The 55,706-nt window shown below is 36.1% G+C and overlaps 1 protein-coding gene across 5 annotated transcripts; it reads right to left on the reverse strand.

Moving 5' to 3' along the window:
• Positions 1 to 13,730: 13,730 nt before the first annotated feature.
• On the reverse strand, positions 13,731 to 37,232 carry LOC129239448 (uncharacterized). 5 transcript variants are annotated; one of them, XM_054874938.1, is made up of 5 exons: positions 37,074 to 37,232; positions 15,461 to 16,120; positions 15,135 to 15,395; positions 14,962 to 15,054; positions 13,731 to 14,903 (listed from the first exon to the last, which is right to left on the reverse strand). In XM_054874938.1, exons 2-5 carry the CDS (start codon positions 16,092 to 16,094, stop codon positions 14,494 to 14,496), a joined length of 1,398 nt encoding a protein of 465 aa, XP_054730913.1. In that variant the 5' UTR covers positions 16,095 to 16,120; positions 37,074 to 37,232; the 3' UTR covers positions 13,731 to 14,493. The 5 variants fall into 5 exon arrangements, with proteins under 5 accessions (XP_054730913.1, XP_054730918.1, XP_054730914.1 ...); XM_054874943.1 differs by lacking the exon at positions 37,074 to 37,232 and adding an exon at positions 34,058 to 34,183; XM_054874939.1 differs by lacking the exon at positions 37,074 to 37,232 and adding an exon at positions 34,003 to 34,183.
• Positions 37,233 to 55,706: the final 18,474 nt, after the last annotated feature.

The following is a 55,706-nucleotide window of genomic DNA, read 5'->3' on the forward strand; positions in this document are numbered from 1 at the left end:
TAACTGCGTGTTTTTCATATACATATAAAAGTGATTTGTGACCAAAATATCTGCACGTGTTTGCAAAGTTGTCAGCTTGGCGCCTGGGGCCCCAAATCTCGGGGATAACAGATGTTCAATCACTGCTAACTATCATGATAACCTCAACTGCGTTAAGGGCACTGTATTTGCCCCTTTCCTCAACAATGTCCCGGAAATTAAATCATTGATGGCTTAAAAGAATATGGCGTAACAAATGTTTATAAATTTCAACGCTTTATCGAAGGAGTCTCTAAACCCACAGGAGTTATTTTAATTTCTTTCGACAACTACTTTCTACCGGACAAGATTGATATCGCTTGGATCACCACCAAAGTATGACCCTTCTATCCGAATCCCATGAGATGCAAAAATTGTCAAAAATTGGGGCACACGAATAAGTTCTGCAAAACTATGCCAGCTTGCGGAAAATGTAATCTCCCAACTTGTGCCAGAAATATCAGCAAGCAAAAGAAATCATGAAAATAAAAACGCAAGAAAAATGCACTCTACGTGAAGCGAACAAACACATTTGCCAACATCACGAAAACAAATAGTTCAACCGACAAAAGAATAAACTAATTATCAAAAGTAACCGATGTCATGTCGGTCTCCTCGGCGCTGGGATGAGGCTTAAGTGGTGATTTAACACCATGTTATGGAGATTAACTTACCACGAACTAAGAGGGAGCTCCATATAGGAATTGGGTATCCACCCATTCGCGGATCGGCGGAATTGGTTAACACCCAAGTACTATGTGGAGAGTACCGCACCGACAACCTGGCAGTAGGTATAAAATGCTTTCTTTTTCTACAATGTGGAGGTTAACGATGGATAATTCTGCACAAGGTAACCCACTTTCGGGAAATGCATCGGATGTGCAGGCCCGAACCCCAACCCTCCTATGAACGGAACTGACACCCAGGGTTCCAGAGAAAACACACTTCTAGTGGTGAAACATGGCACATTGGCTATGCCAATGGAGAGCCGAGTGAGTCTGAGCGAAACACAGTCGTCGAAACGATCCGAAGCAACTGAACAAGTTGCGGAAGATGTGGAGATGGCGGACAATCTCTCAGTAGACTCAGATGGACCTCCGGTACCGAGTAAGTCTTTGACAACGGTTAAAACTGGTGCGAATCAGGTAAGTACCGGTAAAAAGACTGAAGTTATTGGATATATGAAAGCAGGTGTTGGTCTATCCGCAAAGCAGATCAAACGAAGAAGACTGAAGGCGAAGAAATCCGAAGCATCAGCTAAGGTAAGTACTCAAGCTCCGTCAACTTCAACACCTGTAATGGGAACGGGAAAACGTGGCAGAACAGAGGATTCCTCTGTAACGTTGCACTTTTCCGGAAACGAAACGGGGTATGTGCCAACGACCGGGAAGAGGAGGAAAGTCGAGAGACGGAAGTCGGAAATGCCTGCATCCTCGACCCAATCCAAGGTAGATAAACCTTTACCTGACAAGGCAAAGGCTAACGGACCTCAAATGTCGAATCACACTCTTCCGTAAACGTCTGGCGAATCATTCGCGAGAATGGCAGCAAAGGTAATGACGGTGGAGATACATACCGACAAACAAGACGCTCTACTGTCCAAAGGGCAACAAGACTATCTTGACAGCTATATTTGGAAAGCTATCGGTAAGTCGAAAGACGCGCCGACTTTCGAGGGTAAAAGCGTGGTGGACGGCATCGTAAAGGTGCACTGTTCCAATGCTTTTTCCCGAGAATGGCTGGAAAAAGAGATAGCAAAAATTCCAGCCCGCGAAAACAGAAAGTTCATTCTGGTTGAGAGTAGCAAAGAAAGGCTGGTACGAGCGAGTGTCTGGATTCCAGGTCCTTCCTGTAGTTCAGCAGAATTCCTCACACGCATCCGTGTTCAGAACAAAGATCTTGGCACGACTCTCTGGAACGTATACTTGTGCACCAGGCAGAAATCCGCTACCACTTCGGAGGCGGGTTCCCACCTGGTACTGGGTATCGATCTTGGGTCCCTCAAGGTACTGAAGTCGAAGTACGGGTGCCGTCCTCTCCTACATCTGGAGCGAATCTATTTTCGTGTCCAGGATAAGGTGGAGGACATAGCGTAAATATACTCAGTCTCATGACTGAAGTAATATTTACACAGATAAATCTGCAGCATAGCAAAGCGTCTATGGCTCTCCTGTGCCGTAGGCATGCAAAACTGCAAACAAACCCACACATAATACTAATACAAGAACCATGGGTATGTCACAAGCGTATCTGTGGTCTAGGTGCTATGTCGTGGGGACAAATACTTCATTGTGAAGGGAATGTGAGACCGCGAGCATATATTATCATGCCGAGGTTGATCGAACACACGATGTTAAAAGAGCTATGCTCCCGAGATATCGTTGTTGCAAAACTAAAGTACTTGAAGAGTGGGAACAGTGCCGAAGCTATCATAGTTTCGGCCTACTTACCCTACGACTCTTTACAGCCACCTCCTTCGAGGGAGCTAAGAGAAGTGGTCAAGTATGGGGGAAGTAGCAAATGCAACCCCAGAGGTCTCAAGTTACTGGATTTTATCCTGTCATCCGATTTGGTCATTCAAAACACTGGTGACAAACCAACTTTTGTGACCAGAAGGAAACATAAGGTGATTGATTTAACACTTACCAATAAGTCAGTTGGAAATCAAATCAACCGATGGCGAGTTTTAGAAGAGGACTCTACCAGGAGACTGGTTAATTGATTGATTTTCAGGGCAAAAAGATCTTCACAGCCTGTCTTGCACTTGGTTATATACCATCCCAATGGCGACGCGTAAGAGTAGTAATTATTCCGAAACCAGGAAAAGACGACTATTCCGTAGCAAAAAGTTTTAGACCAATCAGTTTAACATCGGTCGTGTTGAAAAGTCTAGAACAAGTGTTGGAGAAACATATTCGAAGGAGGGTATTGCCGAGAAGATCACGTAGTAGAAATCTACACGCTTACCAGAGTGGTAAATCATGCGAATCAGACTTACACGATCCTGTTTGCAAGATTGAAGCCGGGCTGGAAGCTGACGAATACACAATGGGCGTGTTCGTGGACATTGAGGGGGCCTTTGATAATGCCACTTTCGGCTCAATATGTTCTTCTGCCGAACGACACGGAGTTAATCAAACCATTGGAAAGTGGATATACTCCATGCTCTCTGAGAGGCTGTTAACCGCAAGCGAGGATGTCCCCAAGGGGGTGTTTTTTCTCCGCTGCTGTGGTGCTTCGTCGTAGACTCTACTAGCGGTGATGCAGGAACGCAGTTTTCATGTCCACGCATATGCGGACGATGTCTGTCCGCTACCATCGGATAAATCCCTAAGGAGGCTTTCCACGGAAGTGCAGAGGATTCTGGACAAAATCGATGACTGGTGCATGGGACAAGGTCTTTCCGTTAATCCGAACAAAACAACCATAGTCTTGTTTACGAGAAAACGGAAATTGGATGGACTCAGTGTTCCCTGGATCTTAACAACAGGAAGCAATAGAATCAATGTGTAGACTCCATAAATATGGTTTCTGGCACGAAGACAAAACTTCGGGACACAGATAAATCTTTAAGTTGCTATCTGAGCAGTATCCACTGTTTTTCGCACCTGGAGCCGGATGGTACTTAAATGATAGTAATACGTATCATTATGCTATGGGGGAAATGGCAACTGTTTTCCAAACAGAAGTTTTTGCCATCCTGAAAGTAGCCGAATAGATAATCGAGAGGAGATGGAGCGGGAAACAGATTGGAGTTTTCACTGACAGTCAGGCGGATGACATATGGCAAAAATAAATTTTTTGTTTTTTGGTAGGACTGTTATAAGCTTACATGGCAAATTTCAGCGTGATACGCTACATAGTTTGTTTTCTGTGCTACTGTAAACAAGTCAAGCTCGAGTGTGTTCTTCGAATTCTCTTTTATGACTTCAATTGTCTCAAAATGTTTTCCACGGAGCGGCAACTTGAGCTTGGGAAACAGAAAAAAATCACATGGAGCCATATCAGGCGAATACGGTACTTGCGGAATTAACATTATTTTAACATTATTTTTGTTCAAATAATCGCGAACAAGACGTGATGTGTGAGCTGGTGCATTATCGTGAAGCAAGAACCATGACTTGTTGTCCCACAATTCCTTCCTTTTAAGACGAATGTTCTCGCGCAAACGCTTTAAAACGTCTAAATAATATTCAGCGTTAACCGATTTTGCGATTTGTGCGATTTTCAAGCACAATTTCCTTTACTTTTCCGATGTTTTCGTCGTTTACTGATGTTGTTTTTCGTACCTAAAGACGACCTGATACCCACAGTTTCATTTAGAAGGAAATTTGAGGTCAGATTCCAGAGTGCATGCAGGGAAGGTTGACGGTTATTTTCTTTACAGATGGGTCCAAGAATGAAATAGGGTCTGGAGCCGGATGGTACTTAAATGACAGTAATATGTATCGTTATGCTATGGGGGAAATGGCAACTGTTTTCCAAACAGAAGTTTTTGCCATCCTGAAAGTAGCCGAATAGATAATCGAGAGGAGATGGAGCGGGAAACAGTTTGGAGTTTTCACTGACAGTCAGGCTGCATTGAAGGCCCTGGAGAACGCGAAGCAAACCTCAAAGAATGGTCAAGATTGTAAGAAGAAGCTTAATTCTGTCGCAAGACAAAACAGGTTTGTATTTATATGGGTTCCAGGACACTCCGGTGTTCAAGGAAATGAAATTGCCGATGAATTGGCCAACCGTGGATCAGCGGTTGCCCCACAAGGGCCAGAGCCAATAATTGGAATCAGTTCCGCAGGAACCATGACTTGGATCAGTGTTTATGTTGGCAATCTACATAAAGAGCGATGGTCCGCTATAGAACGCTGCAGAACTGCAAAGTGTTTTGTGACGAGTCCGAAAAGGAAACTTTCTACTAAAACTTGGAAGGAAAGATGTTCGGTTGATGGTCGGTATCATTACAGGTCACAACCCATGGGGTCACCATATGACCATCATTGGAATCATTGAGGACCCAGTGAGCCTGTCGTGCTTGGAGGAGGCGGATATCACTGAGCACTTTCTCTGCGAGTGTCCTGCCTTTGCTAGAGCACGGCTACGAGTTTTGGGTTCCGATGTTGTGAGAATAAATAATATTCGTTCTCTAAAACTGGAGAATATTTACAGATTTGTCAAAGAAGCTGGAAAAGACTCACAGGGCTAACTATATCTATCTCTATCTATATTCTTTCCTATCTCTTTCTCTGCTACTTTTCTCTTTCCCTCCTTGACTATTAAATACAATGGGCTTTTTAGCCTGAATTTTTTAGGAGCCACCAAATCTCCTGGTGCTCCTTGGCTCGACCTTTTCAAACTTCAATTTCAAGCGATAAAACAATAACAAATTTACCTACAACACCATCGTCAATCGCCAAATCAGCAGTCACAAAAAACAGTTTTTCATCCACCTACTACAATCAACCACATCAAACTGACACAGTAGAACCAACAACGTCAACAACACCTGATGATCTCTCTCATGTTAAAGCACTTCCTTCGCTCCACTTTGTAAATGATTCAGCCGCTTTTAGTATTGCATATATACCACCTTCTGAACACTCAAATAAGATGAATTTGGAAGCTGCACAACAATCAACTCCAAATTTTCTTTCGACAAACAATACACATCAAAAAATTCAACCAAAAATTTAAAGGATTTTACTAACTCATCTGCATCAGCAGCTTTAAAAGATTACATAACATCCAATGTTATGCAAAACAACAAATAAACTTATTCTATTTTACTAGTAATTACTAATCACATAGAAACATACTATTTAGCCAAGTCAAATATTTTACTCCTATCAACAACATAAATATATAAACATATATCATATACTTATCTGTTAATATATTAATATTTATTATTAATTATTATGCTTAAAATTGTTTAAGATTCCTGTAAATTTAAAAAATCCTCAGTCTTTCATCGTTTACTTTACTAACTCTCCACATAACAATACTTTCAAAGAAGGGGCAGCCGTTCTTGTTAAACGTAACATTCCCCACAAGTTTATAACACAATCTGACACGATCCAATCAATTGCAATTCAAATTAGCATACCATCCCCTATTACACTCATCAGCACCTACATTCCGCCAACACAAAACTTTATTGAAGCTGATATTTTTTCCATACTTCCTCGTTCACATAAAGCCTCGATACTTACATAAAGCCCCTATACAATAATTGAAACCATTCTCATGTCCAAAAACTTAACCATCCTACCCATTTCTCCACCCAAAATTCATGTACCCTTGTTGACCTCACTATAGTTTCTTCCCAACTAACTCCCAAATGTAAATTGGAAAAGGATTGATGACTTGTATGGTAGTGATCACTTTCCGTTACTTACTGAAGCTCGTTCTAACCTACTTCCTACCAACTTAATAAAATCACCAAAATTCAAAACTGATGCCGCTAATTGGAATAGATATCAATCTTTATGCGAGGAAAATTTCAAGTGCTGGAGCACTACTAATATTAATAAACTTACAGCTAATAGTTATTACCAAAGCCATCAGATCAGCTGCAAATATTGCTATTCCTCAAAGCAACACTACCTCGATAAGAAACTATTCCGCATGGTGGAACAGTGATTTGCATGCCCAAAGGATTAACAAACAAATACTCTGGCATTCCTATAAATTATCTCCATCTTTAGTCTAAGCAAAATAGCAAGCAAATTCAAATCAGTTAACTTCCGTATTTATGCTGATGATGCTATTTTTTATACTAAGTCTAAAGATCCTTCAACAGTGGAAAGGAATTTCATCAACTTGATATATGATATCAATGCTTGGGGGCAATACTCTAGGACTACACTGACCTATAGCAAATGCAAGGTAAACAAAATGCGTAAACAATTCGCCAATAGAGAACGTGGCCAATCTTAAAATACTTGGTGTAATTTTTGATGATAAGTACACTTTTAAACCCCACTGTTCAACACTAAGAACTAACCTTTTCACCAGGCTGAGCATTATTAAATATTTGGCATCAAAGCACCTTCGAATACATCAAAACACACTTATCACCATTGCTCGTTCCCTCGTATTATGTAAAATCGATTTCTGTCTACTCATTTACGGCTGGTGTGCCAAGCAGCATCTAAACCTACTCCATGCCCCTTATCATTCAGCGGTCAGGCGTAGCCTTAACGCCTTCGCAACGTCTCCTATCAAGTGTGTTTTAGCTGAAGCGGGTCGTCCGTCTATCACTGAAAGATGTCAAATAACTACTCTTAAACTTATAACCAAATTTTCAAGCACTACATAAATAAACTTCTTTTCAGCAAATTTAAAACCGCTTCTCGGCATAATCGCTATTTCAAAATTTGGTCGGTCATCCGTCGTTGCATTTACAACTGCAACAAACTAGGTATATCTTAACCGGCATCTTGCTCGAAAATTAGTAGTCAGTGTCCCTGGAAACTCCTTCCTGCATCAATAAATGTCGACCTTCATGATCTCAGTAAATTAACACAAATGCGGTAGTTTTTATACAACGTTTTATGGAAATAATTCATTCGCAGTCCTTAAAGGGTTGGGTAACGATTTTCACAGATGGTTCACGTACTGACCATAGTACTACTTTTGCTGTGGTAGATAATGACTAAAGCCTAATATCCAATGGTTGGCTGACTCCGAATAGCTCAATTTTTTCTGCCGAGGCATTGGCTATTCTTCAAGCGTCAGAGTATGCAACAAATAATAAGGAAAAATTCTTAATATGTACAGTGAGCTTGTCAGTCTGTCTAGCGATAAAAAATATCTTTAATGATAATCAGATCGTTTGTCATATCAGGGATAAATTAAGAAATATCCTAGCAAAATAAAGATTCTATGGATACCTGGAAATGTAAAAGCTGATTCAGCAGCCAAAAATACATATTCCAAACCCTCCATCACTTTTGACACATTCTCTTTCAATGTCATCCTTGAAACTATCACACTCCCTTCTTCCCACTTGAGAAAGGTTGAATGGTCTCAATTTAATCATCCATACACCCTTATAAATCCTGATTATAAAAAATCCGTATTCCCAACTTCCCTTTCCAAACACCAGATCCCAACTTTCATACGTCTGAGACTCGGTCATACTAAACTAACACACGAACAACTTCTCCTCGACTGTCCTTCCCGGACTTGTCAGTTTTGTGGAGGGCATCTCTTAATCGAAGACATCCTAGACCTCTGTCCAACACTAACCACCAAAGGGACTACTGCATTCGAAGCTATGGTACCATCCACTCTATTCAATAATGTTACTTTTAACAATGTGGAAAGTGGCCCGTCATCAGTCCAACCAGCTGTTTGCACTCCCTTCTACTTAATGACAGGAGGGTTCACGACAGTCGATCGGACATGACAGGTAACATCAGTTTAGTCCATCTGCAGCCTCTCTCAGACTGCCAAGCTCGCTTGTGGGTTGTAGTAACCCGTGACTTTGATGGATGCAGAAGGGAGTTGCAAAGCGGGCTCTGGGCCAAAGAAGTTGGCCTCAGAGCCCATCCTAGCTAAGGAGTCAGATGTCTCGTTACACACGATACCCACGTGCCACGGGACTTATGTTAGCATCAGGCTATTATGTCTACCGACATACATAGTTCAGCCTGCATTTACAGGACTCGACTACCCCTGGTGGGGGGCTGTCTAAGCGTCCATGAGCGCAGCTTGGCTCACAAATCTCAGCCATCTGCTTCTACCCTTGTAACACACCTCAGCAGCTACCAGGTCCTGAAAACAGCATTGCTCAAGACTCGTCGCAGTGAGATGGGATGATACTATAAGACCGGTCCTAGGTCTACTCGAACTCCTGTCCTATAATACCATACCCCCTTTCAACGCGCTAAAGCCACAGAGGCGGCCCCTAAAGACCCAGGATTCCTGCACTGTTGTTATAAAGGGTTTTTCAATTGGCGCGGGTCGATTTTGGCGCCCTGTGGCAGCCATTTTGTTTTGGTGACATCTGTCAAATCTTTTGTTTATTATTCAGTTGTTTATGCCAAATCATCATGGCAAGTTACACGATTGAACAGCACGTTCAAATGATAAAACTTTATTATCAAAATGAGTGTTCATTAACGCAAACGTTGCGCGCATTGCGCCCATTTTTCGGTAGACGTGGTGGCACTTCCAATTTCTTATGGCCCATATTGAACCATATGGACCTAGACGACATGCGGTTCCAGCAGGACGGCGCTACGGCCACACAGCAAACGCCATTTTATTCCATTTCAACATCTACCCGCCCTTATTGAAAAACCCTTTATGAGGTAATGTGGGCAGCTGGGTAAGCCGTCTACTTAAGAGTGCAGTAGCGGCTTTGGAATGCTGCAAGTTAATGTGTGTCACCATCACATATATGAGAATGTTGAATAAACGGTTGTATCATGTATAGCACGTTTGTTCTATATATTTCGATTTTCGATGTTAGTCCAACGGTTGCATAAAAATTAAAATGATTTAATTTTTGATGGCCGGAGTTTGCGGTTGTACAAAGAGTTGGGACGTGTACATGCATGTTGTACAATCAACTTTGTTTACATTTTTCTTTTTAGTTATTTAGACAGACAATAAATTTAAAAATATTAAAATAAAAAATAAAATAAAAGCAACTAGCAACTAATGAATAAAGTAAAATTTCATTATTTATTATTATTGAACACGTTTCGCTTGATTCCTGCATTTTCCGAAAAGTTCAACACCACGAAAATGAGAATAATCAATTTGGGCAAAGCGTTTTATATCAGCCGTCCAACTCATTGTACAACGTGGTATAATACAGCCTGATAAATTTAAAAAAATATTTTATTTTGAAATATTTTTAATTTATTACAGCACTTATAAAATATTTGCAAGCTAAAACTCAAATATCAACGAATAATAACAAAATAAACATTCAAAAAGGTTATGCTAAACATATTTTTTATGAAATAAAGGGTGATTTTTTAAGAGCTATAGGAAAGTTTTTCAAAAAAACACACGTAAAATTCAGAAAAATGCATGAAATTTTTATTTAAATCGATAGTAGAGTCCATATAATTTAATGTTTGATTACTTTACTAGATTATTTCATGCAAATGTTGACCGCGACTGCCCTTCAAATGGTCCATCCGCTTAGTCCAGTTTTAGCATACTCTTTCCAATGTTCCGGCCGGTATCTCACATATAAATGCTTTAATATTGTCTTCCAATGCGTTAATTGAAGCAGGCTTGTCTGAATAGACATGAGCTTTAACATAGCCACACAAAAAATAATCTAAAGGCGTTATATCGCACGACCTGGGTGGCCAATTGACAGGACCCGAACGTGAAATAAAATGTTCACCGAAATTGCCTCTCAACAAGTCCATTGTTAAGCGTGCTGTTTCACATGTGGCACCGTCTTGCTAAAACCACATGTCATGCAAGTCAAGCTCTTGCCTTTTGGGCAAAAAAAGTTGGATATCATTTCACGGCAGCGCTCACCATTCACAGATACGTTACGATTCGCAGCATCTTTGAAGAAGTACGGTCCACTGATACCTCCAGCCCATAAACCGCACAAAACTGTGAGCTTTTCTGGATACATTGGTAGTTCTTGCAATCGACAATTCTGCTTATTTACGTACCCATTGATCCAAAAATGAGCATCGTCGCTGAACACAATTTTTCGATAAAAAAGTGGATCTTCGGCCAACTTTCCAAGAGCCCATTCACCAAAAATTCTGCGTTGCGGTAGGTAGGTCGGCTTCAATTCTTGCACCAGCTGTATTTTGAAAGGCTTCACACCTAAATCCTTTCGCAAAATTTTCCACGTTGTTGAGTTACAGAGGCCCAATTGCTGCGAACGGCGACGAATCGATAATTGATAATCATCATTAACACTAGCCGATACAGCTGCGATATTTTCTTCAGTTCGCACTCTACGTAAGCGTGTTGGTGGTTTGATGTCCAATAATGTCAATTTGGATCTAAATTTAGTCACAATAGCTCGAATACCCACTTCAGTGGGTCGATTAAACTGACCATAAAATGGAAGAAGCGCGCGATAGTCCGTTAGTTAATTTTTCACTACTTTTTAACATTTTTTTACAAGATCCAAAGAAGCATTATTTTATTTTAAAATAGCAGATTTGCCAAGATAGAGTAAGAAAGGTGTTTATTTACAGAACCTTTAGTAATTGAATAATGGAATAAAACTCTTTTGTGAAAAGGAGCAGTGAATTCGAAGCAAAACAGCATTAAATTAATATGCGTTGTTTTGTTAAAATACGCATTTTAAAAAACTTAAATGGGTTAATTTCTCGAGTATTATTGCACTAGTAATTTAGAAGGGTCAAACCACGTCAACTGGGCTCCGAAATTTCCATCAAATTACCGATTTTATAATCAAATGCATTTTTAGATAGAGAATTTGTCACATAATAATTGCTGTGAATAGTTTTTTTATTTCGCTTTTTGTTTTTGTTATCAACAATTGAATTTTTTTGCATGATATTCTTGTAAAATCAATATCTCAGAAACTACAATTGATAATTTGATGAAACTTTTTTCGGTTACCGAAAAATGTTTATTCTATCGATTTAACGTTCATACTCTGCGTATTTGTGGAAACAGTAATTTTTAACAATAACTTTTTATAAACAATCGCGATTATTTTTGCTCATCTTTAATAATCTGTAAAAAAAAACTTTGTTCATCCAATCCGTTCTGAAGATATCGAATTTTTTTTCAAACTGTGTAAAGTTTTGATGTGCATTATAGTCTGGTGCAACGCGAAGCGCTTCGCACTTAAAAAAGACAAAAAGAGGGTAAGGATTCAAAAATGAGGTGTTTCATTACTAGAATTTTTATTACATACATCCATATCTACATGAAAACATACAAAATCTAATTAGTAATAATACTCTCGAAACAAGATGTGTCCTCGGTGAAGATTTTACTTCGAATATTTTTGTTACTTGCAGGTTCGAAGTGATGAATCTATCGATTTAAACGCATCTTTCGCCCACTCGAAAATAACTTTAGCATCGCGAATATGATTTTCAGCAACACGCTGCATACTTGCTTTTCGGGCTAGCCCTTTAACTGCTCCGCCGACCCCATCGCACGCTCTCTTGCCATGGGAAGTCGCGAAAAAATGCCATTCGACTTCGATTCCGAAATCTTTTTTGTGGTAATATAGGTTCAAAAAGTTAGATTTATTCTTGTACTGCGCTACAGCTCCATCAGAATAATAAGAAAACTTTTTTATATTTCTGGATCCAAATTTGCTTTTTAGATACTTAACAAGTCCATATATTTTTAGAGCCACATTTTAATGCATTTTGCAAACACATACATTGTGCGTGCCGTTTTGGTCTGTAAGAATACATCGACGGAGTCTGAGGTATTGAAATTTTGATAAACCAATCTGATTGTCAAGATACTCTATTTTAAAGTGTTCATGTAAATCCACCAAATTGTAAAGTAACAATCTCTTCTGCGGTTTCAATTTCTTTCCATTTTCATAAACTGTTACACAATCTTTCATTCCAGGTAACAATCTGCAGGAATAGTCTGATAAATAGAAAGCTTGAACTTTTTCCATAGTTGAGTTCGGAATACGTTTTCCGTGCTTCTTATCAGGCACAGATCCAAATCCCCTTTTCTTTTTCAATTGTTTGGCTATTGATGCCATCCTTTTCGAAATACTAAATGTTTCACGCATTTGATTCGATGTTACCTCATCTGGTACCGTTGTTAAAATTTGAGTTTTATCATTTGTATTTTTTTCTCACGTAAGGCACACTTTATATTCGCCACAAATGCTGATTTCAAAATTTTTTTTCCTTGTTTTTTTTTTCGTTGATGATTTCTGCTATTATCTCTTTGACATTCATATCACTTTTGAAAAACGTCGTTTTTTTATTGGCGGTTCACCAAGTTCCTGTAAAAAATTGTTCAATTTTTCTAATTTCAGGTCATTCTGAATTTCCTGGTTTTCAAAATTAGCTTGACTATCCGAACATTCTTTTGCATTAGAAGAGACTTCAGAGTCATCGTTTTCTGCTCATTGGTCAGCACTAGAAAAAATTAATCAAAATTTTCTGTCAGAAGTTTTGAGAACTTATTGACTTTATTTGCTTAAATAATAACTATTCGATGCACAATATACATATATAAATATCAAGATTATACCCACTGCGGACTTGGACGTTTATACGCTGCACTTTCAGTAACACTTTCATCTCTATAAATCTCCATACAACATGATTTGCAAACGTATTTACCGATATATTGTTTGAATTTTAGATCCCAGTGAGCGGTTATTTTGAATAAATTATGACGTACGCAATTATGACCTTTTTTCTCCAACGGATTGCAACACTCATTAGGTCGAACCATTTTCATAACAATGCATAATAATTTTTTTCTAACCTCAAAGCATAGACAACATACTAGGAATTACAGCACACTGACACTAGAAGTTGCAACGACTGTACGACTCTGCAAAGCCATGTTCATGCAAGTTCGAACGCGTTCGTTTTCCCAGTCCGCGCGCGAGTCCGTCCGCTCCTGTGCGTAGTGCATCGACTGACAAAAAATCGATATCGATATCCAGTTGACGTGGTTTGACTCAGAATTAAAAACCTTGAGAATAAGGTAAGAATACCAGAGCATGAATATTGAAATGTAAAGTCTAACTGTTCAAATATTAAGAAAATTTATATGCGAATTTTATTTTGAGCTGATAAATTCAGTTATGGGTAAGTTTAGGACTAGCGAGCCACAAATTAAGTTAATTTTTACTTTTTTTAGTTTCCCCTCACTACTAAAGAATGGAAAAAAATGTAGTGCATTATTTTAAATTACTAATATAAAAAGATATGGTACAAATAATGTTATTTATATATCATATAAACTTCAAAGCGTAGAGTAGTTATTAATTAAGTAATTATATGTTTTTGGCTTAGAACAGCTTACGACAAAATCAAAAATAATTAATATATATACCAGAATATGGGTGACTACGACGGACTATAAAATGTTCACTAGATTGATTAGTTATTTTTATATTTTAAAATGCTATAAATATATACATAGAAACATTTTTTCGCCCAAATAAACAGATTTCACCGTATCTAAAGTAGTTGATAGTGAAACTTGCGCGTTTTTTCACATCATTTAAACATGATTCAACCAAAAACCACTCTTTCTGTTTAGAAAAGTCGGTCAAGAACTGTCTCATCAAAATTGGATATCGTTTTTTTGGAATGATTTTCCATTTTTCACTTATGAATCAAATTACCTACTATATATATTTTTATTACGCTAAATAATTTAGAATTAATAAATAATAAATAATTTGTTTCAGTATTCGTCCTTACTTAAGCTAATTTCTATTTTTAGTCATAGCGTGCGCGATCAATCCGCTGTAACAAATCGTATTTACAAGCTCGGTGTGCAGGCTCAATTAAAAAAATCCAGTATGCCGTTCAATATTTCAATGGCAAAATCATTTTCGCCTGTCGACACAGCCTTCTTCTTCTTTTGTTTGCGCGTCTTTTTCGATTTTTTTGTAGGCTTCACTTTCGTCGTGTCAGCTCCTGCGGGTATGGGTATTACAGCACTATTTTCTCCAGCTGGTACGATGGGTATTTGACCACTTTCTTCCGCCAAATCGGTAACTTCATTATCCTTACTCTGTGCGGTGTCCTTGTGTTCAGCACTTCGTAAAGCGGGGGCAACGGCTGTAGCTGGGCCTGGTTTCTCATCATCATCATCGGCCAATTCATCAAGAAGGCCGGCTAAGCTGAAACCACCATAATCGGCATCGGCGGGCGCTTCAGCTTCAACCTCATCATCATCTTCAGCTTCATCTAAGATAAAATTTTTTAGCTACATACATGCATATACAATGCCAATATCATCAGTTACCGTCTTCGTCACCTTCATCATCCTCATCATCGACTTCGTCAGCCTCCTCGGTCTCATCGTCGTAGTCATCATCATCATCATCATCACCACCAGCTTTATATAATTAATTATAAATAATTATTTTCTGTCTATAGGAACTTTTTCGAGGACCAAACAAATCCGAAATAACCCACCTCCAAAGCCGAAAATGTCGTCGTCATCGTCATCCTTGTTCCCCTCAGTAGGTAACGGTTCAGCATCAGCAACTCTCAAGCCCTCAGGTCCAAATTTGAAACACGAAACCCGTAAAGCTGCCTCTACTTCATCCTCTGCCCGCAACTCAAAGCCCAAGCACGCTTTAAAGTCATTCTTAGTTCTAGACAAACCATAAACGCGTCCGCAGAATTTAGAATAGCCACCAGGCAAGCCGACACAAATTGGTTTAGCGCGCTTACCTGTACAATGAAGATGTAATTAATATTTTTCTTTCTACTGAATTTTTTTAATTTTTCTCACTCACCGGAAATCGTGCGTGTTGCCAATGTAATGTCACCATACTTCAGCGATACCGACATACGCTCATCGCCTAAATATGTAATTTTTGCACATCCTGGACCACGCACTGGTATTAGCGGCAAATTAAATTGTCGACAGCAATCACAATGATCGTCGGAACATTTACAGTATTTACTGATTGGATTGTTATCATCTTGACTCTGCAAGGTAGTTGCGTCAGTCACTGTAGCGGTAGAAGCCGAACTACTCGATGTGACAGCTGGTGAAGCTAATGGTGATGTCACTGCCGGTGCAGCATCTATAGGCGCTGCAGTAACAGCATCTTCTATCTCATTCACTGCTTCATCACCAACTTCATTTGCCACAGCTACCGATTCTTCTGCCTGATCTACAATATCATCTGGAAATTGTGTTGTTTCATCATTTCCAAAGCCTGAAACGTCTTCAGAATTGAGGGCTTCAATTTTCTGAGGCTCGGGCGGTGCAACATTTGGATCGATTTCTTCCGGAGGCAAGTTAAGACGCTGAAAAGGGTGAGATATCTTATCTGCACGTCGGAAGATATTCTTCGCATCAGCACAAATGAAACCCATTAGGCAGGCCACGGCAATACCGAGCAGAATATCTTGATAACGCATATTGGACAGGTGATTCAGATTGATAACTATAAATAAAAACGAAGAAAAGAATAGCGTTTGAGTCGATTATAATAATTAAAAATACTCTCAAAATATAACCCGCTAATTGTTAAACTCCCTACTTGTGTAATGCGAATTCGCGACAATGGCAACGATGAATTCTGATTTGAATGCTCATTCGTAAATTTAAATTTAAAAATATTTATTAAAATTCTGCCGCTTCGTGAAAACTTAACTCTTATTCAAATAGACGCCCTCAAAATCTACGTAGTATCTCATAATTCAACTTTTATAACTGGTCTTCCTATAAATAATCACAATAGAGCCGGAGGACCAACAAATCCACTTCCGTTAAATCTGTGCGGAATATTCGAAACTTGTATATGAACTTTAATGAAAATTTATTTAGCTTTAAATGATATTTTCTTAGCCTTCTCTTCAATATTACTCCTGCAATAATACTTATGGAGTTACTTTCAGACGCTCACATAATATCAGTAGCGCATTGGCATTCATTTCCTTTAATTTCACTACTTCAGATTCAGAACACATTCCATTTCATCAAACACTTATACATCAGTGCTTTACACCTAGTACATTACATATAACTCATGGGCTGAAAAGTCCGGGGCCTAACAAAGAAAACACGTTTTTTTTTGTTCAAAATTAGCTTTATTTATCAACGTAATTTCCATCAAGAACAAGAAAATCATTCCAGTGCCGCTCTTACATTTCAATACCACTTTTGTAGAACGATTTATCTTAATAGTCGCTGGGAGTCAAATCTTGCGAATACGGTGGATGTGGGAGCAATTCGAAGTTCAAATCATGTAGTTTTGCCATTGTTTTGATTGACTCAAATTCTCATGCAATATGCCGCCTCATTTGGACGTCCACTGTGTTGTGCATCATCGGTGTCTCTACGACCACGTTTGAAGTCAGCGAACCTTCGTTTTATTGTTGTTTCTGATGGAGCGGAGTCCCCATAAGACTTTTGAAGCAATTGCTTTGCTTGAACGATATTTTTATCCCCTCAAGAAGCAGTATAAAATTAGAACACGAAATTCTTTTTGATCTTTTATTCTGAAAATAACAAAAGTAGCGTCACTCTTAGCACAATAACTCACGACCTAATGAATATAATATCATGCAATTTTAATAGCTGTATTTTTAAAGTTCAAATATTAAACTTCAAAAGTCGAGCCAAGAAGCACCCAGAGAGACAAAAGGAAAAAGATAGGATGGAATAGAGCAATAGAGGTAGCTGTGAGAATTTTTCAGATTCTTTGGTAAGCAAAAAATTGGAACACAAAATTCGCAGCCTTGCTCTAGCAAATGTAGGACACTCACAGAGAAAATGCTCAGTGCTAACTACAAGCAAATCGGGTCCTCAATGATTCCAATGATAGTCATATGTTGACCCCGTCGATTGTGTCCTGTAATAATACCGACCATCAACCGAACGTCTTTTCTTCTAAGTTTTAGAAGAAAGCACGACAGTTTCTGTTCGGACTTGTCACACAACACTTTGCGTTTGCAGCGTTTTAGACCGGGCCATCTCTCTTTATGTAAATTGCATACATAATCGCTGATCCACTTCGTGATAGCTAGAGAACTGATTCCCATCACTGGCTCTGGTCCCTATGGGGTAACTGCTGATGCACAGCTGGCTAATTCATCGACAATTTCATTCCCTTGAACACCGCAGTGTCCTGGAGCCCATATAAGTACAAGCCTACGTTTGTCAAGCCTGTCTTGCAACAGAATTTTGCTTCTATTACATTCTTGCCTTTAAGGTTTGCCTTGCGTTCTCCAGAGCCTTTAGTGCCATCAGTAAAGGAAATAGCCGACAAACCTCTTTGAATGCACTCTTGATTACTTCATTGATCTCGCAATGAAAAGTTGACATCAAATTTCTTTCCAAAAGAAAAACTAAGGATATAATGTCGTCCTTAAGTACCAAAACAGTGGATAGTGCGCAGATAGCATCTTAAAAATTTCTCTGTGTCCCAAAGTTCCATCCTTGTGCCACAGATCATATTTATGGAGCCTACACTTTGCTTTTATTGCTTCCTGTTGTATCTTAAAATCCAAGGGGAGCACATCAAGCATAGCATTAAGGGCATTGTCGGAGGTTGTACTCACCCGTAAAGAATAATCATACACTTCTTTGCAACCTGTACAGTTCCCGAAGTATGGACTTAACTAATTAAGTGATGATGGGTGTGATAAGTTATAATGGGGAAGATATGCGAAAAACACAGCCACTACTTTTCAACTGTTAACCACATTTTCACGTGGTGTAACCTGCTGAAACAAACGAGGCTCTGTCGACCGAGAAAAGGCAGTATAACCTACAAAAATTCAGAGGAAATGCTGAACCAAAGCCTGTCTGAGGGCGCAGCTAGCAGCCCCAGCACTCAGAGTCGGGTGCGGTATTCTAATAACCTGCCCACTTTAAACTCAACATTATTGCAACCTCAACAAATAAGAATAAAAACCGGAACCTGATACATTTGACGAACTTTGGCATTAGATCAAGGACACGATTCGGAACCTGGAACGTAAGAATGATGTTAGAAACGACCAACCTAAAAAATATTTGCAACAAATGCAAAACTAACTATCCTTGGAATGAACGAAGTAATATGGCCCGGTTACGGCGAAAAAACGACAGCAGAAGGCTTTTCGGGAAAGGCGGAAGAAGAGAAAGTGGTGTGGCGTTTCTTTTATCGATTTACAAATTTACATAAGTATCAAATGACCATGTAACTGAAAATCAAATTGACCACATCACTATCGATAAAAAACGGCGTACATCGCTTTTACACGTAACAAACAAGCGAGGTGCCGACGCAAATTCCTAACACCTACTATCTGGCAGGCAAATGCAAAAACTAAAGCGGCTTAAAGCAGCAAATGACTCCCATCCCGAAAATGAAAAAGTGCAACGAAATAAATTGCAAAACATATTTCTAAAGACAGCTAAGGAACAGCTAGGATACAAGAAAAATAACCACAAAGAATGGATATCAGAAAGAACGCTCGCACTTCTTCAAGAAAGAAAAGATTTGAAAGCATGCATTAAAGTCGCAAAGACAAGAAATGACCAAACACAACTAAGAATTAAATAAGATGCACTAAATAAAAAAGTAGAAAGAAGCGCCCGTAAAGACAAAAGAAAATTGGCTCAAGAACTAGCGGAAGAAGCTCAAAAAGCGGCCGAAACTCACCGATCAAAAGACCTATACAACCTAACGAAGTGGCTAATTACCAAAAAATTTTCTTTAAGTTAACCTCTGAAAAATGACAATGGTCGCATTACGACCAACAATGAAGAACAAATTAATATATGGGCGAAACATTATAGAGACATGCTATCTGGTGCTACAGAAGAGAACATTAGAATAAGCGAATGTGTTGCTCACATCGAGGCAGAAATCGAAGCAGTATAAATAATCTACGTATAAACAAATCAGCAGGCCCCGACGGAATTCCCCCTGAACTTCTTAAAGCAGAGCCCACTGTGAGTAGAAACATTTTGAAGCCGCTAGTGGAAGAGTTTTGGCAAAACGAGACGTTGCAGGACGAGCTTAAAGAAAGCCTATTCGTTAACATTCCCAAAAAAGGTAATCTGGCGAAATGGAGTAACTGGAGAGGCATCACCCTTCTAAACATGGCGAACAAATCAATCGCACATATTATAAACAAACGTTTAGCTACGCACGTAAATATAAGGAAAGAACAAGCAGATTTTAGACGGCACAAATCATGCATGGATCATATAAATACAATAGCATACGAATACTCGTCAATCAAATGAATGGCGATCCCCACTCTACCTTATTTTTATTGATTGACCGGGATAGAACGCAGTACAATTTGGGAAGCGTTGAATGCAAAGGCATGTCAACAAAACTAATAAGATTACTAAAGGCACTCTATGCAGACGCCAGCTGTAAAGTTATTCACGAGCGGATTGTCGCTCTCGATGTGATACTGACATCGGCTCTTAAAATGAAAATAGGTATTCGCTGATATTTGAGGTCAGCGTAAAGTCGGTCCTCCTTTACGCCTGCGAAACTTGGAACTTGTTGCAAAAAGATGCGCAAGCACTTCAAAGCTTTGTAAACTGTTGTTTGCGCAAAATCAAGGCCGTAATCTGGCCAAATACAATTCAAAACACCGCGTTCTGGCAAGCCACAAAGCAAAATCCGATTGAAATTGAAATCACTAAACGTAAGTGGAACTAGTTTCGCTACTCCTTACGCAGATCAAACAACGACTTTACCAGAAATGCAGTCGAGTGGAACCCTCAGAGCAGCCGTCGTAGAGGAAGACTGTCAAACACATGGCGACGGATGATTGAGATGGAGATGGAGAAGACGAATAAAGCATGGAACGAAATTAAATTACTGGCGCAAAATCGGGACCAGTGGAAACAATTTGTTCAGGCCCTATGTTCCATAAACGAATAAAAGGATCAAATATATACAGTATGTTTCAGACCTCATGTTTTGCTGGATTTTATTTTCAACTTAACGAGTCTATCCCTCAACTTGGAACGGTGGCAGAAAATAAATTTAACTTAATTTAATTCAAACAATAATTCGTAATAGTTTAAGAATGGAGGCCATAAATAATTATGCTTTATATTATATTATATAGTATATAACGCATTTGAAAGATAGCAGAAGGTTCTAATTTTGTGTGATCGCCGAAAGCAATATTTTAAACCTTTACTTTTCATCACTTTTGAAGTGAATAGAAATAAAAATATTAAACTGAAATCATATACATATTTTTTATTTAGTGTGAATGTATGTTTACACAAAAAATTATTTTCTATTCAATACATACATATTATGTAGAGAGCAACCAATTATCAATTCTTAATGCCGAACCGAACATATTCAAGAACCCAAAACTGCACAGACTTTTTAAAAATCCAGTATTTTTATTAATACAAAAAAAACAGAAAAACGAAGTTTTAACCACATTCAGTTCAGAAGTTTCAACCACCAAATAATTTAATTGTCCCTTTTCCACTTGTAAATTTTAATTTTATATTGTAACATATTTTAGAACAAATTTTATATTACCATTGCTTATAACAAACCCTCGCGGTTTTGGAAGTTGAACATTTTGTTTAGTGATCGGCGGTGAATAAAACTATTTAATGTACTTGAATATCACTGCTTTTGTAGGCGAATTGAGTACTGAAGGTGGCGTCATTACAAATAGTTACATTATTATTCGCGATTTTGACAAATCTGACGTCAGCTTCCTTCACAATACAAAACAAACATATTTAACCTGCCCCTCTTAATGCTGTTGTAATGATCACTAACATTTGGGAGGCGAATTTTGCTCTATTTATGCTTGGCTATTAACTTTGTTTGTGAAAATTCAGTGCATGACTTGGTAATATTGTGATTTGTGAGATTTAAACCAAACAAACCACATGTTAAATTGTGAAATCACAAATTCGCGTTTTCATGCGGAAAACGACGGGGCAAGAAAGTGGGTGTGTGGGCGTAAATTTCTTGTATTTGGTTGTTTCCATTGCTTTCGTCCACTCTTCCTTTTCATAAACAAGTAATTCCCCTTCCTTTGTTCGTTTATTCATGGGCGAACTCGAAAGACGCAACCTTGTATTCTATGATCCTTGCTTTTGTAGTGTGGACAGCGTTGTCACTCATGCTCGCGCAGCTTACTAAACGTAACCGTTCGTCTTTACAGGTTTAGGGTTTACAGCTTCCACTATAATTAGCTTTGGTTGTGGAGTATTTTATAAAAATTAAAGCAAACATTTTCAATTAGCACGAAAATTTTAAAAATAAACGGAGCCTTTTTACAAAAAAATATTATACGATTCTACAAGTTCTATTGATTGAGACTTATTTTAACTTGTTTGGACCATCGTTTCAAAATGTTCTAAAAAAAAATTGTTTATTATAAGGCAGGTTAATGCGGTGGCAAGAGGGGCTAAAGTCACTACATTCGTGCACAGAGGAATGCCGCTGGGTGGTGTTCTTTCGCCCCTACTTTGGCCAGTTGTTATTGACGAAGTTCTGAAAATATTAAATAAGGGTGGAGTTAAGGTAGTAGCCTACGCTGATGACTTGGCACTAATGGTATAGGGACCGTTTCCTTCAGTCATGGCTGAGATTATGGAAAGGTCACTGGCTGTACTTGCGGCCTCCAAGTCAATTCTGACAAAATGGAGCTGGTGATATTTACCAGAAAATATAAACCTCCACCCTCTAGACTTCCCGAATTAAACAAGCACGTTCTACCACTTTCATCAAAAGTTAGGTATCTTGGAGTTATACTTGACTCCAAACTCCATTGGAAGCAGCTTCTGTTCCTGCCAATCTATGTTCGGCAAAAAATGGGGACTCAAGCCACAGCATGTAAAACTTTCCCCAGTGCTACCTTGAATGTCGTTTTGCACTAACATCGGCTTTTATGTTCTTTCCATCGCAGCTCAAAGTGCAATCAGGTTAAAGGAGGTTGGCCTCTGGAGGCAATCTCTCAAGGTACATTTTTGCCAGGTAATACCGTATTTCTCCGAGCTCCGGACAGATCTCTCCATCCGCAAACTGGCGTTTGAGGGGTCGTGCTTGTGCAATCTTTCCTAATGGGCAAGATTTGATGACGGCTCCAAGATGGAATCGGGAATCGGAGCGGGAATTTTCTGTAAATCAGTCAATTTATCTACCTCCTTTAAAATGTCGAATACTGCTAGTGTTTTTCAGGCAGAACTCTTCGCGATCCTGCAGGCATGGAAAATGCTTAGGGAATGTGGACCGAGGAAGATATTAACATTGCATGCCATGGTGCAGAACCAAACTAGTAAACTCCTATAATGAGAAGATCAAATCAAATATATTGGGTGTGCAGGTAACATTTCTCTGATCTGCGCTCCAGGACATATGAACATAGAGGGAAATCAAATTGCTTATGAGCGTGCCAGGAAGGGGACTGATTGGCCTCAGGGCCCTCCTACCCGGTCATTGACATCCCCCTGACTATTGTTAAAGGGGAACTGCACGAATTACTTCTCAGGAAAGCGCAGAAAAGATGGAGCTCCATTTCTTCATGTGCTATTTCGAAAACCCTTACCCCACTACAATATACGTAGGACTCAGAAAGTCTTAGGGATTTCACGCCATTCAATTTCCAAACTCGTCGCTGTGTTTACCGGTCACTGGACGATCGGCACACACGCGAAAAAGCTAGGTTTACCATTTAACCCGCATTGCAGAAGCTGTGTGGACCTTTCAGAGAAGGTGACTGTTGAGCACTTTCTCCGTAAATGTTCGGGTTTGGCAGCTAGACGGTTAAGGTCACTGGGTGCTCCTTTCTTCGATAGCCTGGGGCAGTACGCAACCTAAATCCCATCAATCTTTTCCATTACATCACTATTTTCTATTACATTTCACGTAGAACCTATCTATTATAATTCATTAATTAATAATGAATTTTTAATTTTTAACTCTTATTTCATGATAAACCTGTGTAAAACAAGGTGCGAGTTGCTATTGATAAAATAGGACTAACACAGGTAACGGGTACAAAATGTGAAACTAAAACTAACTAAACATGTAGAGTCTTTGAAATGCTTAGAGGGAAAGTATGTTAATTAAATTAACAAGAGTAAAATTGAATAAAAATAATTCTAAATTTTTTTTTGTTTTTGGTAGAGTCTAATCAGGTAATGAAGGCCTGAACCGAAAAATAAAGGAATCCAAATGGCATGTAAATTGTCTTACTTTGTTTGAAATAAATAAAAAATATATATATATATAATTGGTACACCCTTTTTGGGTGTCTGGCCGAGCTCCTCCTCCTATTTGTGGTGTGCGTCTTGATGGTGTTCCGCAAAAGGAGGGACCTACAGTTTCAAGCCGACTCCGAATGGCAGATATTTTTATGAGGAGCTTTTTCATGGCAGAAATACACTCGGAAGTTTGCCATTGCCTGGCGAAGGGCGACCGCTATTAGAAAAATGTAAATAAAATAACTTAATAAAATAAGTCATTATTTATTAACACTTAAAGATTTTTATCAAATAAAATTATCAAACTTGAATTTTATTTTATTCCCTCATCTCTGCAAATCGATATTATTCAAAAGATCTTCTAACCGCTTGAAAAAACTTTAAAATTTGGTATACAAACTTTATTCTTATATAAATCCCAAATATTTCATTAAAAACGTACCTCCTCGAGAAATTCCAATATGGCAAAGTTATGTTTAATGTTTACGTCTGGAGAAATGTCAAAAATCGGTTTTATAATCAAGATATATGTACAATAATTTACAATCAAACTAGCATCTTTTATATATCATGTACATGCGTATGGGCTAGTCAAAGCTCTCCAGCGCGCGAAAGGAAAGTTTTACTAAGAATCGCAAAGAAGACTAATGGCTACAAGTGAAAGTGATAGCAATAAAGCAATATGAATATTTGAGTCTTACTGGTAATCATTTTTTCTCAAAAAGAATTTTTTTTGTTAATACTTTGTACATTTTTAATTTCTACGAAATATGCACATTCATATTTCACAGTATTCTTGAGTAGAAACGACCATTGAACTTGCAAATTTACACCATTTACTATACTTATATATACTTGTATATTCGAAATCGAAGTAAATTCATCAAATGACCATGTTTAGGCTAGCCTATTCATTATTAACATTAAACAATATTGAAAACATTTACGATATTTTGGGAAAATATAAGTGTAGTGGTTAATTAGATATTCACTCAATACAAACTTGTTACCACAAATTAACTTTTCACTATTACTTTTCACGATGAAAACTAATAAAAGACAAAATAAAAATATCAAATTTCCCCTTAATGACAATGAAAAAAATTATGCTTTTATGTCCACATGTATAGATGAGAATGTATTACATAAGAAAATAAAGCAAATGAAATTGAATTTCGGAAAAGTAAGGGTATTACACTCAAATATACATATATATGGTAAGTATGTATATATACATAATAAATGGAAAAGTATATATGAGCGTTCAAAATAAATCCCAGCTAATAAGAGACGCACGAAATTTTAACAAATAAAAATTGAAAATGTTATGTAAAAAATTAAAAATCTTTAAACAATTGTGCAGTAAAAAGGGAGAAATTTCAAATATATGTATGTAGATATAGAAAACTAAAAATACGATTTCAAAAAAATTGACTAATGCTCTGTTATTCCACACTCAAATTCCCTCCATATTTCTTTTTATTATAATGAAAGCCAAAAAGTAAAGCAAAAAATGCGACGCTTTACATAATCCGCAGACATAATACTGGCGGACATACTCATCAAAAACCCCATAACAAAAAGAGAGTGAAATTAAAAATAAATATCTTAGAAAGTCAAATAAACCAAATACATACATATACATACACATGCATTACATATACGCATACTAGTATACTGAATTAAATTAAACTGGGATGCTGGGCGCGCATGCGCCATGGAATTAACTTGTTAACAACCCACCGACAGATCTTGTACTCACGCGGTGAGTGGGGTACCACGGAAGAAGAGTTCAAAAATATTTCTGTGTACAAACACGCAACAAAAAACTAATAGGTACAAATTAAACCTACATGTCAAAAAAGACATAACTACACGTTGATTTTGAGAAGTAGAAAAAGATGCGAAAGAAGCTTAATAATATGCAAAAGGTATTCAAATGTAAATGTGTTACCTACAAACATGCTTACATTGCTAAATATACATACCTATGCATTAATGTAGTGCGCGTACTAGTCTCCATATGGGAGAGTAGGACGGAAGTGTCCCAAGAAATACTGGTGAAATTTTATAACTACAGTTGCATATATGTAGGTATGTATGTATACGGTAATATATACATACTTATTACTATTAATAACGGATAGAAAGTGCGTGACGTTGACCAAAATAAAGAGTAACAAAAACACACAAATCAAAGCACTCAAAGTAAACGGAACGATAATGGTCACAACAGAAATGGCGAAGCTAAAGGAACACAGCAGCACTAATGTAGAAATATATACAGGGTGGACCATATAGCGTTTGCTTTTTGAACCACCTATTTTTTTGAGAATGGTAACACAAATGACATGTCAAATGTGTTCATAATTTACTTAAAGGTTTGACATTTACGAAATGGGACGCTATACGCTTGAACAATATTGGGAAATATTGAAAACCTATTTCCAAAGTGGAGAGTCTTCTTCTTCTTTTCTGATTTTTACATCGGTGGCTACGTCAATAAGCAAACTTGTCGGATTTGGGGCTCAGAAAATCCACACGTTACTGTAGAAAAGCACATGCATCCACAACTAGTCACTGTTTGGTGCGGTTTTTGGTCTGGCGGCATCATCGGGCCATTTTTTTTCGAAAATGAGCGAAGAGCCGCGGTTACAGTAAATGGCGAGCGTTACCGTGACATGCTCAACGAGTTGTTTCCAAAAATTGAAGAGGATGACATGGACGACATTTGGTTTCAACAGGACGGTGCAACTTGTCACACTGCCAAAGATACACCCGAACTTTTGGCTACGGTTTTTGAAAACCGTATAATCAGCCGAAATTCCGATATCAATTGGCCGCCTTGGAGCTGTGATTTAAGCCCGTTGGACTATTTTTTGTGGGGAGCCGTTAAAGACAAATGCTATGGGAACCATCCAGAGACGATTGATGCTTTAAAACACGAAATCGAAGTTGCCATTCATGAAGTTGGAGCCCAAACAATCGAAAATGTGCTTTAAAATTGGGTTGATCGAATGGCCTACTGTAAAGCCAGTCGTGGCAGTCATTTGAACGATATTAGTTTTCCTTCATAAATGACAATGTTCAGTCTTCAAAACGAAAAAAAAGTTTGAAAAAATATTGATTAGTTTTTTTTATAGCCAATTCAAGAAGCAAATTTTACGTGGCCCACCCTATACATATGTATGTATAAATACGATGAAAGCAAGTACCGCACTTGTTTGGTGGCACTTCTGCCACAATTCCCTAACCAGAAATTTCAATGACATACATACGCACATGCGATGTGGTATTACTTGCCAAATAACTACATACATACATACATGTGTATGTACAAAAACAATAATTTCAAACATATGTTCATACATGTGTATGCCATATAATATTAATTTCTGTAACAGAATTTTTATAGACATACATACATACCTATACTTCAATAACATTTATACAGTATCGTAAGAGAAGAAAAGGTGTCTTTACATTGGAATATACCATTCTTTCAAGAAGCACGCGAAATGTACATACATACATATGTATGCACATTCATATATGTATGTGAGTTCCGCCTATCTTTCTTCCAATTAGGCGAGTTTTTCTTCATATCATTTTTTTGCGTGCACATTTATTTACTTTGGTGCACATTGATTTGTCGTAACAAGAAATAAGTTACAAATAAGTTGCGATTGACACAATTAAACGTACATACATACGTACAAAAAAGGTGCTTAAAAACATTTCTAACATATATGTATCGGCATATATGTCCACAGTAAATTGTGGACAGTAGACCGATACTGCATATAAATTACGTATGTATGCACATATATATTTACTAAACACATTGTGCTCAAAAAATAAAGTGAAATCATACTTTGAACACAAGAGGTACACTTCCATAAAAACACATAGTGCTAAATATATGTATGTATGTATATACGTATGTACAAACATATATGACTATACTTTCTCGTCGAAATATTGATGAGATACTTATTGAGTTTTAGTCCTTACTCAGTGCAAGACTTTCAAAGAGCCAGCGGAATTACGAGTGCATTATCTCTGAAGGTGAATTTTTTTCGATATCGTAAAACTTTTCCTACTCGCAAAATTTTAAATAATTAAATTTTTAACATTCGCAAAATTTATACGGAACTATTAATACAAACTTTAAATAAGAGAGAGTTTATTTTGGAAAAGAGGACATGAGAAATATATAATATAACCACAATTGCTCATAGTAAAGTTCTTTTTAAGTTTCAATTCTGCCTTTACTACATGAATTTTCTCAAAACATGTTATAGGTTCTTTGATTTTAATTATATGGTGGAACTTAAACAAGTTAGACGTTCCCTGAAGGTCTAGTTCCCGGGTGCACGCACCTACTGGTTAAAGTAAGAATGAAATCTGAACCAATTGGGTTTTTATGGGTGGTGATTTAAGCAAGTGAGTTTAAGTAGCGTAAAGGGTCAGGATTGCAACTTTTAATGCCTTCAAACGCGGCGTGCTGCTTTTATAAAGCAGAGTGGCGCATGCAATGTCAAATAAATTTTTCTTTTTTTTCATTTTCCTAAACAATTTTATATTCAACCATTCTCATGACATCCTACAGGTAACGGCTTTGTTCTATACCCTGCTAAATTTGACAATGTAAATGTAATGGAAAGAGATGCAAAATATATATGTACATATATGAGTGAAATGTAGTGTCAGATGCGGATTACGTTTCATCCAATAAGTTAAAAATGTTCGCAAATGAGCAAAACATTCCTTATAAAATGTTGAACTGTAGTGTAAGCCACGTATTTTACTTGTTTATTGTGAAATTTCTATTTCTATAGGGCGATCCTGATGTACATATACATGTGTACATATTGATATGTATTATTTGTTTTTAATTCCTATTATTATACAGGGTGGGCCATATAGCGTTTGCTTTTTAAAGCGCCTATTTTTTTGAGAATGGTAACACAAATGACATGTCAAATGTGTTCATAATTTACTTAAAGGTTTGACATTTACGAAATGGGACGCTATACGCTTGAACAAAATTGTGAAATATTGAAAACCTATTTACAAAGTGGTGAGTTTTCTTCTTCTTCCGCGGTTACAGTAAATGGCGAGCGTTACCGTGACATGCTCAACGAGTTGTTTCCAAAATTTCAGAGGATGACATGGACGACATTTGGTTTCAACAGGACGGTGCAACTTGTCACACTGCCAAAGTTACACTCGAACTTTTGGCTACCGTTTTTGAATTCCGATATCAATTGGCCGCCTCGGAGCTGTGATTTAAGCCCGTTGGACTATTTTTTGTGGGGAGCCGTTAAGGACAAATGCTATGCGAACTATCCAGAGACGATTGATGCTTTAAAACACGAAATCGAAGTTGCCATTCGTGAAATTGGAGTCCAAACAATCGAAAATGTGCTTAAAACTTGTGTTGATCGAATGGCCTACTGTAAAGCCAGTCGTGGCAGTCATTTAAACGATATTATTTTTCATTCACAAATGACAATGTTCAATCTTTAAAATAAAAAAAAAGTTTGAAAAAATATTGATTAGTTTTTTTTTATAGCCGATTCAAAAAGCCAATTTTACATGGCCCACCCTATATATTGTGAACATGGACATGTGAACATAAACATGTATTTACCTACATATGTACTATATTTTCATTACATTGAGCAGGTAGTAGCAGTAGAGCAGCTGATTTGATTGTTTAAATTTATTTGGCCGGTAAATTATAAAGTATGGTTAAATTACCCTAAACTGTCAGTCTTTGTTCATAGATTTTGAAATTTTAGAGACGAAAAGCAAAAAAACAAAATGCATTGGTTTTGTTGTTTTTGCTCTAATGCTGCTACCACCTATTCTTTACACCCATGCCATCAGTTTCAAATAAACTTTTTAGTTGCTTACTTCTTTTTTGGCTTTTAATTTGGTTACACAAAAATTAGGTCACATTTCCTTATACTTTGAGAATTTTTCAAATGAAAGTAGAAGTTTGTTTGCTTAATTTGAGCTCGCATGCAAATGAAGAAAATAGAATCAGAGAAGAATGGAAGAATGGAAGAAAGTATCCCAACTATGAATTAAAACCACACTTGAATTATATTAAATAGTAATTCATAAATATGGTATGCCTAGAAATTACTTAACTTATTAATCATTTAATAAATAGAAAGTGTGTCAAATGACGTGTAACTATGTAAAGATATTCACCTACAAATATACTTAAAAATATGTACAATATTTACGTATCTTTGGCAGTGGTTACTCAAGTTTGGCTGTTAAGTACGATTATTCACAAAGTGGCAGCATTCATTTTTGAACAGGACAAGACATTATTAATATACTGTAATGCACCTGCAGTTATGGTTTGCCATGAGTCGACATAATATCTTTCCCGAACGTACATAGCTAAGCCAGATAGCTATTAGGATGATGTGATATTCTGTGATGAGACTAAAATCATGCTGTATTATAACGATGGACCGAATGGAGTGTGGAGGCGGCTATTACATTATACCGTGAGTGAAATTTGAAAAACTTGCAGTCATGGTATGGGGATGCATATCCAACCAAGTAATGGGTGATTTGATGTTTATAGAAGATAAGATGGATGCACGACAATATTTGATTATTTTACAATGCCATTTATGTAACAAATAGTGCAACAAAATTTATATTCGTTGTTAACAACAAACCTCAGTTTAAATTTTATAGGCATACCTATATATTATATTAATCAGAATGTGGCTTCTTTTTCTTCCAGTAAAGCCAGCCCAAGGCCAAGATATTAATCCAATAGAAAATGTGTCATATTTAAATCAAATGTTCCAAAAAACACTCAAAAAGTCGAGTCGAGTTAAAAAACATTTTTTTTGAGCAATGACACAAGATACCCCAGATAATGTTCAAAAATGTATTATTTTTATGAAAAACAGACTACAAGGTGTTATAGATGCTCGGGGTAGTAATACAAAGCACTGATTCATATTTAATTTTTTAAAACATATAACATACACTTGTTAACTCTAAATGAAATAAGACTTACTTGAGAGTTGTATTTGAAAAATTTATTGTTTTGATTTTTAATTATTGTGTTATTTTTAAATGGGTATTGGCTCATAATAAATTTATATTAGTCAAATAAAACCAAAAATTAAAAAAACAAACATAAAAAATATATATTTTATTAAGCAATATGTCTGCATTTCGCTACTTTAGTAGATGTCAAAAGACTTTCTTCTTCGTTTCGAAATGCATGCTACAAATAGGCTAATATATATAGCTTCATATTTCAGATTTATTCGTGACAAACGTCTTCAATTATTGCGTGGTGGCCGCAGTAGCCAAATGGTTTGGTGCGCGGCTACCATTCGCTAGTGCCCAAGTTCAAAGCCTCGAACATAAAACACCGAACGAAAAGAAGAGGTTGTTCTAGTTCTAGTTCTTGTTAAAGTGGTCAACTCGCTCGACAGGTAATGGCAAGCCTCCGAGTGTACTACTGACATTAAAAATTTATTTTTATGAGCATATTTCGGGTTGCCCAAGGTATAACTAATCAAAAATATGATATTTACTTTTATTGATCATTATTATTTCAAATATTTTTCTATCTAAAAACGTTTCTCCCTACTTTTTGTGATATTTTACAGCAACATACTACAATATATGTATATTATAATACTATATATTATTTGGGCAAATTTTTTTTAACGTCTCCAAATTCGCATACGACCAACAGAAATTTCTAAAAACAAATTATGTGCTTAACCGGGCACTTTCACAATCGAAATGGCATTCCCATGTGTATAATCAGGTAAGCATTATACGCTCTTTAGCTTCAAGGTCAATCATAAAATTACACTTTTGAGCATTATAGTTCAGACTATGACAAAAATGATTTTATAAAATGTTTACGCTTTAGTAAAGGAAGTATCATATTACGCCGCCCGGGATGCAGGGCGACAAGGATTATAGTTTCTTGAAGAATTTAGGGAGCGTACAAAAAAACACCCTGCCATACTAATAATACCATTTCTATAAATATCTTAAATACTAAGCCAGTTATCGACTCCATATGGCAAAATCAGGCCAATAATACTACGATTTTTCGGATAGTATACATCAAGTACGCATTATACCGCCGTAACCGAATGGGTTGGTGCGTGACTACCATTCCGAAGACGTAGATGCAAATCCCCGTGAAATATATGTACACATATGTACACATATATACGGGTATAGCGGGTATTTATTTCCCCAAAATATTTATTTTAGAAGGCAATTTAAATGTATCCCGAGCGTGACCTAGGTCGTATATGGTGAGAGTGAATCGAATTGGCCCATAAATAGAATTTTTCGTAGTGCCTCGGACATCTCGTCATATAATGCGCCTTTTCTCAAAAATATTTCTTTGCTGGTACTTAATACATATTATCGACTAAGGAAATAAATATGTTTTCCAAAATCATTAATAAGTATACATCAATTGATGAATTCACGATTCACATCCTAGTGAGTCTTCTTATCTTTAGGGCATCTATAATGTAAAGGTTATGTATAGCCTAAAATTACAATCAAACAACCCTTCACAACTATATACGAAAAGGCTTTTAAATAGCGTCGTCCATGCACAGTTTAATCTTAAAATAAAGTATGAGCTTATTAACATAAAGAGTAGACCAAAAGCTTCTTTTTTATAACAGGTTTTTATGAAAGACTGAATGCAAGCAGAGAAAACTAAAACAAAGAAGACGCAACTCATGAACTAAAATCGCGAAGGGAATTCACCATGGCAAAATTTAATTAGATCCCATTTAACGACGATCAATTAGCCGTTAAAACTAGACGTTCTTTAAAGCATGTCAGTGTCTGACTGCCGCGAAACGAAATGAACAAATGATAGCAAGACTTTTACCCAAAGATGCATTCCCTTACAAGGTTGGGCAAAATACCATCCGCACGTAAGAATGGTAGAATACACGATTGCGCCTTCCGAATTCGCTGGGACGTCAGCAAACAAATAGAAGAGATAGAAACTACCAAACACAAGAAATTATACACACACACTTTCTTGTAACGACGTCATCGGCAAAAAATCGCAAAAAACTGCATTTTGCAGTATTTTTCTAATTCGTACATTCACAATATAGCACTCGGCATTTCATTTTCATTAGTGATGTTTATTTTAAAAATCACATATATTAAAATTACAATATTACCACGCCATTCCCTGTATATTTACAAACTAGTAATTTCTCTTTTGTTTGTTTTGCTTATTTCAAGGGAAGACGTCAACCGGTTGTCAAAATCGCGAAAAATGAAGTAACCGTTTTCGGAAAGCGCCACCTTTAGTATTATGTACAGCGTGATCCACTAAGGGAGAAATATGTTACTCCCAAAAACTAAATTTGCTCTGTCTAGCTGATACATTGTACAGATCCATAAGTAAAGACACTCTCAGCTGGTTGTCAAAAATACACACAGCCGAGATCAACTGATTCCCAGACGCTCTTTTATGTAACATGGTTGCAAAAAAAATTATTAAATTTCATAGAAAATCGTATCAAAAAGTCTAAGTCTCAATAAAAAGCGTTAAGAGAAATATTTGTTATTGTGAATTACTTGCTTTTTTCTATTATTTTTACTGTTACCATAAAAATGGTTACTTGGCATAGCAACCCCGCCAACACCTCCAAGCAAAAAGGCCAAGCACTCACACCATCACATACTTAACAGCCTGTCAAACTCACACAAAGGATGCCTGTTAAGAAATAGCAAGAATAAGAGTGTTTTAAGTGTATTTTTTACAATGAGCTGATACTCCCATCAGAGAAATTTGCCGATCGCAAAGGGTTAAACCATAGAGCCGATCGTATTAAACTTTAAAAAAAGAACTTTTTCAAATGAGTTGTTCCTTTTCGAAATACTTACTTAAATAGCGTTACATATTCATTTAAATTCACTTAATTTTCTTCACAATTTATTAATCTAAAAAGCTATTAATTTAGATTTACCAACTTTCAATACACTAATTTCGCGTATTAGTTACGGCTCTCTTTTACTGTAAAATTCGTATTGTTGTTTTTATTATTGTAATATTGAGCTCACTTTCATTATCGTTGACCACACGTGCCGAATTTATGCAGCACAAAATTGCTCTTACATTTTACATCAATAACATTTTTAGACAGCGGAAGTTTCTTTACATTTCTCCAAATGATAAGAAAAATGCTTGAAAGAAAGTACTTGTCGAAGAAAGGAACTATTTAAATTTGTCAAAGAGACAAATAAATTATTATTGGCTCGATCTTCAGTTATAATGACCAGATGTCAAAAAGAAACGAAGGTGGGTGCCAAGGCGAATCTATTAAAGGTGGTTGTTTTTGGATACTTTCGGTTATCAGCACAAAATTCAATTAACTTTTTTTATTTCGCCTTCACAAACAAATCACTTTGTTTTCTAATTTGACGCGACATTCTAATATACGAAATGGTGTTGTTGGCCTAGAGCCACAATCCTTCATGATTCGTATTGATGGGAGCGTTATGGAGTTGGAACTGGAAAGGCCCAAATTTGTTATTCCTTTAAAAATTAACTCTATCATTTTCAACGAAATGTTATAAGGCGCTCTTATTATTTTTATGAAAGAAAAAAATAGAAGATAAATGCATCTTAAAGCAGGGCAAAACACCAATCCATGCCTCAAAGACATCGTTGGAGTTGGTCATGGAGCTTTAGATCGCTCTTCCGCAATGGCTGGCATGTAGTTCTGATTTCAAACCTCTGGAAAACCTATCGGAAAATTGCAAATCCAAACGCCGGAATTACACTTTTCATAGGGTTATGGAGGCCAAATTGAAAATTAAGGAAATTTCGGCTGAGAATGATCCGGAAATACTTCAAAGCTTAGTTAAATTCATCAGTATTTTTTATATCTTTTACTCTAGCGTATTGATACAATGTGTGCCGGTAGCAATGGCATTCGTTTTCAGTACGCAACCGATTTTTTTTTAATTCTGGTTAATTTTTTTTTTTTTTTTTTTTTCAAAAAATGTTTTCAAAAATTAAAATAAATAAACTACAAATGTACGTATGTACGTCAGACTGACTGGCACACTTTGTATTGTTACCCTATGCTTTTTCCAAGTGCGTTTAAACGAATACTTATTTTGTTTATTGCTTTTAAAAATAAATATTTGATTTGTTTCAATGTAAGATTACTATTACATTGAACTTTGAGATATGCAAGTATTCACTTAAATTTACTTTTATTTGTGTATTTTTGTTTCTTCCCTACAAATAACAAAATAAATCTGAAGACGAACTTAATGCGTGTAAATGCGTCTAGGGAGAGGATTTGGTGAAGATATTTATGTATAGTCATTAAAGCCTATTTTAGCAAAAACACTGCTGGATATATCATTTAAGTCAACGGTGAACCCTATGAAACAATAAATATCGGCAATTTTTGGTTTCAGTAGGATGGTGTGAACCGTTTTGTAATAGAGCCAAAAATGTTCAACAACGTCCTGAAATCTCACATTGGCAGGACTCGCTATTGCGAAGCAAGCCGCCACAGTCACATGAATAAAATATATATATGCATATATATAGGGTTTTTCAGTAAGAGCGCTTCAACATTTGAACTTTTTCGAATAAAACCCAAACGGTTTGACTTTTTTAACTAATTTTTTTTTTTATTATCGAGTTTGAACATAAACATTTAAGTATGAAATTCGATTTCTTTTGCATGACCACCGCGTGCACGTTTTACGAAGTCCAATCGTTGAACCCAATTTTCGACCACTCTTTTGCATAAATCGGCCGAAATTCCAGCAATTTCGCGTTCAATATTGGCTCTGAGCTCACAAATCGTCGCCGGCTTGTTACTGTAGACCAATGACTTCACATAACCCCAAAACGGGACAGCTTGTTAAATGGACCGTAAAATGGCCGTAATGCTCTTAAAGTAGCAGCAACAGAACGATTATTTTCATAAAAAATTTGCACGATTTGCAATCGTTGCTCAAGTGTGTAGCGTTCCATGATGAAATGTATACTAATGAAGTTTACAAATGATAAGCGAAAAATAAAAAATATTGCGTCTTTCGCCCTCCCTATCGGAAAAAAGTTGAAGCGCACCTATTGAATAACCCTATAATTGGCGCTTACATCCTTTTTGCGTGTTTCACCGATGTGCGTCTTGATGTTGTTCCACAAATGGAGGGCCTATAGTTTTAAGTCGACTCCGAACGGAAGAACGAGAGGCGACCGCTATAAGAAAAAAAACTTTTTCTATCATTTTGGTGTTTCATTTACTTAAAAAACTTAAAACTAGAAAAAACAATCCAAGGAAAAATGTAGGTTTTCTTCCAAATAAAAACATCCTAATTATTTAGATTTTGTCTCGCGTTCAAGGAACAATGTTTCTTCTTATTAGAAAAAATATTAAAAATAAAAAATATTTAATATTAAAATATTACAAATATATTGTTTTATGTTGAGAAATAATAAATAAGTTATTCCTTTAGTCTTCCACCAAAAAAATCTTTTTAGAAGATAAACTTACCAACGAGTTATAATCCACTTACAAAACATAAATATTGTATCAGTTTCAAATAAAGTAGCACAACACAGAAGATGTCAACGAATTGTGCAAATTAATTCAGAAAGTAGGTAAGACAAACTTCAGCCAAGGCTATAATTAGCTTTGACTGAGTTACAGCAGGAACAGGTAACAAGAAAACACATACGAAATGAGAAACGTGCCGAAAAATACAAATGAATAAAAGGACAAAATTTTCGAATGCAATAACATTCCTTGCATTATTATTATTTTAATTTTTTAATGGAATAAAACAAATTTCCACCGTTTATTTTGTATACAAGTATATTTGAGAAAGCCGATTTTAGAGCAAAAAGTGATACCTTTGGAAAGCTGGACATTTTTCTCTCTCCAAATTTACCCAATCTCAGACGACGGAAGCTTATAACTAGTTTTCGAGTTATTTGAAGTTAAAGTTTTTAAATTTGTTAACCACACAACGCCACTTCCTTTTTTTCTTTCACAAACACTATATTTCATTTCAAAGTTTCAAAGTTTCGCCTATATGTACAGCAAGATAAGCTCAAAAAATAAATTAAACTAATTAAGTTATTATAACACCAACTGGCTTACATTAATGAAAGCAGGCAGATTGCTACAGCACCACCTCTCGTGAATTATCCTAAGAAGCGCACTTCCAAATTTGTGTGACAATTGTTTCGTTTTTTTTCATAGAAAATTTCACTTTCCGAATGTCGCTTCCGACACAACGAACACGCTGTACTTGTAGCTTTTGGACACTGAACACTACTAAATCTAAAGTGTAAAGCTGGTCTATAACATAACTTAACATTGGTATATATCATAGGCAGCTCAGCGAGGTATCTCTTACAGCTGTACGATCGCTCAACAAGTTATAATAGTGGCCAAAAGTTGCCAACTTCGTGCTTAACCACTAAATTTATGATTTTTTCAAAATTAAAGCCGTTTTTAGTGTTTTTTGTTTTCTGAAATAGTTGACAACTTCAAATAATTTAAACTATTTAAAGCCGTGCCAGCACTGAATTTACAAAAATCTTCAAATTTAAGTGCATTTAAATTGATTCAAGTAAAGACGTCTAATAGTCTGAATCCATTTGAAAATATGGCAAATTTGGCAATTCGGCTCTTTTCATTGCTATATTCAAATGCAAAAGTTGAAGGGGTTTTTAACAAAATGAGAACTTTCAAAAGCGAAATTCGTAATCGAAAACCAATTATTCGTTCTTTCAGGAATGTTTCACATAAAAGCGTATTAATAAGAGAAAATCGTTGTTGTGACAATTATATCATAATAAACAAGAAGATGTAAGGAATCACATTGTTGTAACTTGTAAAATTGAAATGTTTAGAGACATATTTGTTTTCATTATAAATTTTGTCTTATCCAATTATATAATACTTATATTTTGTTTTTTGTAGTTGTGTAAATACAAGCTGTTATGGAAAAAAATTACTAGCTTTAAAAAAATTATTGCTTTTAGTATTGTAGAACGCTCTTTTTTAAGTTGTGGTGCTTTTTGAACATCAGAAGTTGGTAACATTGTTGAAAGCGCAGAAATTCTTTCGACTTAGCGAGTAAAGCAAGAGACTTACACTCAACTTTCGTGTTGCGTTGGCGTTCACTATAACTTCACCAAAGCACATTGAACAGGTAGAGCAATAACAACAATAGCAAATAAACAAATATTGCCAGTTTAGAGTAACTTAAACAAAATTTTACAATTTGGAGATCAAATAAATAGGAAAAAATTAAAATTGCAACCTTACTTCTGATAGGTGTTTAATGTGCCTTGGACTACACACATTTTTCATGAATGCATCCATATAACCGCAGTTAAGCAAGACCAACGCCAAAGCAAAACATAAAGAATAAGAATGATAAATTTCGCCTTCCCAAGGCCGTGACATCAGTACAGAAAATAAACACATAAAAATAAGAGAAAGAACAAACGAAATTAAATGGAAAGCCAATAATGACAGAATAAATGATGTACTCATGTGTACATGTTCACGTTTACCTTTGCACAATTTCTGCTCTGACGTCAGTCAATTCCAAATTTGCCAAAAATAAAGATGGATAAATCTCATATTTTTGTGTGCATCGGCAAGGAAATATAAGCAAATTTAATTATACTGAAAATTTTGAACCCGAGTTAAATTTAAATAAGTAGGAATTTTATAAATGTACTTATTACTGCACATAATAAATTTTACTTTATTTTGCACAATTTATCCATTTTTCAGTTTAAAACTTTTTTTTCCAAAGTGTTAATTGTAGCAAGCACTCGATTTTCGTCGTCAAAGCGAAACGAAAGCGGAAGCGATGCGAACTTTTTATGTAAGAAATCGAAAAGTGTTAAGCGTGGAAAGCTCACAAAACGGTGTCAAACATTCGTTACATGCTTCTCGGAGGATGCCACTCTACACGCGTAAAATAAACACGATTTTTAAAGAATTTTTTTGTATAGAAAGAAAGGGAAAACAATCACTCTGATTTGGGAAGTTATTACTTATATACTAAACTACAAAACTACAAAGTTTGATCGAAAAATTTTACAAAATGGCGGTATTGGAGACATTTTTGTAATGTGGTTTCTCTTGAAGGAGCTCCGCGGCACGCAGCACAGAGGGTGCAAATTTTAATCCGGAACAAGGAAATTTGTTTTTTCTTAATCTAGATAAGAATAGTTAGAGAAACACGTAGGGGATTTAAAAAACATTTATTTTTGTGGAATTAGCAAGCATTTGAAGAAAAAAACTCTATTTTGGACTAAAAAAACGGCACTTAAATAATTATAACAATCGTTTAAATTAATCTATCGAAAATCCCCTACGCTCTTCTCTTAAGAAGGTTATTATACAGACGTAGTGAAAAACCTGATTAAAAATATTTAAAATTGTTTGAGTTATGCTGCGTGCCAATTTCAGAAAACGTGTTTTGAGAAAAACGCGTTTAAAGTTTGGAAATTTGGAGAAATCGTTAGGTAGCAGTCACTAACGCTTGGTTAAAAGCTTAAAATATTTATGAAATAAACTTCGGTAACGTATAAAACTTTTTGTTCTGTATTTTAAAAGGTTCAAAGAATTTTTTACGCTTATAAAAAAAAAATCAATTTTTTGAAATTTCTACAGTGGTGTTACCCCTTAAAGAGATAAGGTGACGACAAATTTCGTGTGTGAAAAAAGAACGAATGAACAGCTGATAGCTGTGGCGTCATCTGTACCTTTCATTTTTGCTTTTGGATACATATATTCTGTTGAAGAGTTGAACAAAAATTGTAAAAAATACTGAATTAGTAAAATGTATTAAATTAATAAAATATATTAAATAAATGTACTTCAGTGTTCTTTAATTCAAATAAAACGTTTTCCGAACTAAAATTAAGCGATTGCAGCCTCCGTGAAAATTCTCTTGCAAACAAGAAATTTGCTTATTCTATACAAATTAAAAAATCAATAATTAATCTATAAGCGAAATAATTAATGGTAATTGAAATGAAAAACTCATTAAATTAATACATGTAAGAGTTTTATTGGTTCAATCGAATAATAAATCATATTTTAAATGATTGATTTAAAACACCTAATTAAGCATTTCTTAAATTTTTGCTCAACCTTCAACAGAACGCAAACAAAAATAAAAATCTATTGTACGAATTTACTCTCAGCGAATTTATTAAGTAAAATGCTAAATGTATTTTGAGCGGAGTTATAATTGATTCTTGATAATAGCCAAATGTTATTCATAGATAAAATAAAATTTTTGCGGACTCGAATATGAAAGTTTTTTTTTTCATATCTTGCTGTCAACCATCATCATCAGCAATTCGGAGAAGTACGGTATGGTGGGGCCCTAGCGTTTTCAATTTTGTTTCTTCATTTGTATCTAACTTTGAACCCAACTAATTGTAAGATGCTTATCAATGCAATCAAATCTCTCTGGCCAAAAGTTTGCGTTGTGCGTAATGTTTGATAGTATTAACAACAAGGAACATAGCATAACGCTCATTACAAAAGTGTTAAAGGATGTGGCAACAGCGTTGTTGATACGAGGCGTGAATACATAGTTGATATATGGCCGACAAACTACCTTTTCACAGGCCGCTTGTAATACGATAAATTTACAATGTACGCGTACATAGGTGTTTGAACAAAATATAATGTATATAAAGGATATGATATAAGTTAAATAGATTTTAATTAATAAAATGAAATTCAGCGCTGTGTAATTCTTCATTTTTTACGATATAAGCAAGTATCTATGAAGTTTACACGTACATAAATGCATTAGAAGGTGTGTGCAATAACATTAACACAATATAATAAATATTATATATACTCGTACTCGTAGATATACTCGTACTCGTAGATATACTCGTACTCGTAGATATACTCGTACTCGTAGATATACTCGTACTCGTGTGTAAAGCGTTTTTCAGTAAGAGCGCTTCAACTTTTTTTTTTAATAAAACACAAACGGTTTGACTTTTTTAACTATTTTTTTTTTTATTATCGAGTCTGAACATATACATTTAAGTATAAAATTCGATTTCTTTTGCATGACCACCGCGTGCACGTTTTACGAAGTCCAATCGTTGAACCCAATTTTCGACCACTCTTTTGCATAAATCGGCCGAAATTCCAGCAATTTCGGGTTCAATATTGGCTCTGAGCTCACAAATCGTCGCCGGCTTGTTACTGTAGACCAATGACTTCACATAACCCCAAAGAAAATAGTCTAGAGGCGTCAAATCACACGAGCGCGGCGGCCATTCGACCGGTCCATTTCTGGAAATAATGCGCTCATCGAACTTACTCTTCAACAAATCAATTATAGCGTGTGTGGCTTGTAGCCCCGTCCTGTTGAAACCACATGCCGTCTAAGTCCATACCATTCAATTGCGGCCAAAAATAATCGTTTATAATGTCGCGGTATCGATTTCCATTCACAGTAACGTGGCGATCGTTCTCGTCAACGAAAAAATATGGTCCAATTACGCCGCCGGCATGTAAACCGCACCAAACACTAATTTTTTCGGGATGCAACGGTGCCTCATAAATCATGTGTGGATTGCTTTCTGCCCAGTAACGCATATTTTGCTTGTTGACAAAGCCATTGAGCCAAAAGTGAGCTTCATCACTGAAGATGATTTTTTGGAAAATTTATAAATTTTCATAAAAAATTTGCACGATTTGCAGTCGTTGCTCAAGTGTGTAGCGTTCCATGGTGAAATGTATACTAATGAAGTTTACAAATGACAAGCGAAAAATAAAAAATATTGCGTCGTTCGCCCTCCCTATCAGAAAAAAGTTGAAGCGCACCTATTGAAAAACGCTATATATACATAGTATGATTTAAGCTTAATACTAAGCCTTTCTTAGTATATATTTTGAACAGTCTCGAGGAATGTACGAGTCGAAATTATTTCAAAGTTTCACATTATAATCTTTGTATAACCATGGCTGAGTTCCAACTACTTTGATAGAAAATATTTTGATTCCCACTTATTAAATGTATTCTGCAAAGATCGTGATGTTACCAGAACGGGTCTCACTCGTGATGGGGAAATTCTTATTGCCGTATCAGAGTGCTTTCCAGATGTAGTTAAGTAATAATGATTCAGTTTTAGATTAAATAGATGTAAGTATTAAGAGTTACTTAGGTGTGGGCTCTTTATATTTAGCTCTGATATTTATAGAGTTCATATGGACAATATTTCATCACTGATCCATAATCTGTTAGCTATGAGTATTTGGTGATTTGAATCTTCCAATATTATTAAGTCTAAAAAAAATATCTAAACTGTCGCCAAAATATCCCTTTACTTAAAAAAGGCAGTACAAAGCTTCCTTGACTCACACGCGAGCGTAAGAAACTTAAGAATCAGCGAAACAAATTCTTTAAGGGGGGGGTAGGGTCACAAAATCGAAATTTTTTTTCTTCACTCATCTTATAGTAAATCATTTCAAGAATGTTGTGTCAAAATTTTAAGTGGATCGGAGCAGAACTCTCTACCTCGAATGCGGAGCATAGATAATTTTTCAGAGTCATTTTTTCAAACGCGTTTTTCCCGAAACGACTTCTTAAAAGTCGGTGCCAATCACAACTCCGAAACTATTCAACCGATTCTTTTCAAATTTGGCACACGTTTTCTAAATCAAAAATACCTCCCCCCCCCCCCCCCCCCACACTGTTTTTTTTTATTTTTTTTTTTTTTAAGGTTATTTTTGACTTACAAATATGGCGAAATTTTTCGCCAAAAATGCTCGTTTTACGTTTTTTTGCCACCAAAACTACAAAAATGAAAAAAAAAAATTTATTCATGTGGGGGGGAGCATTACGTCATACTTTAACTGAAAAATTCGACTTTTTTAGTTTCAGATGATTCTACGACGAATGCCGATTGGCACCGCAGAGCACCTCTCGAAAAACGTATCTCCAAAAAAACTCTGTCATGGGCTTATTTGTCAATATTTTATTATTAATATTTTTTAAAAACTTATTGAAAAGATGTACAATAACATGCAACTGATTTTATTAAAGTATCTTAAGCCATATTTCTGTAAAAAATTTAAAAAAAAAAAGTGTTTTTTTTTTTAGCGCTAAACCCTACCACCCCCTTAAGAGATTTTAAAAACCGAATAAAGAGGATATATATGTAATGTACTAACGTTACTTTAAAAAATTTAATTAATTATTTAAATAAATTTTTATACAGGATTTGTAATCTAAATGTTGAAAATAACATTAAATCTTGATCTAAGCCTTTTGGTAATACATGAAATCTAGGACTGGAAATTGACAATTGTTACCCCGATTTTCAAAATTGATAAAAAAACAATGTTCGTAATTACAGACTAATTTCTAAGTTCTCTTTCGTATAGTCCAACCAAAATTATTATTTCACCTTACCTTTATGGTTTTGTTGCAGGCAGCTCCACAGTTTCTAGTGTATCCGTTTCCACTGAATATTGAATTGCAACGTCCTCAGTAGAGCAACAAGTCAACTGTATTTACATATACTGACTTTTCAAAATTCGCATAAAATTTCTTTAGATAAACTCTTATATCTACGTTTTCATTCACTTTTCCTAGATTGGCTGCGATCTTACTTAAATATTAGATAGTGTTGTTTCTGTTCATCGTGTCTCGTCTGCAAAGTCGTTCTAAATACATCCTTTGTACCTCAAGGAAATATTTTGTATCCATGCTTTTTATTTTATACATCAATGATATAGGGTGTCCGGTCGCAGAATTAGGTTTTAAATTTAAAGTCTCTTCCTAACTGCAGAGCGTATGAATGGGAAGAGGACCGCGTTAGCTTCGTTATTCGTGCGGGTTATTGTTTACGATTTCGCAGTGGACGGGTGAGCAACGTGCGCTTACAAACGAAGGGTATTTCAAGGCCAATGAATTGTGTACAACTGCTCGTCGTAGATTTTGCTCACGTTACAATATTCGACGTTTACCTGATGCCCCAGTGAAGATTTGATTTGATCATGGTTGCGAATATTCCACACAACAAGTTCTGTGGCAAACAGTCCACAGCCGAGCATCGAGAACCAATGAAAATATTGAACTCGTCGTGCAAGTTTGCACAATAATCCACGAATCTTAGACTTCACCCCTTCAAAATTCATATGGTGCAAGCCTTATGATTACAATTTGTGTAAAAATTCATTTGGAGCAATTTTGTACGGTACAGTGTCTACCGTTTGAAGTAATGAAGCCAATTTTAAATTCAATGGAAGTGTAAATGAACAAAATTACATTTACTGGTTACCTAAAGAGGAAAACCCTGTATTAAAACGTCAACAGCCACTTCACGGCCCCACTTTATGGCGTGGTTTACATTGTCAAGCAGCAGAATAATTGGGCCACATTTTTTTTAATCGTACATGGAAAGCATGGCGATATTGCATGATTTCTTCCATATGAGCCCTAAAATAAAATATCGTTCGTCAGGTTAATGGCATCCCGACATCACTTCTCCAGCGAATGGTATGGAGTGCATCGAACGGAACGGTCAACATTTATCGGAAATAATTAAAAGAAATAAAATCCGTACTTGTCTTCTTTGTAATAGTTATTGAAATACATTTTTTAACTTTTCGATACGATTTTCTTTGAAACTTAATCATTATTTATGCAACCATAATACAATAAGAACTTTCCGTCATTCTTTTTTACTGGCATTTCTAAATTAAAAAGAAGAGGAAATCCACTGCTCTAATCACACCACCTCCTATAGATACGCCTTGGAACCAGGTGATCTCAGCTGTGGGAATTTTTTGACGGTCAGCTAAGGGTGTTTTTTCTTATGAGTCTGTACAATGGTACTATCTTAAGTTCTTTTTTAACTTGTTTTTTGACAGTGCTGCACATTGTCCCTCATGCAAAAGGAAATTCGAGCAATCGTTATATGGAATTTGCCAAAAAGTAACACAATGTCGGAACTACTTCAAGCTTGGATTTTATTATATTAAAATAGCTGCATATCCAATTTTTTTGTAAAAGTCTGATTACGGGTTGGCTTCATATGGTTGTATTCATTGTATAAACACAATTTTTATAAAAATTAAAGAAAAATATTTAACATAAAAAACGCAGTGAATATTTTAAGAATACTACTGTCTCACTTGTGAGTAACTGTATATTTCCCATAATAATCTCATATAACATTATTTACACTAATTTATTACAAAAATCGGTTTGAAATTTGAATTTTTATAAATTGGGAGTAAGTGCACCTTAACCACTATTTTTCTGCCTTGAAGCAGCCAGTTAATCAATCCATTTTTATATTCACATCCACTTAACACTTTGGTAGTTAAGTTGACTTTTGAGCTGTAGAATTTCTTATAATAAATTAGATATCAGATGAAAGGTAATTTTATCTTCTACAAAGTTGCGTGAAATAATCATTCTATCGGAAGATTTATAATTTTTCCAAATGGCGTCGTACGTCAATCACATTTGACACTAGTGAACTAAACAGCTGCAGTAAAGAAACAGACAAGTAGTGGAGCGCGTAAAGGTCAAAATAAAGATTTGCGTCACTCAAAATCATTTATTTTTTATTTAGTAAAAAAAGTTATTCAAATCAAAATGGATTGTAATTAGCCAATGCTGCGCTTTTTTGCAAAATAATATTTAATATATATATGTAAATATTGAAACATTTTCTCAAACAAAGAAAGAATGTAAGGTATATATGATAGTATAGGGTTTTTCAGTAAGAGCGCTTCAACTTTTGAACTTTTTTTAATAAAACACAAACGGTTTGACTTTTTTAACTAATTTTTGACGTGATAACGTCTTATAATTCGATTTAGCCGGCTGCACGCACGAAAAAATGTGTCGTTACCTTGCTCATTTGTCGTTACCTTGCTCATTAGTGTTACCTTGCTCATTTGTCGTTACCTTGCTCATTGCCGTTACCTTGAATGAACTGCAAGCGAAAGCGCGGAACGAACAAAGCAAACGAAGGGCAACGTTCGACATCTTGCTCTCTCCTACTTAAGTCAGCGTATATATGTATGTATATGCGCATATGTACGTATATAAATTCACGTATTTGTATTTGCATATGCCTTCTTATTGATTATTATTAATTTGATTTACTTGAAGAATTTAAAATAAAACCAAGTTTGTTAATAATACCTGTTGTTTTAATGTTATTATTATTAATTTTTTTATTATATATGAAGGAAAAAATGTATGGTAATATTTACCACATACCTTATAAGATATGTTGTATACTAATATATGTATATAAACATGCATATACATATACATGTAGGTATGTAGGTATATAAATTCACATACTTGTATTTGCATATGCCTTCTTCCTGTGTGCATGGTAATGAACCATTTCTCTGTTGAGAATAGGACGATGATAGAAAAAGTAGGAAATGAAAGGGAGTGTTTCGAGTGTAAAGTGTCTTGAAAAAGGCAAATCGATGATGTTGCCTCTTAGTGTTGTTGACTTATTAAAGTCTGATGCACAACCGAAATTGAAGATATCTTTCATGAATTTGATAAATGTTTTGTCATTTTTCACGTTTGTGTAAATGTAACTTGACCTATTCCATTGCAATTCCATTTACCTCCTCCTCTATATCCATACAAAATATCTATCAAACAAATAAAATTAAAATTTTGTTTTGAAAATTGCAACCATTCCATCAATATTTTCTTATGACGTTGTCACGTTAAACTATCGTCAGTAAACCGACTTTACAGACAACCTCTTTTTTTTTATTATCGAGTTTGAACATATACATTTAAGTATGAAATTCGATTTCTTTTGCATAACCACCGCGTGCACGTTTTACGAAGTCCAATCGTTGAACCCAATTTTCGACCACTCTTTTGCATAAATCGGCCGAAATTCCAGCAATTTCGCGTTCAATATTGGCTCTGAGCTCACAAATCGTCGCCGGCTTGTTACTGTAGACCAATGACTTCACATAACCCCAAAACGGGACGGCTTGTTAAATGGACCGTAAAATGGCCGTAATGCTCTTGAAGTAGCAGCAACAGAACGATTATTTTCATAAAAAATTTGCACGATTTGCAATCGTTGCTCAAGTGTGTAGCGTTCCATGATGAAATGTATACTAATGAAGTTTACAAATGACAAGCGAAAAATAAAAAATATTGCGTCGTTCGCCCTCCCTATCGGAAAAAAGTTGAAGCGCACCTATTGAATAACCCTATATAAGTATAAACAAAGAATTGGCACGTGCACTTTTGTTAGGTGTTTAGTCGAGCTCCTCCTCCTATTTGTGGCGTGCGTCTTGATGTTGTTCGACAAATAGAGGAACCTACAGTTTTAAACTGACTCCGAACGGCAAATGGTTTTTTTAAGAGGAGCATTTTCATGGCAGAAATACACTCGGGAGGTTTGCTATTGCAGTCGAGGGCAATTAGAAGAAAGTTTCCATAATTTTGCCGTTTCATGCACGGAGATTCAAACCTGCGCACTCTCGATTAGTAGTCACGTACCAACCCATTCGGCTGCGACGGCCTATGCATAGTGAAAATTTGGAGTAAAAACTCGCGCGATTTTTCCAGCGCAAATTTTCGCCAGCGGCGCTGCTTTTTGATGTGAAACTTCTTTACGCGCGTCAGAGTATAATTAACAGGCCGCGACACACAAGCTAGCGTTATGAAAAACCGTCACGAAATGTATAAGCCTATGCCATACAGCTATTCTTTTTCTCCGCTTTGGGCGGTGCTTCGTAGTCTCTCCACTCTGTAAATACGTATTACAGAGTATTCACAGACAATATACACTAATGCCAGAGATATTACACGGGCGAGGAGACGCAGGCGCCTAGACACGTAGAAACTGACGCGGATTTGTGTAGTGCACGTGTTCATCAAAATTATTATTAAATAATATATAATATTTAAATATACATGTATTCAGGGAAAGTGAAGCTAAAATTTGCATATTAATTTCCAGTTAGAACTGGTATGTGTTGATAACTTTTTATAAATATACTATATCGAATTTAGTATCTATACGAAGAAATTAAATATCAGTATATTGTGATTATGAAAGATCTGTCTTACACAGTTCACAGGTACTGTTGAGGAAAAACTGATGTGCCTTACTAAATACGATTTGGCATCACTAATTTGAGTATTTGTAAGTCTAATTTTATAATAGTTATACTATTGTATTGAATGACCATAAGAAATATTGTTGATTTCCAATTTGGTATTACTATTTGTTATAGACTTCAGTATGCCAAAAACCCCTGCTGTACGTGCACGAGAATACAGAGCTCGGAAAAAATTGTCGAAACAAGAAAAACCGCCAGCGCAAACAGCAGCACAACGCAATCGAAAATGTAGGGCTCAACAGAAGGCTTTGCGAAATGCAGTCGCCACTATCGAAGACGAATCATTATCGACGAATTTCTTTGGGCCAATGAATTACCCATAGTCAATCCAGACAATCCACAACCCAGTACCAGCAGAGACGATGGTAACATATTGCATCAATATTTATCACAAACGAGTGGCCAAGCTGAGCAAGCTCAAGTTCCTGTTGAAAATACTGAGGGAAGAATTATTGTCGTTCAAGCAGACGTACATCAGACCAATTCATCGCAAAGTCCAATGAATCCGACCTCAACTACATCCACAAAGACGAGGAAATCGGCGGTGTCGTGAATATAGACAGCGAAAAAAGATGCTGGAAGATGCCAGTACTATTGTCGTCCAAAGACCATTTGTTTCACCAGTTATTGTGAATGTGTCTTCGAATGTGAGTGATATACAAGTGTTGCAATCTCAAACATTGGAAAGATAATGGCCGCTATATTTCAACAACAAAATCAGGAAAAACGATAGATGCCGTATTTTCTCGCTATATCGACACAATCGCGTCAAGAACATATATATCCTATTTCAGTTACCACAAACCGATTGTATCCACTGCTGCTATTGCACCATCAATACAAAATGTGCAGGCTATTGAAGCACCGACTAATATACAAATTTCAGAAATAAATTAATAATAATATTATCCACTATTATTGTATGTAATTTTATAAAAAATCATTTCAATCCTCATGAAAATATTTAAATTTAATACAGAAATTAAGAAATTTCACTTCAAATATGCGCACATAGTGCTGCTGGCCTTTTGTTATTGTAAATCAAGAGTTTAGTATAAATATTGGAACATTTTTCCTGACAAGTATATAGAAGCTTGCAGACTAATCGCAGATTTCTCTTTTAAGGGCAATATCGCTATTTTTTCGGATAGCCAAGCTGCAATCCAGGCACTGGATTCAGCTACTACAAACTCTATGGTGGTGGAACAAAGTAGGAATAGCCTCACCACCTTGAGTGTAAACCATAAAGTTACACTGTAGAAATTTCAAAAAATTGATTTTTTTTTTATAAGCTTAAAAAACTCGTTGAACCTTTTAAAATACAGAACAGAAAGTTTTATACGGTACCGAAGTCTATTTCATAAATATTTTAAGATTTTAAACAAGCGTTAGTGACTGCTACCTAACGACTTCTCCAAATTTCCAAACTTTAAACGCGTTTTTCTCAAAACACGTTTTCTGAAACTGGCACGCAGCATAACTCAAACAATTTTAAATATTTTTAACCAGGTTTTTCACTACGTCTGTATAATAACCTTCTTAAGAGAAGAGCGTAGGGGATTTTCGATAGATTAATTTAAACGATTGTTATAATTATTTAAGTGCCGTTTTTTTAGTCCAAAATAGAGTTTTTTCCTTCAAATGCTTGCTAATTCCACAAAAATAAATATTTCTTAAATCCCCTACGTGTTTCTCTAGCTATTCTTATCTAGATTAAGAAAAAAATGTTTCTTTGTTCCAGATTAAAATTTGCACCCTCTGTGCTGCGTGCCGCGGAGCTCCTTCAAGAGAAACCACATTACAAAAATGTCTCCAATGCCGCCATTTTGTAAAATTTTTCGATCAAACTTTGTAGTTTTGTATTTTAGTATATAAGTAATAACTTCTCAAATCAGAGTGATTGTTTCCCCTTTCCTTCTATAAAAAAAAATTCTTTAAAAATCGTGTTTATTTTACGCGTGTACAGTGGTGTCACCCCTTAATCTGGGTGCTGGGACATCGGAATATTGAAGGTAACGAAAAAGCGGATGAACTGGCAAGAAGGGGATATGCCTTGAATAACGCTCTTGCAGAATCGGTATTCACACCATTAGGTGCAGCCAAGAGTACAATTTCCCTAAAATACCTTCAAATCGCGGATTGTAGATGGAGAGACCAGACGAAATGCAAAATCAGCAGAACCTTGTGGCCCACCTACAACCTCAAACAATCGTCAATATTGTTAAACCTGAAACGACGGGATGCCTGGAGAATAACGGCAGTCATAACTGGCTTTTGGTCTGTCGTAGAACAAACAGCCAAAATGAGCATCCCTCACAACACATACTATCATAGTTGTAAACAACCGGAGAAAAAGGAAACAACCGGAGAAAAAGGAAACAATCTTCCACTTCCTCTGTGAATGCCCTGCCCTATGGAAGGACTGAATGTTAACCCTGGGCAGGCCGCTGTTCGAGAGTCTCGAACAACTGTCTGGCTTAGATGTCAACAACCTAATAAGGTTCTTAAACCGCACAGACTGGATATAGTCATGGCGTAAATAACTGGCAAACAAGTTGGCAACGGGGATGTGGCAACAAAATGGTGCGGAAGCGCTAGTTGGATTCTGGAAGAATCACCACAAAAACCAACCATGTGCATATATATTTACATATGTGCGTGTTTTACACCATTTTCCAACGGCTCCCTGCGGGCCTGCAGAGGAATTAGTGGGGGAACCAATTAAAGGTGGAGAAAGAAAAATTAAATTTCTGGCCGTGACGTCACGTTTTTGACCCCAATAGTGTTTAAAAATACGATTTTCATTATACAAACGGGTTTGCAATCGCCGAGTAACAGAACGGCTCCATTTTTCATTGTGGAAAATATAAAATAATGAAGTGTAAACAAAATGAAAAGTTTCACCACATCACCAACTTTTTTTTCAAATTCGATTACAAGTGCACAGTTGGCCGATTACGTGATCTTTAGTAATTGGCTAATGTATTTTCATTGACTGGTGCATGCACTACTTTGCTTTTCTCGTTCAGCATATTAATAGCTGAATAGGTCTCAAGCTTCGTTCCCGGATAACGGTCAATTTATGTACACGTATAAAACGTTAATCTAATTTAATGTATGTATCTTTTGTGTTCACCTTCCCTCTTCGGCATCATCGTAGCTACGCGATTCAACATTCTTTGAAACACATTTCCGTTTATCACTTGTCTTCAATTCGAAGTCGATCTCGAGCTGGTTGTCTGATCGAATTTCGCGGTAATTAATAAACTCAACACGTATCGCATTAATAATCCGCATATCCATACTAACATACAAACACAATATAATAGTTAATATAGTATGTTAAGCGGATGTACTTATACATGGATGCGCCATCGCAATTTGTGACACTTACATATGTAGAGAACAATCGAACTTCGGCCCTGTTTGGTCACAAAATTTCACTTCGATTTTGGGCCCTTGGCCTTGGCTGCAAAAAGCCGAACTTACACCAAATTGTTTTTTGTTTTTTTTCAAACATTTTATTAACTTTGAATATTTTTTGGATACTGCTATTTTTTTTGCAAAACCGCACTCCTCCATCGAGTGCGGCTAGTAAAATTTTTTCCTGCAACATGCTCTCTACCGATAAATGGTGGCGGTTGCAAGATGAAAATGCCGATAAGCATTTTTTTACATTACAATATAAAATTATTCGATTATTGATATTAAGTAATGAATACATGTTCCCAAGTTTGGTATTTTCGCAAACGTTTGTAAGTAACTATATACCTCCGTGAGACACCATATTAAAGAAACAAGTTCTAATTGACTCAGCCTTTAAAATCGATGTTTTTGACACTTCCAGTTATTTCTAGTCCAACATAAAATTGTCCATGGGAAAATAATTCTATGTCGATATATTTAAAAGCAGGGTTTGCATTAACTACTTCATACCAGCAATATTGCCGAAAACATTGCTCTGCTCATGCTATTACTCTGAACTTAAACAGATGAGTAGTGAAGCAGGTAGACAAAACGCCGATCAACTGTTTTACTCCGCTCCAACCTACGTTTCGTTACTGCTAGTAACTCAGAGTAGTCAAAAACATTTTCTGTACTCTCTGTAGTTGGTATAGTATTTATGTGTACTCCAGCTAGCGCTACTACCTACTCTCACTTTTGTTGCGCTACTACTCCCGCAGCTGCAACTTGAGCAGTAGTCGTTTTTGTTTAGTTAAATGCATTTTTTATGCGGTTTTGTGGTGTTACACTGAAAATATAACCGGAAAATTAGGTATGTCAGTATACTTTTATATATTTTTTAGTTCCTGTACCCTCTAACTTTTTTTAGTAAAAAAATCCAGAAATATATGAAAGCTGCTGATATCTTAACTATTTTTAAACGACTTATTATTTATATACATTCTGTCCAAAAAATATGGGGAATTGGTCATTTAAAAAGCGCACGTTACACATATGTCTAATTTTTTTTTTGCTGGAATGTAGGTACAACTGTCATCTATAGTATTGCGGAGTTAAATATCAAAAAAAATCGAACAAAGAATTTGTCTTAAATTTTGTGTTTTGAACGTATGCCGAATCGTTGAAAATGTTTCAGAAAGCCTACGGCGAGTGTGCTTTATCAAAAACACGGGTCTACGAGTGGTATAAGGCTTTTGCAGAGGGCCGAGAAGTCGTGGAAGATTTGCCCATCAACGTCTTCAATGCATGAAAACGTCGACAAAGTCAGGGAAAGGGTGCTGGAAAACCAATCATTTAAGTTTGAGGGGGATAGCTTGTGACTTCAGCGTGTCTCACGAATCAATTCGCAACATGCAAACCAGCCAACAGGCGGCTGAATGGCACTATCCACATAAGTCGAAACTCAAAAAACGGCGTCAACAAAGCCGGTCAAAAGACAAAGTCATTATACTCGTTTTCTTTGATTATCATGGTGTTGTGCACACGGAACTCGTTCCAAATGGTTCCACGGTAAATAAATAATATTATTTGGAAGTTATGCGACGTTTGGTAGAGAATGTGCGTAAGAAACGGCCCAATTTGTGGAAGGCACATATTGTGAACAATTTTTTTACCAAAAACTCATCAAATATCATCGAACAACCACCGGATTTAGCCCCTTGTCACTTTTTCCTTTTCCCAAACCTTAAATTGCCACTCCGCAGTCGCCGCTTTGAGTTGATAGAGGCCATTAAGGAGAATTCACTAGAGGATCTGAAGAAGATCTCTTCAAACGCGTTTAAAAGGTGCTTTGATGACTGGACTAATCGTTGTCATATGTGTATTGCTTCGAATGGAACCTATTTTGAAGGCAACAAAATAAATATCGATGATTAAACAATTATTTTACGTTTTATTGAACAATTCCCGGTACTTTTTTGACAGAATGTATGTCTATTATTTGGAATATGGCGCTATATCACATTCTATGGCAAATCATATATTATATCATAAGTAAAAATATGTGCATATGTATGAATATACGCAAACTAACAAAAGAATGTTTGTACTTCAGTATTTTATTTGAATATTTTTTAAGGTGTAGGCGCAAACATCAAGTGACTAATATTTATTTACTACAAGCAAAAGTACTCTTTTAAAGCACGAAAATACAGAAAGACAGCAGAAATCTAAATTTTTATTCATATTCAAATATTTTATTCCCTCGCCGGCCATTCAATGGTTTTGAGGCGAAGGATAATGCGGCAATAAAAAAGATTGAAAATTTTGAGAAGACAGTCTATCAACACACTGAAAAAACCTGAAGAGATGCTTAGTTTTTACAAATAATGAGAATTAGTGCAGCTGTTATATATATGTATATACCATATAATTGGCGGTTACACCCTTTTTGGATGTTTGGCCGAGCTCCTCCTCCTATTTGTGGTGTGCGTCTTGATGTTGTTCCACAAATGGAGGGGCCTACAGCTTTAAGCCGATTCCGAACGGCAGATATTTTTTATGAGGAGCTTTTTCATGGCAGAAATACACTCGGAGGTTTGCCATTGCCTGCCGAGGGGCGACCGCTATTAGAAAAATCTTTTTATTAATTTTGGTGTTTCACCGAGATTCGATTTCTTAATTTTGGTGTTTCACCGAGATTCGAATCGACGTTCTCTCTGTGAATTCCGAATGGTAGTCACGCACCAACCCATTCGCCTACGGCGGCCGCCTATAATTATAATTACCCCTTCTAATAATTGCTTTAAAATGGGTAGTGAATGTGAATAACAATTTTTACAACTAATTAAATGCGACTTGTTCAGCGTAATTATATTTTTGAAAAAAAAATGCCTCAAAAAATTGTTTTGAAATTACTTTATCTTCCAATAAAGTCGATAATAAATCAGGATGGTCTTCGTCTTCGCTCATCATTGCAAAGAAATCCTTAAAAGTGTCCGGAAAAGAAGCTGGAAACTGTCCTTGACGTGAATCCAATTTAGCGTCCATTGCTGAAAGAAAAGAAGGTAAATTACAATGACTAAAAAATAAATACTCGAAAAGACATTTAAAAGCCTCTTAAATATTTTGAGTGAGCGTCAAACATTGTGTATGAGTTATAATTAGCGATATAATCACTTTTCTGCTGTTAATATTCTTAAAGTTTTGCTTTATTTAGCAGTTATCCAACCGTAAAGATTTTCTCAACTGAAAACTTCGCTGTCAGTGAGGCTACGTCCGATTAACGATACGCTCACCAACGAAAGTTCATAGTAACTAGTGACAGGGGATGAAATGCTTTGGTGAAAAGGAGGAACATCTTGCGAAAGATGAAACTTACATTACTGTTACATATTTAGCTGAGTGGTGCCTTTTGGGCATTTGATGTTTAAAAAAGTGTGCTTGCCAATTGGGGGCATGTAATTTACCTTGGTAAAATGTAATTGAGCAATTAATTTTTTTATTTTATTGAGTTTTCTAGGAGAAGGGACATAAGACAAACATACATATATTATACTTACGGTAATACGAGTATAAATGTGTAAGCATATTTTAATTTTGTTGATAGACAAAATAGGGCATGAGTTTATTTACCAGAAAGTAAACCTCGTCCTCGGTGGCCGCCGTAGCCGAATGGGTTGGTGCGTGACTATCATTCGGAATTCAGAGAGAACGTAGGTTCGAATCTCGGTAAAACACCAAAATGAAGAAAAAGTTTTTACTAACAGCAGGCAATGGCAAACCTCCGGGTGTATTTCTACGATGAAAAAGCTCCTCATAAAAATATCTGTCGTTCGGAGTTGGATTGAAACTGTAGAACGCCATCCATTCCTCCATTTGTGGAACAGCATCAAGCCACACACGACAAATAGGAGGAGAAGCTCGGCCAAACACCCAAAAAGGGTGTACGCGCCAATTATAAATATAGTTATATGTATGTATATAAACCTCGTCTATCTACAAGACTATCGGTTACTGCCGGACCGTGTTCATTAACAAGTTTGTGTGGGAAAAAGTTCGTGCAACTGTATGTTATATATAGTAGTATGTATGAGTTTTACACATAATATTGAATTTGCTTAAAGTTACAGCCTTAGATGTTTTATATGCCGGACAAAGTTAAATGGAGATATTTATTTATTT

This window comes from Anastrepha obliqua, chromosome 2, assembly GCF_027943255.1.
Source record: "Anastrepha obliqua isolate idAnaObli1 chromosome 2, idAnaObli1_1.0, whole genome shotgun sequence".
NCBI classification, from domain to species: Eukaryota; Metazoa; Arthropoda; class Insecta; order Diptera; family Tephritidae; genus Anastrepha; species Anastrepha obliqua.

Excerpts from the sequence above, each read along its gene's own strand:
- LOC129239448 (XM_054874938.1), bottom strand. The coding sequence starts at position 16,094 with ATGCGTTATCAAGATATTCTGCTCGGTATTGCCGTGGCCTGCCTAATG. Across the intron at positions 15,396-15,460 it reads GGCAACACGCACGATTTCCG|GTAAGCGCGCTAAACCAATT; the intron begins GTGAGTGAGAAA and ends TTCATTGTACAG. Across the intron at positions 14,904-14,961 it reads TGATGAAGGTGACGAAGACG|ATGAAGCTGAAGATGATGAT; the intron begins GTAACTGATGAT and ends ATTTTATCTTAG.